The sequence below is a fragment of the Gobio gobio genome (assembly GCF_949357685.1).
Source record: "Gobio gobio genome assembly, chromosome: 21".
Lineage (NCBI taxonomy): Eukaryota > Metazoa > Chordata > Actinopteri > Cypriniformes > Gobionidae > Gobio > Gobio gobio.
In genome coordinates this window covers 16,422,668-16,494,756 of record NC_137117.1, presented here as the reverse complement: position 1 = coordinate 16,494,756, position 72,089 = coordinate 16,422,668, and the positions used below count along the sequence as shown (strand labels likewise).

General features: G+C 38.5%; 2 protein-coding genes across 5 annotated transcripts; one reads left to right on the top strand and one right to left on the bottom strand.

Annotated features, from left to right (window-relative positions):
• Positions 1-43,802: 43,802 nt before the first annotated feature.
• tmem18 (transmembrane protein 18) lies at positions 43,803-49,690 on the bottom strand. The gene is made up of 5 exons (XM_079802198.1): positions 48,119-49,690; positions 47,834-47,951; positions 44,572-44,626; positions 44,396-44,489; positions 43,803-44,278 (listed from the first exon to the last, which is right to left on the bottom strand). The coding sequence occupies exons 1-5, from the start codon at positions 48,209-48,211 to the stop codon at positions 44,180-44,182; spliced, it is 459 nt and encodes a 152-aa protein (XP_079658324.1). The 5' UTR covers positions 48,212-49,690; the 3' UTR covers positions 43,803-44,179.
• Positions 49,691-52,755: 3,065 nt separating this feature from the next.
• On the top strand, positions 52,756-71,278 carry ccnt1 (cyclin T1). Of its 4 annotated transcripts, none has more exons than XM_079802844.1 (9): positions 52,758-52,958; positions 54,019-54,100; positions 54,205-54,333; positions 62,621-62,681; positions 65,739-65,801; positions 65,916-65,961; positions 66,371-66,534; positions 66,888-66,958; positions 67,281-71,272. In XM_079802844.1, exons 1-9 carry the CDS (start codon positions 52,789-52,791, stop codon positions 68,541-68,543), a joined length of 2,049 nt encoding a protein of 682 aa, XP_079658970.1. In that variant the 5' UTR covers positions 52,758-52,788; the 3' UTR covers positions 68,544-71,272. The 4 variants fall into 4 exon arrangements, with proteins under 4 accessions (XP_079658969.1, XP_079658970.1, XP_079658972.1 ...); XM_079802846.1 differs by having other exon boundaries at positions 52,762-53,928; XM_079802843.1 differs by having other exon boundaries at positions 52,756-52,958; positions 65,739-65,961; positions 67,281-71,278.
• Positions 71,279-72,089: the final 811 nt, after the last annotated feature.

Below are 72,089 nucleotides of genomic sequence, written 5' to 3'. Positions count from 1 at the left end.
GCCTCTGCAATTGCTCTTGTTTTTTTGCATAATAACAAAGAATTAAAAGAACAAAAACGTAGTGGAAGTGCTCGTTTCTCCACAACCACAAGCCACAGTCCTGATGGAGGGTTAAACATTTACTGTAACACCAATTAAATGCACATTCAGACACTATTTGAGGTCTTTATCATTCTATAATCTATCATTCTGCCTAATTTTGTACTATTAAAACTGTCAATCTCTATTAAAGCTGACAATCACCCTTTCTGTCAGACCATTGCTTTGATTTCAGTGGTGCTTGCTTAGGCAAGTATTAAACTTAGTCCTGCACGCTACAGGCTTTGAGGACCGATTGCTTTTCGAATTGATCTAGGGGACGGAAAAGTGGAGGAAAATCCCTTACAAAACGTACAAAACCGTTCATAAGTTTGGGGTCGGTAAGAGTTTTAATGTTTTTGAAAGAAGTATCTTATGCTTACCAAGGCTGATTAAAAATACAGTAAAAGCAGTAATATTGTGAAAAATGATTATTAACTCATTTTTATTTAAATATATATAAAAATGGAATTTATTCCTTCTGGCAAAGCTGAATTTTCTTCAGTTTTACTCAAGTCTTCAGTGTCACATGATCCTTCAAAAATCACTCTGTGCTCAAGAACCCAGCTAACCAAAATATGTTGAACGTTATTTCTATTCTCTGAAAGTTCTTTTTTTTTTTTTTTTATGTTTTAAAAACTTTTTGGGGGGCTATGTGAATGTTAAAGGGATCCCATGGTGTTAAGACTTGTATGGCTAAATTATGTCTCTTACTGAAATATGTAGTAGAAAACCCATGAAAAATCCACTTTATTTAAAAAATCCATTATATTTTTGGACAATGGGCCATGTGAGTGAGTTTGAGTGTGTTTTAAAGGCAATTACAAAGCAATTGATTGGTTTTGTTTAACTCTGAAACATTTTTCGAGTTGTGTTGTGGTAAAAAGGTAGCGCCAGTTGATTGCCCAATGCAACCATTCTACGTCATCAACCTAGAACGCAAACAAAATGGCGGCGCCCATTGTCCAAATGTATAATGGATTTTTTAAATAACGTGGATCTTTCATGGGTTTTCTACTACATATTTCAGTAAGAGACATCATTTATGTTATATTAAGCCATACAAGTCTTAACACCAGAGGATCCCTTTAAAGGGGACCTATTATGCCCCTTTTTACAAGATGTAATATAAGGCCACATCCACATGAAGCCAGAGCTTTCCCTATCCGATCGTTTTTTTCCCTCGTTGAATGCATCCTTAACAAAAGTATTCAAAAAAACTGACCCCAAACTTTTGAATATGACTTAGAAAACCCTATCAAATGAAAATAAGAACTTTAGGATCTCAAATTTGTGGTGAATTGGGTAATTTCAGCACCACAAGTGGTATAAAATGTAATGGCAATAATTGCTTTCAAACAGGTTTTCCACCTTTTTTTAATTTTATTTACACTTATGCATTTAGACATTTCTTTATCTTACATTGCATTCAAGGTATACACTTTTTTTAACCAGTTAATGCATTTCCAAGGGAATTAAACAAATAACCGCACCATTGTTAGCTCCTTACGCTGCTCTTATCAACCTATCATGCACAAAGCCTGATAGGTCAGGTCCATTTCTAAAGAGGTGCATGATTTAATACTATATGATTTAGACTATATGGATTTCAATTTCTGTTTTTTAGCCTCACAAAAATACAGCCATGGGTTCTAGTGGGAGGATGGTAGTCTTGATACTTTTAAGGTCATGTGCTGTTGCCTTTTGCACACTTCGGCTTGTTTTGCATTTAAGTAAAACAGCTCAGCTTTAGTTCAATTGTATAAACGTCATTCGTTTGTGAGTTTTTGCATAGTTCAAAAATGATTCAAGATCCTCTCCCTTACAAAATAGCCGCCTCTGCTGTACAACGCAAACCACATTTGTAAATCTTTGGGATTACCAAGGACAACTGAACCTCCACATATGAAAATGAGATCTGTGCTTAGCTACAATTTCATGCTCATGGTTGGATGATTGTTAGAAATGTTCACTTAAGGGGGGATCCCATTCTGTTCAGTCCCAAGATGTTCATTTACACTTGGTTGAATTTAAATACATTCAATGACAATTGCTTTAGTCATCTTTAAAGCCAAAGATTACTATGGCCAATATAAAATTAAGCCCATATTGCTAACATATGTATATAATGGCTGGTTGAAAACATAACAAAAACATCAAAAAGAACTTGTATATGGCTCTTTGAACATCTATTAGATGATTTTCCTGACCTTCAGTTGACAATTATGTTATATATTCATTTCATAGTGATATATATTTCTAATATGGTGCATTTGCTATTAGGGAGGTGAATGTGCACATAATAAATCTCAATTATTACAAGAAATCTTGTCTGTATTGTGGATCCAATGACTCAAACTCAGAGAGATTATCCCAACAGGATGTTTCTTCTCCAGACACATTTGTCAACTAGTTAGCGTAGTATGTGAGTCAGAGTTGAAGCCAAATTTTTAGGGGGTCTTCCTGAACCAGATTTGGGAAATGCAGACTGACTTAAGTACACTTTGAAGTCATTCACTTAACCTTTAGGCAACATCTCATTACTGATGTCACATGAGACGAGGGGGAGATGCTATCAATATTCTGGCTTTCCGAAGTTGTCCTGAGAAAGAAACCTAGCAAGCAGGCATCGATGCTCTTGTCAGAGAAGGGAGGCTAGGCCTCCTCAAAAATTAACATACATAATTAACATACATAATTCAAATGCATAATGCATAAAATGTAGCTAACAAAGAGGGCTGGCAACATTAACTTCATTAGTAAATTGACCAATCAGAATTGTCATTCAAATGATGTAGCATCATTCATTTCCATCCGTTCGGCCGGAGGCATAAAGCCAAATAGTTTGTTTTTGCTTCACCATGCTTTCAGATCAAAACACTGTAATGATGTTTCTTTTGTTTTTGAATGAATCAGTGGAGTGAATTATTCATTGTGTTCATGAATGAATCAGCGTTTTGAACAAATGAATGAATGATTCAATGGCTCATTCATAAAAACAGCAGCTTGCTTCATTTGTGAATGAATCAGTGTTTTTGAACGAATCGTTTGAATGAATGAAAATACTATTAAAATTATAATTTGAAAAACACTTTATATTAAAAACCTTTATATTAACTGCTTTTCTATTATTGCAGTACAGTGAATGACAACCATCTGTGGTCTCTCAGTGGTTTACATTACGCACAGTTTAGCATTATGTGATTCATTTAAAACAAAAGAAAACATTTTGGGCCCTATTTTAATGATCTGAGCGCATGGTCTGAAGCGCATGGCGCAGGTGCACTTAGGGCGTGTCCATATCCACTTTTGCTAGTTTAACAACGGAAAAAACGTTCGGCGTGCCAGGCGCATGGTCCAAAAGGGTTATACCTAGTCTCTTAATGAGTCATGGGTGTGTTTTGGGCGTAACGTGCAATAAACCAATCAGAGTCTCATCTCCCATTCCCTTTAAAAGCCATTTAGCGCCAATAGCTCATTCGCTATTTACATGACGGAATTTGCGAGAGGAAGACTGAATGCTTCTCCAGAGAAGAATCCTTTTATTTTGAATATTTAAAAATGTTTGTGTGCCGCTACACGTCCCTGTGTGTGTAATAATCAAAGTGTTGTGCACCCGCATATTACTAACACGCCCTTTAAATAACACAAGAAATACTGCGTTATTGACTTTTGACCAGGTTTCAGTTGGTCAATGGCGGAGCTGTTTTCAGTTGTCTCAAAATAGCAACGTGCCAACAATGCGCCTGGATGTGAAAATGATAACTGCGTCTGGCTAAAACTAGCAAAAAACACTTGCTTCGCGCCTGGCAATAGCGCAATATTTTTTCTTGTTATTTAAAGAGAGTGTTAGTAATATGTGCCTAAAGGCGGGTGCACAACGCATGTACACTCTGCTTATTACACACACGCAGCAGCACAGAAACATTTTTAAATATGAAAAATTAAAGGATTAAAATGTAAAAGATTATTATTGTGTACATAAATATAAAAATGCCTACTTGTCATAATGGATAATCATTGCATCTATCAGAATTACCTATTTGCAGTAATGATGAATGAAATTGGCTAATTATTATTTTGACCAATCGTGGCAATACACACATGTATTTAAAGACTCGTCAGGTTGAGGGTGTCTTTATTCCGCCTTGTAAATAGCGAATCCGCCATGGTGCAAGCGCAACGGGTTTTTAAAGGGAATGGGAGATGAGACTCTGATTGGTTTATTGCATGTTTACGCCCAAAACACACCCATGACTCATTAAGAGACTAGGAACAACCCTTTTGGACCATGTGCCGGGCGCGCCGACCGTTTTTTACATCGTTAAACCAGCAAAAGTGGATTCAGACACGCCCTAAGTGCATCTGCGTCATTCACTTCAGACCATGCGCTCAGATCGGTAAAAATAGGGCCCACAGTCTCTTCTTGTTTAAAAATGTTTGCATACATTTTAATATTAGCGTTAAATATTCACATAAAAAATTAGAATTTTGGTTTGTTGAAAACTTTTTTTCTGTTAACTAAACTTATTATTCCAAGTAAAAAGACTAAAATTAATAAATATGAAAAGACGAAACATTTACTAACTTTTCACCAGAAGACAATGACAAAAAATAAGTGAAAATGAACAGCTGCTATGAACATGAACAGATATTGGATTAAATGCTGCTCTCTGTTCATTTATAAATGTTCATATTTACCGTAAGCAAAAAAAAACATTGTCTATAACCCACATGAAACATCATCATAGCTTGTAATCCACTTGAACAGTTGACAGGGGTTACGCAGATAACGACTTTTATTCACTTTTCCAAAAAGGTGGCTGAGGAGTTGTCATTATTGTGCCATGCTTTGTGAGAGAGAGGGGATGTGAGATAGTAAAGTGACAGCATGAGTCAGGATCTCACCTCATGTGGGCACCAGCTGAGAACAGTCAATTCAAATTTATCTTCCCTTAACGCCCACTCTGCATACACAAACTCTGATCCAAGACCAGTTTTCATTACAAAATTCTAATGGCAACCATCTAGTGAAGATACATATCTGATCTTAGATCAGTACTAAAGCCTAACCACCACCAAAACCCGCTCCATCCACTTATGTCCTTCATCAATAGGTGTCAGTGCTTTTTATACCTAATGGTCATCTCACATACAGTTGGTCATCTTTGCTTAATAAGCTGAATGTGACAAGCTGACAATTTTTTTTTCTTCATGACCCCATTATTTCCTCGATAAAACAATGGAATTGACTTAAAGGAACACTCCACTTTTTTTTGAAAATAAGCTCATTTTCCAACTCCCCTAGAGTTAAACAGTTGAGATTTACCGTTTTAAAATCCATTCAGCCGATCTCCGGATATGGCGCTAGCACTTTTAGCATAGCTTAGCATAGATCATTGAATCTGATTAGACCGTTAACATCTCGTTCAAAAATGACCAAAGAGTTTAGATAGACGTTGGTTATGATGACGGAGTTAGCCTATTTTCAGGTGCTGCGTAATATCATTGTGCCGCTGCTCCCATGATACGGCAGCAAAGTTCCTTGATTATTACGCAGGAATGAGAGTATATTTACAACTTTTCATTTTCCGTACACGATGAGTCGAGTTTTAAATAGGAAAAATATTGAAACTCTTTGGTCATTTTTGAGCGAGATGCTAACGGTCTAATCAGATTCAATGATCATTGCTAAGCTATGCTAAAAGTGCTTCCGCCAGACCCCGGAGATCGGCTGAATGGATTCAAAAACGGTAAAACGCAACTGTTTAACTCTAGGGGAGACGGAAAATGAGCCTATTTATAAAAAAAGTGGAGTGTTCCTTTAAGATACTTATCCACATGATTAAGGTGGTCTTGAAAATGTCCCAAAAATATCAATAACTCATTTTCGACCAAAAATTTAGTTTTCTGCCTTTTGCCTTTGTAGGGCAGTATAGAGGTTGGATCAGGTTTTATTTCTATACACTGAAGGCCTACTGAAGCTGAGCTGTATGGCTGATTTGGTCATTCATTTGATCACCTCTCAGGTCATTCATCATACACTCTGATTCATTCTCAGAGTCTTGCTTCATCCAATCCGACCGTTTCTTTCTTCTCCCACGCTATTTCATCCAATCCGACTTCATCAGCCTGCGGTCTAATTCACAATTCTATTCATTAAAGCGGCAAAGTAGATAGAAGACTTTGAGACACAGAAATAGAAAGATAATATCTGACATTCTGACATTATCATTATCTGTCCAGAAAATCTTCATCTTTGAAAAGGAGGCGGGGTGTAGAGCGCGAGAGAGGAGTCATTCGTAATGCCTCGTCTGCAGCCCAAGTTAGTTTCTCTGCGTATGTGTGGATTTATCCAGAGCTGTTCCATTTCACCCTGTTAGTTATTAATGAACTCCCTCCATCATCACCATGGCGATAGCACTAACAATCAAAAAGTAGACAGAAAACTAAATCAGGGCCTAAAGAAAGCTCCTCTTTGAGCATTTCGAAGCATGTGTTATTAAGCACAACCTATAAACCTTCATAGTGTAACTTTCATATCAAGCCGGTTCTAACCCTGGCCTTCTCACCCTGCCTGCATTAAGATAACAGCAAAAATTTAGGAATGCGTCAATCATACTCCTCCTGTCATGTGTTGCGTGTGTTGCCAGCAGCGGCTGCAGAAGGTGGACTAAAATCATCCTCTGTATTTATAGCAGCTATAAAACCCCAAACCCTACAGGTAACAAATATTAGGATGTAACTCATCCCATTTTATATGCATGTTTGTTTGCTTTAAAGACATTAATGATAACGAAAACCAGCATAGATGTGTTATGGTTTTTTTTTATGTGATCCGAATTATGATTTTTGCCTGTCAGACACTAAAACAGGGAATAAATAAATCTTATACATTTCCTGGGAAGTTTGGAATAAATATGATTTTTCAAAAATGCAGTGAAATATATTGTGAAATATTATTACAATTTAAAAGTACAGTTCTATTTGAATATTCTTTCAAATGTAATTTATTCCTGTGATGGTAAAGCAGTATTTTCAGTGTCTTCAGAAATCATTCTGATATGGCGATTTGTTGCTCAAGAAACATTTGTTATTATTATCAATGTTGAAAACAGTTGCTGCTTAATATTTTTGTGAAAACCACAATACACTACAATTCAAAGGTTTAGGGTAAGATAAAAAAAATCTATTTGTTAAGCAAAGATTCCTTACATGTGTGTTGTTTGAATATGCAACTTTAATTCCACTGTGGCTTCATTTGGATCTGTTTATGTTTGTGGAGCAACAACAGGAGTTAATACGATTCACACCAAAGACGATCTATAATGTTTTAATAATCGTTCTAAAGAATAGTGAGTCCATACCGCAGCTATAATGATAACAAAACTGAGGGATAATATTTTAAGCAGATGTTAGCAGCAGATCCTTGAAGTCCTGTAAGTTGTGAGGTGGGGCCTTCATGGATGGGACTTGTTTGTTCAGCACATCCCAAAGATGCTCAATTGGATTGAGATCTGGGAAATTTGGAGGCTAAGTCAACACCTCAAACTCGTTGTTGTGCTCCTCAAACCATTCCTGAACCCTTTTTGCTTTGTGGCAGGGAACATTATCCTGCTGAAAGAGCCACTACCAGGGAATACCGTTTCCATGAAAGGGTGTACATTGTCTGCAACAATGCTTAGAAAAACAAAAAACAATGCAATTTGAACTACAGTAGCTCGTCTGTTTGATTGGACCACACGGGCCAGCCTTCACTCCCCCTGTCGCTGGTTCACCACTGTTCCTTCCTTGGACCACTTTTGATAGATACTGACCACTGCAGACCGAGAACACCCCACAAAAGCTGCAGTTTTGGAGATCCTCTGACCCAGTCGCCTAGCCATCATAATTTGGCCCTTGACAAACTCGCTCAAATCCTTACGCTTGCTCATTTTTCCTGCTTCTAACACATCAACTTTGAGGACAAAATGTTCACTTGCTGCCTAATATATCCCACCCACTAACAAGAGCAGTGATGAAGAGATAATCAGTGTTATTAACTTCACCTGTCAGTGGCCATAATGTTATGCCTGATCGGTGTAAATTACTTATCTGTGCACATTATTTTTTTTAATTTATGCACCCTCATAATCTTTAACCAAAATAACTTCCCCTCCCTCTCTCAGAAACATCTCTTCGCTTCTCTAATGACGTAAACATTAGACATGTGTCCCTTCCTGGCATGAGGGCGGGACAACCTGTCAATCACATGACATCGACCAATAGCAAACCACAACCATCCAATCAATTCCTGATGGACAAAATCGAGTCCCGCCCTACATTTTTTTCTTGTTTAAGAAACCATTTCGCTAGGATATACAGTTGTGGTCAGAATTATTGGCACCCCTGGTAAAAAAAAAAAAAAAAAACAGATTTGAAGGTGGGGGGTAAATCACATTATGAAATAAATGCTGTTCTCCAAAACACGTTGGCCATAATTATTGGCATTAAATACTTTTAGCAACCTCCTTTTGCCAAGATAACAGCTCTGAGTCTTCTCCTATAATGCCTCATGAGTTTGGAGAACATCTGACAAGTGATCAGAGATCATTCCTCCATACAGAATCTCTCCAGATCCTTCAGATTCCCAGCCCCATGTTGGTGCTTCTTCTCTTCAGTTCAGCCCACTCATTTTCTTTAGGGTTCAGGTAAGGGGAATGGGACGGCCATGGCAGAAGCTTCATTTTGTGCTCAGTGACACATTTTTGTGTTGATTTTGATGTTTGTTTTGGATCGTTGTCCTGATGGAAGATCCAACCACCGCCCATTATAAGATTTCTAGCATTAGCCGTCAGGTTTTGATATTTTATCTGTTGGTATTTGCTAGACTCCAATGCAATGTATCTGAACAAGATGTCCAGGACCTCCAGCAAAAAAATAGGCCCACAACATTAAAAGAACTAGCAGTATATTTAACCACGGGCATTGGGTACTTATTATCCCTGTTTGCACCAAACACATCTGGTGGGTTTTCTGCCAAAAAGCTCTTTTTATAGTTTAATTTGACCACAGAACCAGGTCCCTTTTGAAGTTCCAGTCGCATCTGACAACTGAATATTTCTGGGGACACTACATTTTTTCAACTAAACATCGAAAGAAATCTAATTAATAAATTAAATTAACCATTTAAACTAAATTACTGATCGAATTATTGATCTAAAGCTCACACTGTCACTGTATGATAATTGAAATGAACTGATGACATCAGCATTTTTTTTTTTTCCAGAATGGCTATACAGCTGAATACAATTATGCTGCATTATTTTCCTGTTTAACACTGTAAAGCTGCTTTGAAACAATCTACATTGTTAAAAGCGCTATATAAATAAAATTGACTTGACTTGACTTCTGGAAGATTTTTCTTGAAACCCTCTCAAACAACTTATGGTGATTTATAGCGGTTGTTAGATTTTTTTGAAAGGCTTTCTGACCCCAAGACTTACCTAATCTCTGCAATTCTCCATCTGTGATCCTTGGAGAGTCTTTGTCCACTCAAACTCTCACCGTGCATTAGGATGATATAGACACACGTCCCCCTTCAGGCAGATTCGTAACATCTTTAGCTGATTGGAATTTCTTAAATATTGCCCTGATGGTGGAAATTGGGATTTTCAAAGCTTTAGATATTTTCTTACAGCCACTTTCCTTTTTAAATAAAAGACCAAAAGGATAAACATTGCAGATTTATTTCTAAAGCCATCTTTGATCATATTTACCGGGGGTGCCAATAATTCTGACCTCGACTGTACGTCACAATAGGGAAGAAAGGCTATCGCAACTTCAGTTTCATGCCAAATTTAAAGAGCTCAAGCATTTTAAAGTGCATTGTTGTGGACACTGATATAGTTTTCATTATAGTTATTGTTCTTAATGTGAATGGGACTTATCTAAAATTTAAGGTGCCTAATATTAATGACTTGTTTATTGAACTGTTCTATAAAAGCTGTTGCTTGGGATTTGTTTCTTAAATATATCCTATAGTAAGCATTGGGAACTCAGCTCTACTTTTAGACACAGGGTGTACATTTATTTTTCTTGGTAGAAAGAATGTGTTATCATTAGCTCAATATAAAAACAATACAATTTTATAGATTTTCCCCAGGATGATTTTAAAACAAACGTGTACGTGTGCATCACTGCATGTGAATGTTTTGATATCAGTATGTAATGTGTTGAATCGGGGCTTCCCCCATGCCATTAAAGCACTATCACAGCTGAGCCAGCCAAACCACACTCAGCATGCTTTCGCTCGCACACTACCTCCTGCACGCATGCACACTATGATCAAATAAACGCTCAGTAACAATAATAGCCTTTAAGGCCGGAACAACCAATGCTGGTGATGTAATCATCCATATTATGATCAATTTAGCTGTTGTGATGATGCTTATGTTTGAGTTGATGACTAAGATCAAACTAACTAGTGACATCACAGAGATTCTGTTGAAAGAGACCATGAGTGACTAACAAAGCAGCCTTTGATGATGATTTTCATAATTGTCAGCATAATTTACACCTCTCGACGTCCAAGTACTGTCTGTGTTCAAAGTGTTCCTAAGTGCCACGTCATATATGAAGATTTATACAACAATTTGCTTGGGATTTGGTTATAATTTTGTGTTCGGTTGGTCTGGCTGACCGACCATATTATCAGTAATTATAGTTTCAATAATAATTGAACCACACACACACATGTCTTCATGTTTATGGGGACTTTCCATAGACATAATGGTTTTTATACTGCACAAACTGTATATACAACATGTCCTCCAACCAATTCACCTCTATAGGTTGTTTGTCACTTCCCTGAAAGACGACCCGTAGGAGCGTTTACTAAAGTTGCGCCCCTATCGACAACAGGACACTTTCATTATAATTCATGAAATACGACCCATTGGAGCGTTTACTAAAGGTGTGCCCCTATCGACAACAGGACACTTTCATTTTAATTCATGAAATACGACCCATAGGAGCGTTTACTAAAGTTGCGCCCCTATCGTCAACAGGACACTTTCATTTTAATTAATGAAATACGACCCATAGGAGCGTTTACTAAAGGTGTGCCCCTATCGACAACAGGACACTTTCATTTTAATTCATGAAATACGACCCATAGGAGCGTTTACTAATGTTGCGCCCCTATCGTCAACAGGACACTTTCATTTTAATTCATGGAATACCACCCATAGGAGCGTTTACTAAAGTTGTGCCCATATCGACAACAGGACACTTTCATTTTAATTCATGAAATACGACCCATAGGAGCGTTTTCTAAAGTTGCGCCCCTATCGTCAACAGGACACTTTCATTTTAATTCATGGAATACCACCCATAGGAGCGTTTACTAAAGTTGTGCCCCTATCGACAACAGGACACTTTCATTTTAATTCATGGAATACCACCCATAGGAGCGTTTACTAAAGTTGCGCCCCTATTGTCAACAGGACACTTTCAATTTAATTCATGAAATACGACCCATAGGAGCGTTTACTAAAGTTGTGCCCCTATCGACAACAGGACACTTTCATTTTAATTCATGGAATACCACCCATAGGAGCGTTTACTAAAGTTGCGCCCCTATTGTCAACAGGACACTTTCAATTTAATTCATGGAATACCACCCATAGGAGGGTTTACTAAAGTTGTGCCCCTATCGACAACAGGACACTTTCATTTTAATTCATTAAAATTCGACCCATAGGAACGTTTACTAAAGTTGCACCCTTATCGACAACAGGACACTTTCATTTGAATGCTTTGTTTCCTTTTATTTGCGTCATATTTCGGGTTTTGCGTAGCTCAATTGATAAAGCATTGCAAAATACAACATCATGTAATCATGTGATCATGCAATCGTGGGTTCAATCCCAGGGAACACATGTGCTCATAAAGGGTATATGCACTATAAATCACTGGGTAGGTTTGGGGGTGGGGTGGATGTAGTTGTTAATAAAAAAGATTTTTGCTACATGGAAATATGACAAATGGTGATAAAAAGTCCACACATTGCATTTACTTTCATGACGACAGACGTAACACGACACTGTCATTATTTTTACGCCAGCTAGAGGGCGCATGGCTTAAAAACGTAAATAAAGGTCATAATAAGTTGCTTGAAAAACGACCTATAGAGTCGTTTTGTTTTTTTGGAGGAGAGTCTGATTCTATCCCCTAAAACTACCCATCACAGGAAATGTTCTGCTTTTTTACATTTTGAATAAAACATAATTTAGTCTGATTCATAAGCTGTTTTCCTCATGGGACTCATGGCCAAAATGTTGGATATTGCCATCTTTGTGGGGACATTTTGTCCTCATAACGTAGGGTTAACCTAAAACAAAGGCAAACACACACACAGACAAACACATTAAATTTCGCAACTAATCCCAAAGAAATGGCAAGTAACATTGAATCATGAAATTTTTAATTAGAAAGACTCTTGTAAAACATACTCCAATCATCTTTTATTTACAACTTCAAAAGCCCTAAAATGATAAACACTATTCAATTAATAGAGGAACAACTCGAGAGGTGATCTGACACCAAACACTTTTTTGGTGTGTTTGTATAAAGTAATGGGTTTGTTTGACCCATAAGGACGCTATTCAATATAACTACCCTCTTTTCTTAGTTCTGAATGACACACCGTTTATCCTCCTTCCCCTCTCATTCTCTGCACACCTCGCTCTCTTCTGACTGATTTGATTTGGCTGTTTGGCCCTTACCTGCGTCATCATGTCTTTTTGAAGAGATTCCCATCTGCCTTGAAGCTGAGACACATTGTCAAACACAGACAGCCCTTCCGGAAGGATCTTTGAGACAAACACGGGCAGTCACATCTAATGGGATTTCCAATAGTCAGAGACCCCGAATGCCCTACAAATATCACATGCACGTAGAGAGTTTTCCCTACTTTTATGTAGCAAAATATCAGAAAGAAAGAAAGTAAATGGCAAGCAAATATTTTGCGATATACAATTTCGATATGAATATTAGCTATTTAACTCTATAATTAACTGATTTTATTTTATAATTCTCATTCTCTTGTATTACGCTGCACGTTTGAGCTTCCTCAAGAAATGAAAGCTCTAGCATAAGTTCTGCTGGAAAGACTCAATTACTATGTCACTTATTGCCTTCTTTCTAACCCAATTATATCCTCATGCTCACTGTATAAAAGCCCGGTACTTACACATGTTTGAGTTCGCAGATACTGAAGCGACGACTACCCCCATCCTCCCCACCACCACCAGGATGGTCCTGTCCATACCTCCCGGGGGGTCGGCTGCGCCCCTGCCCTCGTCTTCAGGCAGGAATTGCAGATCCGATACCCTCGGATTATGCCTACGGACGGGGCCTACGCCAAATTGACTTTGTATATTATTAGCTTGCTGCGCTATTAATTAATGCACTATTGTCGATATAATTCTCCCGAGTCTTTCCTGTAGAACTAATGAGGTTCATTCTCGTGTTACGCTGCACGTTTGAGCTTCCTCAAGAACCAATGAGGTTCATTCTCGTGTTATGTACCACGTTTGAGCTTCCTCTAGAACCAATGAGGTTCATTCTCGTGTTACGCTGCACGTTTGAGTTTCCTCAAGAACCAATGAGGTTCATTCTCGTGTTACGCAGCACGTTAGATCTTCCTCTAGAACCAATGAGGTTCATTCTCTTGTGTTACGCAGCACATTTGAGCTTCCTCAAGAACCAATGAGGTTCATTCTCGTGTTATGTACCACATTTGAGCTTCCTCTAGAACCAATGAGGTTCATTCTCGTGTTATGTACCACGTTTGAGCTTCCTCAAGAACCAATGAGATTCATTCTCGTGTTACGCAGCACGTTTGAGCTTCCTCAAGAACCAATGAGGTTCATTCTCGTGTTACGCAGCACATTTGAGCTTCCTCAAGAACCAATGAGGTTCATTCTCGTGTTATGTACCACGTTTGAGCTTCCTCTAGAACCAATGGGATTCATTCTCTTGTGTTACGCAGCACATTTGAGCTTCCTCAAGAACCAATGAGGTTCATTCTCGTGTTATGTACCACGTTTGAGCTTCCTCAAGAACCAATGAGGTTCATTCTTGTGTTATGTACCACGTTTGAGTTTCCTCAAGAATCAATGAGGTTCATTCTCGTGTTACTCTGCACATTAGATCTTCCTCTAGAACCAATGAGGTTCATTCTCGTGTTACGCAGCACGTTAGATCTTCCTCTAGAACCAATGAGATTCATTCTCTTGTGTTAAGCAGCACATTTGAGCTTCCTCAAGAACCAATGAGGTTAATTCTCGTGTTATGTACCACATTTGAGCTTCCTCTAGAACCAATGAGGTTCATTCTCGTGTTATGTACCACGTTTGAGCTTCCTCAAGAACCAATGAGATTCATTCTCGTGTTACGCTGCACGTTTGAGCTTCCTCAAGAACCAATGAGGTTCATTCTCGTGTTATGTACCACGTTTGAGCTTCCTCTAGAACCAATGAGGTTCATTCTCGTCAGAGAATGTCTAATATGGCGAGAAGTTTCACTCTCACTGAACTTCCGGCTTCTGAACTGGTTGCAGTTCCTCTCTGATTCCATATGAGGGCGCTCACAGGACGAGTGCAGAATGAATGGAGGTCTATGGCGCTATACCAATAAAAATCCACTTTTCTCAGGATATAATTTTTTATCTAGTAATTTGAATGTTGTATTCGAAAGGAAATGCAAATAAATTACACATTGCTGGGTGTTAGATTTTTTAGAGTCACTTATTTGCTTTAAAAAGTCTTTTAAAGTGTCAATGACGTCATACACATGTACGACCAGAGATACTGCTTAACGGCAATCCTTCAGTCGCTCTGGTGCTTTCGCGCTCTGCACTTTCTTTTCTCTCGAGGCATCGACAACACAGCTGACACAGGTAAATACACGTGCTAGAAGAGTTTTTGTTTTGTTTGTTTCTGGTCCCGCTTCAGATGACACGATGCCATCAAGCGGGATCTCTGGTCGTAATCAGTCCTTCACTGACCAATCAGCGTTCATTAGCAGAATGCTAGCGTGTTATGGACAACAACAACTCAACCTGTAAGAAATCAAAAGGACATAAGTACTCGTTCATTCAACTTTCGACCTAAAACCCATGTTGAACTTGCAAAATCTACAATCATTTCTGAGATTTCTCAACGGCAATCGGGTGAAAGAGACAAATTTAGCCGTCAAGCCCCATTGACTTCCATTCATTTTGCACTCATGGCGATCGCCCCCAGTGGAACTCTGGTGGTACTACAACCAAAATTCTGTACAACAGGGCTTAATAGGGAGTGGGCAGGCTCTCCGTAGACGGGCTCTGTTCTCGTGTTACGCTGCACGTTTGAGCTTCCTCAAGAACCAATGAGGTTCATTCTCGTGTTATGTACCACGTTTGAGCTTCCTCAAGAACCAATGAGGTTCATTCTCGTGTTACTCTGCACGTTAGATCTTCCTCTAGAACCAATGAGGTTCATTCTCGTGTTACGCAGCACGTTAGATCTTCCTCTAGAACCAATGAGGTTCATTCTCTTGTGTTACGCAGCACATTTGAGCTTCCTCAAGAACCAATGAGGTTCATTCTCATGTTATGTACCACATTTGAGCTTCCTCTAGAACCAATGAGGTTCATTCTCGTGTTATGTACCACGTTTGAGCTTCCTCTAGAACCAATGAGGTTAATTCTCGTGTTAGGCTGCACGTTTGAGCTTCCTCAAGAACCAATGAGGTTCATTCTCTTGTGTTACGCAGCACATTTGAGCTTCCTCAAGAACCAATGAGGTTCATTCTCGTGTTATGTACCACATTTGAGCTTCCTCTAGAACCAATGAGGTTCATTCTCGTGTTATGTACCACGTTTGAGCTTCCTCAAGAACCAATGAGATTCATTCTCGTGTTACGCTGCACGTTTGAGCTTCCTCAAGAACCAATGAGGTTCATTCTTGTGTTATGTACCACGTTTGAGCTTCCTCTAGAACCAATGAGGTTCATTCTCGTGTTACGCTGCACGTTTGAGCTTCCTCAAGAACCAATGAGGTTCATTCTTGTGTTATGTACCACGTTTGAGCTTCCTCAAGAACCAATGAGGTTCATTCTCGTGTTACGCAGCACATTTGAGCTTCCTCAAGAACCAATGAGGTTCATTCTCGTGTTATGTACCACGTTTGAGCTTCCTCAAGAACCAATGAGGTTCATTCTCGTGTTACTCTGCACGTTAGATCTTCCTCTAGAACAGGGGTGGGCAATTCCAGTCCTCGAGGGCCACTGTCCTGCAGAGTTTAGCTCCAACCCTAATCAAACACACCTGAACCATCTAATCAATGTCTTCAGGATTACTAGAAGGCTACAGGCAGGTGAATTTTATCAGGGTTGGAGCTAAATTCTGCAGGCCAGTGGCCCTTGAAGACTGGAATTGCCCACCCCTGCTCTAGAACCAATGAGGTTCATTCTCGTGTTACGCAGCACATTTGAGCTTCCTCAAGAACCAATGAGGTTCATTCTCGTGTTATGTACCACGTTTGAGCTTCCTCAAGAACCAATGAGGTTCATTCTTGTGTTATGTACCAAGTTTGAGTTTCCTCAAGAACCAATGAGGTTCATTCTCGTGTTACTCTGCACGTTAGATCTTCCTCTAGAACCAATGAGGTTCATTCTCGTGTTACGCAGCACATTTGAGCTTCCTCATGAACCAATGAGGTTCATTCTCGTGTTATGTACCACATTTGAGCTTCCTCTAGAACCAATGAGGTTCATTCTCGTGTTATGTACCACGTTTGAGCTTCCTCAAGAACCAATGAGATTCATTCTCGTGTTACGCAGCACGTTTGAGCTTCCTCAAGAACCAATGAGGTTCATTCTCGTGTTACGCAGCACATTTGAGCTTCCTCTAGAACCAATGAGGTTCATTCTCGTGTTATGTACCACGTTTGAGCTTCCTTAAGAACCAATGAGATTCATTCTTGTGTTACGCTGCACGTTTGAGCTTCCTCAAGAACCAATGAGGTTCATTCTCGTGTTATGTACCACGTTTGAGCTTCCTCTAGAACCAATGAGGTTCATTCTCGTGTTACGCTGCACGTTTGAGCTTCCTCAAGAACCAATGAGGTTCATTCTCGTGTTATGTACCACGTTTGAGCTTCCTTAAGAACCAATGAGATTCATTCTCGTGTTACGCTGCACGTTTGAGCTTCCTCAAGAACCAATGAGGTTCATTCTCGTGTTATGTACCACGTTTGAGCTTCCTCTAGAACCAATGAGGTTCATTCTCGTGTTACGCTGCACGTTTGAGCTTCCTCAAGAACCAATGAGGTTCATTCTCGTGTTATGTACCACGTTTGAGCTTCCTCTAGAACCAATGAGGTTCATTCTTGTGTTACGCTGCACGTTTGAGCTTCCTCAAGAACCAATGAGGTTCATTCTCGTGTTATGTACCACATTTGAGCTTCCTCTAGAACCAATGAGGTTCATTCTCGTGTTATGTACCACGTTTGAGCTTCCTTAAGAACCAATGAGATTCATTCTCGTGTTACGCTGCACGTTTGAGCTTCCTCAAGAACCAATGAGGTTCATTCTCGTGTTATGTACCACGTTTGAGCTTCCTCAAGAACCAATGAGGTTCATTCTCGTGTTACTCTGCACGTTAGATCTTCCTCTAGAACCAATGAGGTTCATTCTCGTGTTACGCAGCACGTTAGATCTTCCTCTAGAACCAATGAGGTTCATTCTCTTGTGTTACGCAGCACATTTGAGCTTCCTCAAGAACCAATGAGGTTCATTCTCATGTTATGTACCACATTTGAGCTTCCTCTAGAACCAATGAGGTTCATTCTCATGTTATGTACCACGTTTGAGCTTCCTCTAGAACCAATGAGGTTAATTCTCTTGTTACGCTGCACGTTTGAGCTTCCTCAAGAACCAATGAGGTTCATTCTCTTGTGTTACGCAGCACATTTGAGCTTCCTCAAGAACCAATGAGGTTCATTCTCGTGTTATGTACCACATTTGAGCTTCCTCTAGAACCAATGAGGTTCATTCTCGTGTTATGTACCACGTTTGAGCTTCCTCAAGAACCAATGAGATTCATTCTCGTGTTACGCTGCACGTTTGAGCTTCCTCAAGAACCAATGAGGTTCATTCTTGTGTTATGTACCACGTTTGAGCTTCCTCTAGAACCAATGAGGTTCATTCTCGTGTTACGCTGCACGTTTGAGCTTCCTCAAGAACCAATGAGGCTCATTCTCGTGTTATGTACCACGTTTGAGCTTCCTCAAGAACCAATGAGGTTCATTCTCGTGTTACGCAGCACGTTTGAGCTTCCTCAAGAACCAACGAGGTTAATTCTCGTGTTACGCAGCACATTTGAGCTTCCTCAAGAACCAATGAGGTTTATTCTCGTGTTATGTACCACGTTTGAGCTTCCTCAAGAACCAATGAGGTTCATTCTCGTGTTACTCTGCACGTTAGATCTTCCTCTATAACAGGGGTGGGCAATTCCAGTCCTCGAGGGCCACTGTCCTGCAGATTTTAGCTCCAACCCTAATCAAACACACCTGAACCATCTAATCAATGTCTTCAGGATTACTAGAAGGCTACAGGCAGGTGAATTTTATCAGGGTTGGAGCTAAATTCTGCAGGACAGTGGCCCTTGAGGACTGGAATTGCCCACCCCTGCTCTAGAACCAATGAGGTTCATTCTCGTGTTACGCAGCACATTTGAGCTTCCTCAAGAACCAATGAGGTTCATTCTTGTGTTATGTACCACGTTTGAGTTTCCTCAAGAACCAATGAGGTTCATTCTCGTGTTACTCTGCACGTTAGATCTTCCTCTAGAACCAATGAGGTTCATTCTCGTGTTACGCAGCACGTTAGATCTTCCTCTAGAACCAATGAGATTCATTCTCTTGTGTTACGCAGCACATTTGAGCTTCCTCAAGAACCAATGAGGTTCATTCTCGTGTTATGTACCACATTTGAGCTTCCTCTAGAACCAATGAGGTTCATTCTCGTGTTATGTACCACGTTTGAGCTTCCTCAAGAACCAATGAGGTTCATTCTCGTGTTACGCAGCACGTTTGAGCTTCCTCAAGAACCAATGAGGTTCATTCTCGTGTTATGTACCACGTTTGAGCTTCCTCAAGAACCAATGAGGTTCATTCTCGTGTTACTCTGCACGTTAGATCTTCCTCTAGAACCAATGAGGTTCATTCTTGTGTTACGCAGCACGTTTGAGCTTCATCAAGAACCAATGAGGTTCATTCTCATGTTATGCTACACGTTTGAAGCTTCTGTTAGAGCCATTGAGGTTAATTATTGTGTGTTACGCAGCACGATTGAGCTTCCACAAGAACCCCTGAGGTTTGTTTTTGCGTGTCAAGCACGAATGGTTCAACTTCCGTTTACCATATTTCAGTGCTCTATGTATGTCCTTTGTTCAATGTTTATACACTGTAAAATCACTGGGTTAAAAACAACCCAATTTGAGTTGTTTTCAACCCAAGGGCTTGGTAAATATAGGATAGAACACATGTTGGGTTAATTTTACCCAGCAAATTGGGTTGTTTATTTAACCCAGCATAGTTGATTCATAGTTGATTCATCATATACTATAATACTAGCTCTTTTTTTTTTACCTCATACAAATCCTCTTAACTTTTTTAAAATACTCGACACATCCACTGGTTTGTTAATTCCTTTATTTTCGATCATATACTGTATAGCATATTTTATATAGTTTTAATGCATATTGCCAACAGTTAAGCTCGATTAACAAATAATAGTTTAAAATTAAAGGAACACACCGACTTTTTGGGACTTAAGCTTATTCACCGTATCCCCCAGAATTAGATAAATCCATACATACCTATCTCATCTCCGTCTGATGCACTCACCACTAGCCTAGCTTAGCGCAAAGACTGGAGGTAAACGGCTCCAGCTAGCCTACTGCACAAAATAAGTGACAAAATAACGGCAACATATTCCTATTTACATATTTACATGTTGTGATGTGTATAGTTACATTGTGTACTAAGACCGACGGAAAATGAAAAGTTGCGATTTTCTAGACCGATATGGCTAGGAACTATATTCTCATGCATAATAATCAAGGAACTTTGCTGCCGTCCCATGGGTGCAGTGGCGCAATGATATTACGCAGCGCCTGAAAATAGGCTAACTTCCGTCAACATAACCAACGAGAAAACCTGGTTGCACAGAGAACGTGCTGGGGACTGTTTTCAGGCGCTGTGTAATATCCTTGCGCCGATGTACACGATGTAACTATACACATCACAACATGTAAATAGGAAAATGTTGGCATTATTTTGTCACTTATTGAGCAGTAGGCTAGCTGGAGACATTTACCTCCAGTCTTTACCTCCAGCTAGGCTAGCGGTGGGTGCGTCAGACAGAGTTATGGCACGCACGGAGATGAGAATGGTATGTATGGATTTATCTAGCTCTGGGGGATACGGTGAATAAGCTAAAGTCCCAAAAAGTCGGTGTGTTCCTTTAAACATTAGAGTTAAATTCAAGTGTAATCGACCAGTCTCTCTTGTCCCGTTTCAAATGTAACGGGATCTCGTGCCAGAGCTGGTATGTTCAGCGGCAGAACTTTGTCTGACCCAGGAGCTGGGGAACACTAAAACAACCCAAACACTGGGTAACACAAAAACTACCCAAACACTGGGTAACACAAAAACTACCCAAACACTGGGTTATTATGTCTGACCCAGGAGCTGGGTTACACAAAAACTACCCAAACACTGGGTTATTATGTCTGACCTAGGAGCTGGGTAACACAAAAACTACCCAAACACTGGGTTGTTATGTCTGACCCAGGAGCTGGGTAACACAAAAACTACCCAAACATTGGGTAAGACAAAAACTACCCAAACACTGGGTTGTTACGTCTGACCCAGGAGCTGCGTAACACAAAAACTACCTAAACACTGGGTTGTTATGTCTGACCCAGGAGCTGGGTAACACAAAAACTACCCAAACACTAGGTTGTTATGTCTGACCCAGGAGCTGGGTAGCACAAAAACTACCCAAACACTAGGTTGTTATGTCTGACCCAGGAGCTGGGTAACACAAAAACTACCTAAACACTGGGTTGTTACATCTGACCCAGGAGCTGGGTAACACAAAAATTACCCAAACACTGGGTAAGACAAAAACTACCCAAACACTGGGTTGTTATGTCTGACCCAGGAGCTGGGTAACACAAAAAACTACCCAAAAACTGGGTTGTTATGTCTGACCCAGGAGCTTGGTAACACAAAAACTGCCTAAACACTGGGTTGTTACGTCTGACCCAGGAGCTGGGTAACACAAAAACTACCGAAACACTGGGTTGTTATGTCTGACCCAGGAGCTGGGTAACACAAAAACTACCCAAACACTAGGTTGTTATGTCTGACCCAGGAGCTGGGTAGCACAAAAACTACCCAAACACTGGGTTGTTATGTCTGACCCAGGAGCTGGGTAACACAAAAACTACCTAAACACTGGGTTGTTTTGTCTGACCCAGGAGCTGGGTAACACAAAAACTACCTAAACACTGGGTTGTTACATCTGACCCAGGAGCTGGGTAACACAAAAACTACCCAAACACTGGGTTGTTATGTCTGACCCAGGAGCTGGGTAACACAAAAACTACCTAAAAACTGGGTTGTTATGTCTGACCCAGGAGCTTGGTAACACAAAAACTGCCTAAACACTGGGTTGTTACGTCTGACCCAGGAGCTGGGTAACACAAAAACTACCTAAACACTGGGTTGTTATGTCTGACCCAGGAGCTGGGTAACACAAAAACTACCTAAACACTGGGTTGTTATGTCTGACCCAGGAGCTGGGTAACACAAAAACTACCCAAACACTAGGTTGTTATGTCTGACCCAGGAGCTGGGTAACACAAAAACTACCTAAACACTGGGTTGTTATGTCTGACCCAGGAGCTGGGTAACACAAAAACTACCTAAACACTGGGTTGTTTTGTCTGACCCAGGAGCTGGGTAACACAAAAACTACCTAAACACTGGGTTGTTACATCTGACCCAGGAGCTGGGTAACACAAAAACTACCCAAACACTGGGTTGTTATGTCTGACCCAGGAGCTGGGTAACACAAAAACTACCCAAACACTAGGTTGTTATGTCTGACCCAGGAGCTGGGTAGCACAAAAACTACCCAAACACTGGGTTGTTATGTCTGACCCAGGAGCTGGGTAACACAAAAACTACCCAAACACTAGGTTGTTATGTCTGACCCAGGAGCTGGGTAGCACAAAAACTACCCAAACACTGGGTTGTTATGTCTGACTCAGGAGCTGGGTAACACAAAAACTACCTAAAAACTGGGTTGTTATGTCTGACCCAGGAGCTTGGTAACACAAAAACTGCCTAAACACTAGGTTGTTATGTCTGACCCAGGAGCTGGGTAACACAAAAACTACCTAACACTGGGTTGTTACATCTGACCCAGGAGCTGGGTAACACAAAAATTACCCAAACACTGGGTAAGACAAAAACTACCCAAACACTGGGTTGTTATGTCTGACCCAGGAGCTGGGTAACACAAAAACTACCCAAAAACTGGGTTGTTATGTCTGACCCAGGAGCTTGGTAACACAAAAACTGCCTAAACACTGGGTTGTTACGTCTGACCCAGGAGCTGGGTAACACAAAAACTACCCAAACACTAGGTTGTTATGTCTGACCCAGGAGCTGGGTAGCACAAAAACTACCCAAACACTGGGTTGTTATGTCTGACCCAGGAGCTGGGTAACACAAAAACTACCTAAACACTGGGTTGTTTTGTCTGACCCAGGAGCTGGGTAACACAAAAACTACCTAAACACTGGGTTGTTACATCTGACCCAGGAGCTGGGTAACACAAAAACTACCCAAACACTGGGTTGTTATGTCTGACCCAGGAGCTGGGTAACACAAAAACTACCTAAAAACTGGGTTGTTATGTCTGACCCAGGAGCTTGGTAACACAAAAACTGCCTAAACACTGGGTTGTTACGTCTGACTCAGGAGCTGGGTAACACAAAAACTACCTAAACACTGGGTTGTTATGTCTGACCCAGGAGCTGGGTAACACAAAAACTACCTAAACACTGGGTTGTTATGTCTGACCCAGGAGCTGGGTAACACAAAAACTACCCAAACACTAGGTTGTTATGTCTGACCCAGGAGCTGGGTAACACAAAAACTACCTAAACACTGGGTTGTTATGTCTGACCCAGGAGCTGGGTAACACAAAAACTACCTAAACACTGGGTTGTTTTGTCTGACCCAGGAGCTGGGTAACACAAAAACTACCTAAACACTGGGTTGTTACATCTGACCCAGGAGCTTGGTAACACAAAAACTACCCAAACACTGGGTTATTATGTCTGACCCAGGAGCTGGGTAACACAAAAACTACCTAAAAACTGGGTTGTTATGTCTGACCCAGGAGCTTGGTAACACAAAAACTGCCTAAACACTGGGTTGTTACGTCTGACCCAGGAGCTGGGTAACACAAAAACTACCTAAACACTGGGTTGTTATGTCTGACCCAGGAGCTGGGTAACACAAAAACTACCTAAACACTGGGTTGTTATGTCTGACCCAGGAGCTGGGTAGCACAAAAACTACCCAAACACTGGGTTGTTATGTCTGACCCAGGAGCTGGGTAACACAAAAACTGCCTAAACACTGGGTTGTTATGTCTGACCCAGGAGCTGGGTAACACAAAAACTACCCAAACACTAGGTTGTTATGTCTGACCCAGGAGCTGGGTAGCACAAAAACTACCCAAACACTGGGTTGTTATGTCTGACCCAGGAGCTGGGTAACACAAAAACTACCCAAACACTGAAAAAATTACTCCCAAAAAATTACCTAAAATGCTCAATCCAGGATTTGGATAGAAAAAATAAGCCAAGATTTTTTCGAGTGTATGTGAATAAAAGCCTAAATTAATCTGTTGATCAAAGTGAAGACTTAATTAAATCACTTGATTCATAAGGATTTGTTTCTTTATGAACTCAAAATCTCTCTGATTTCATTCAAAATATCTTCATTTGTGTTTCAAAGATGAAGGAAAGTCTTGTGGGTTTGGAACGACATGATGGTGAGTGACTGATCACAGAATTTTCATTTTTGGGTGAACTATCTCTTTAAGACATTGAGCTGTTGCAGAGGTCTTGCAGTTGAGCGGTATTGATTTGTCCCGTCTCATATTTGCAAATGTACCTGATTTGTCAGCCAGTGACTCACAAATCGTATAAAGTTACTGCTGACCACTCGCTGCTCTTATGTACTGACCTCTCTGAACGTGTGATGATGTCATTAAGAACGGTCTGTGATGGCACGCGCTGATGACATCATATGCTGTCATATCACAAGCAAAGTCGTTTTATAGTACAAGTGCATAATTAATGCATGTACAAACTAAAAACTCCTTAGGGAGGAGATTACAAAGAAAGATACTACAAATAAAGCTTGCACCAATGGATTTGCTGCTTTGTGTCAAGCGTTTGTTTGTTTGTTTTATTCATCATCCTGGCATGTCTCTTCCGTGACTAAACTTGGCAAACTTAACTATTTATACACATCATACATCTGTCATGTTGTTGATACAGACCGAGAGGAAAGGCAATTAATAAAACATCTAACTATCAATATACAAGCATAGAATGTGGAGAAGTTCGAGTGAATGGTATCCTGAACTGAGCAAAAACGGGTGCTCAGAGATGTGGAAAACATCTCTAAACTTTCATTTGAGGTTCAGTTCTAGTGGGAAAACTTAAATTTGAAAACTGAGTATTTTCTGCATTTATTTGAAAGTTCTTTGAATGAAAGAAAAAGGTTACCCATATGTTTAAAGCACCTGAAAGCCAATTCAAGACAGTGATATAATTGATGAAAAGTGATTTTTATTCTGATGCTTTGGTCAGAATTTAATCTTCTTAAGATATCCTGTAATAACTAAACTTATAATATATATATATATATATATATATAGTCACGGGGTGAGGAATCACACGACAAGGCAGGTTGAGTGAAAAGGCCCCGGAGGGTGGATTTATTACAGTGCTCGTGCAAAAAGGTGAAAACAGTCAGTGAGCCGGTGCGTGATGGCTGGTGATCCTTGTGCTCGGTGGTGCTCAATCCTCGTGAAAGTGGGTGTCCAAACGTGCTCCTAGTGAAGTGGGCTGTCGGTCACTCTCTGCTTTCTGGGGGAGAACAACAAAGAGAGGTTAGTCCAGCAGTGCATTCAGCTCGAGACCAGAGTCTGTCCGTCTGCTCAGCCGTAGCTGCTTTTATATCTCTCAGCTGATGCGGTGCAGCTGTGACCGATCAGCCCATGGTGATGATGTGCAGGTGTGTTGTTGCCAGGGCGACGCTGATTCCTCTGGGTGGACTCGTCACAATATATATATTAATAATAGTATACAGCTATTGATAAATCACTTGTGCTTTCTGGCACAAAAACAAAATACAAAACGGTGCTGTTTATGTGCACGTTTCCCCATGACTTAATACTTCATTAGACTGTTTTTTGTATAAAGAAATAATATAAAATATTTCTAATTTGTATATCTTATCAATAAAAAAATGCTTGTTCATATGAATATCCGAAAATGTGTATATTCCTATTCATTGGCATTACATTTTAATTGATTATATAAAAGTATTATAAGGCAGGCTATGCAGTTTTGTATGTCTATACAAAACTAAATTCTATATGTGAAATATATAAGTTTGTATATATATATATACATTGAGGAAAATAAGTATTTGAACACCCTGCTATTTTGCAAGTTCTCCCACTTAGAAATCATGGAGGGGTCTGAAATTGTCATCGCACGGAGTTTGAGCTCCCTCCAAAGATTCTCTATTGGGTTTAGGTCTGGAGACTGGCTAGGCCACGCCATAACCTTGATATGCTTCTTACAGAGCCACTCCTTGGTCATCCTGGCTGTGTGCTTCGGGTCATTGTCATGTTGGAAGACCCAGCCTCGACCCATCTTCAATGCTCTAACTGAGGGAAGGAGGTTGTTCCCCAAAATCTCGCAATACATGGCCCCGGTCATCCTCTCCTTAATAAAGTGCAGTCACCCTGTCCCATGTGCAGAAAAACACCCCCAAAGCATGATGCTACCACCCCCATGCTTCACAGTAGGGATGGTGTTCTTGGGATGATACTCATCATTCTTCTTCCTCCAAACACGTTTAGTGGAATTATGACCAAAAAGTTCTATTTTGGTCTCATCTGACCACATGACTTTCTCCCATGACTCCTCTGGATCATCCAAATGGTCATTGGCAAACTTAAGACAGGTCAAGCTCTTTGGTCTTGGCCATGTTAGTAGTTGGATTCTTACTGATTGTATGGGGTGGACAGGTGTCTTTATGCAGCTAACAGCCTCAAACAGGTGCATCTAATTTAGGATAATAAATTAAGTGGAGGTGGACATTTTAAAGGCAGACTAACAGGTTTTTTAAAGTCAGAATTTAGCTGATAGACAGGTGTTCAAATACTTATTTGCAGCTGTATCATACAAATAAATAGTTAAAAAATCATACATTGTGATTTCTGGATTTTTTTTTAGTGTGTGTGTATGTGTGTGTGTGTGTGTGTGTGTGTGTGTGTGTGTGTGTGTGTGTGTGTGTGTGTGTGTGTGTGTGTGTGTGTGTGTGTGTGTGTGTGTGTGTGTGTGTGTGTGTGTGTGTGCGTCAAGTATCAAATATATAATATATACACCGATCAGGCATAACAGTATGACCTAATATGTCCTAATATTGTGTTGGTCCCCCGTTTGCTGCCAAAACAGCCCTGACCCGTCGAGGCATGGACTCCACTAGACCCCTGAAGGTGTGCTGGCACCAAGATGTTAGCAGCAAATCATGTTAGGGCACAATTTGGCCCTTGTCAAACTCGCTCAAATCCTTACTTTTGCCCATTTTTCTTCCTTCTAATACATCAACTTTATGGACAAAATGTTCACTTGCTGCCTAATATATCCCACCCACTAACAGGTGACGTGATGAAGCGATAATCAGTGTTATTCACTTCACCTGGTCATAATGTTATGCCTGATCGGTGTATATTCCCACTGAGAATTCCTGACAATTTTATCCCAGTGGAGACTTTGTTTTCACAAAACACAAAATATTGTATAATATGATACACTCTTCAAATGAAAACCTACACTATTGAATTATTTCCTCCGTCATCTATGCAGCTCATGGTGCACTGCGCTGTGTCCTGTCAAGAACATGTTTGGAGTAAGAGGAAACGTTGTGTTTATCAGGTCATGCATTTTTCATTCATGTTAAATACATTATTAATGCTCTCACAACATTTACCATACTTCCTGAACCATTGTTTTATTTTTCACCCCTGGTTTCACATTAATTAAACATTTTGTTTTATTTTTGTATCAACAAAGCCTGTTTCTGTCATTAAAAAAAAATCTTTCCCAAAGCCTTCATCCCAGTGAAGCACAGTTCAACCTGACATAGATGTTGCACAGACCCTGTGATAATTTATGCATTATTTCAGGTAAAATTTCAATTGATATACATTTTGGCTCTCCACATCAGATGGGGAGCTACTGAAGACATGGACTTAGATTTAGCTTAGATTTGTAGATAAAGCTTAGATTTGTAGGTTTGATAGCAAAGAGAAATATGGATTTATGACCATATTAAATGATTGAATGACATGAATGCAGTTTGTTCACTTTATTACCTCATATGGTCTTGATAACTTCTTGACAGCAAAAAAGATTTAGACATCTCTATGTCCGCAAAGGGCTCAAGTCTAAAGAAATATGGGCAGATAAAGCTTAAACAATCACACAGTAGGTTTTTAACACTCACTGTATCACACGCTCAAATCCTCGGCTAGCCACGTTTTCCTCCAAGTCCAAACAAATGAATTGCTTATTTGAATGTTGAATGTCATTCAATGTATGTAAAGTTTTCGTCAAACTTTGCGATGCTAGGACCCCCAAATACGATGACGCTCTTCCTAAAATATAAAGGCATCTATATATTTTAATGTATAAAGAATTTGAGAAAATATAATTTAAAACATTCAGAAAAAATATTAAATAATAATTGGAAAAGCATGATGTTCCAATCCTCTGTGTGTGTGTGTGTGTGTGTGTGTGTGTGTGTGTGTGTGTGTGTGTGTGTGTGTGTGTGTGTGTGTGTGTGTGTGTGTGTGTGTGTGTGTGTGTGTGTGTGTGTGTGTGTGTGTGTGTGTGTGTGTGTGTGTGTGTGTGTGTGTGTGTGTGTGTGTGTGTGTGTGTGTGTGTGTGTGTGTGTGTGTGTGTGTGTTATTTCCATATGAAATTATTTGTCCAATGAAAGTCAATGTCCAAAACAACACCCTCTAACTTTCATTATATGGATGGAAAAACAAGACACTTTTTCGAAATATCTTCTTTAGTGTTCGACCAAAAAAGTCATACAGGTTTGGAATGGCCTGAGGGTGTCACGGTTTTGGTTCTTTGTGTTTAGGAACTCTTAAGGCCCTCATATACTCACAGCGAAATTCTTTTTCGCTCTTCGAAATATCTTTGCACCAATAAACTGTTAGTGAACATCTCAACGACACCCACGCAACAGAAAATTGAGAAAACAGCAGTTAAGAAAGCATCTGATCATAGCGATGCGGATATGTTTGCACCAGCTCTGCAGTTCGGCACTCCAGTCGGTAAAGTCACGCTTATTTATATAGCACGTCATACAATAGCTTTCAGACCTTTTCCGGAAAGTTCGCTGTTTCAAACTCCAAACAAACTTTGTTTTGGCCTGATTTTGTTTGAAATGACATCACACCAGTTCGTTCTTTGGTTTCACTTGAGGTATAATCGGAGCCTTTAGTTTGAAGTTTATTTTGTTCTGTTTTTCCTAGTTTCCCTTACCCTGTTTAGTTCCTGTTTCCTTGGTTGTCTTTTCCTGTGTTCGCAATCGCTCCCTATACCCTCATTCACTATTCCCTACATTACTCACTAATATAGTTCACTTGAAGAAGTGAGTGAATTCGGACACTGAGTGCACTGGAAGAGCTGCCGCTTTTGCATAGTCTGTGCTTGCTATTTAATCATTATTTGAAACAATTCATTCGGCGCAACTGTCACAGTGCATTATGGGTATTCTCTAGCCGCTGAGTGCATAGATATACATAATAAAGGCTAGATGCCTCGGCTGCGCTGCTGGCCAATGGAGGTCGACGTCCGCACCTGGCGGCCATCTTGTCACAGTCAGCTCACTCATTCGTAACATTGTGTTTTAATGGTGCATGTACTTTTTAAATAACCATAACATGCTAAATTTTCTACCGATTTTCAAACTGTTTGGTTTGTTATAAACATCAGAAATGTAGTTATGACACTGCATACTTATGAATAATTATTCATAATTTGTTCAAGCATCCATAGTTATAGCCACGTTAATAACGTTTGTAAGAAACCAAACCATTTGTAAATCCGTCAAGATTTCAGCGAGATCAGAGTATGTGTGCTCGTGCAGATCACTCACCTTACATCAGGTACCACAGAGGCCGCCAGGAAGCTTGCCTGTGACAAGATGGCCGCCGGTGATGCCGTTAGAGACTCCGCCGTAAGACATTTAGGGCCCTATCTTGCACCCAGCGCAATTGACTTTGTACACCGACGCATGTGTCATTCCTATTTTGCACCCGCGCAAAGCGCGCTTTTCCCTCCACAGAAGCACGTCGCTAAACTAGTGAATGAACTTGCGCTCCCTGGGCGGTTCAGCGCAAAAAAGGAGGCGTGTTCCGGCGCAAACAATCCCTGTGCTATTTTGCTGTTCCATTAAACAATTGCGCCACTGACCAGAAAAAACCTAGTCTAAAGTCAGTGGCGCGTTGCGCGTTGTTCATTATGCTATTTTAAGGGCGCATGCTTGACCATAATGTATAGCGTGCACAACGCGCATACACTTTGCTCATGTAATCTACACAGATGCAACAGTTATTTTTGCAAATCATAAATTGTTACACTAAAAAAATATTAACACATGAGATGACGGAAATCATTGTGGTGTGCCACGAAGATGTGAAAAAATAGGCATAAATCTAGCTTACAAATGATTCAGGCTAATTGTAATAATTAAGGATAAGACCTGTTTGCCCAATAGTGGCAAGACATATATGTATATAAGGACATCTGACAAATTGGTTTGTCCGTCAAGAACCAGGAAAAAAAATCGACTGAAAAACTGAAAAAACTGAAAGACTGAAAAAAAAAAAGACTGTGAAATCACCTTTACCATAATGTACAACATTACAACTTCACTCCTCTGTCTTTCACTGCTCTTACAAGAACATCAGTCTCCTCGGCTGTGAACCGCTCCTGGCGTGCGCCTGGTAAATACGCCATAATAATAGCAATCCATAATGGAACTTGCGCACCTGCTTTTAAAGGGAATGTTGGATGACGCTCGGATTGGTTTATTCACGTTACGCCCAAACCACACCTATGAATAATGAAGCTACTTCAGACCAACCCATTTTAGATTTGCGCCGGGCGCAAGAGCCATTTATCCCGCCGGGAAAATAGCAACAGCGCCGAGACCCGCCCACAAAGTTACTTGCGGTTCGCGCTTTGACACTTGCGTTTCAGATCGTTAAAATAGGGCCCCTAGCCTTTATTATGTATATCTATGGTGTGGACAGTGAAACTGGGGATTTTGGTTTGTTGCGTCAAACCCTGAACCAGCAATACATTTTTTTCCAGGCTTCTGATTGGCCAACAGGGCTTTACGGTTAGGGTTATATTGCCACCTGTTGGTTTGGCATGCTCTTGACAGCGCTTCATAGCGTGTTTTGTGTTTTCATGTGGATGCAGGGGTTTTTTTTAAACGGAGGAGGGAAAAACTCTATTTATAAAAATACCTGTGTATGTGTGTACTATACCTTAAAAACAAAGGCTGTGTAGGGCACTATTTGAGGGGACGGACATTTGTAGTGGAGTCCAAACCATAGTGGACATTACTGAGTGCATTCATTCAATCCCACAATACCATGTACAACCAATGTACGCTCAGCCATAGATATACATAATAAAGGCTAGATGTCTAACGGCGGAGTCTCTAACATCACCACCGGCGGCCATCTTGTCACAGGCATGCTTCCTCTGTGGTACCTGATGTAAGGTGAGTGATCTGCACGAACACACATACTCTCATCTCGCTGAAATCTTGACGGATTTACAAACGGTTTGGTTTCTTACAAATGTTATTAACGTGGCTATAATTCTGGATGCTTTGCATACTTATGAATAATTATTCATAATTTGATAGTGTCATAACTACATCTCTGATGTTTATAACAAACCAACGTTGTTACGAATGAGTGAGCTGACTGTGACAAGATGGCCTCCAGGTGCGGACGTCGACCTCCATTGGCCAGCAGCGCAGACGAGACATCTAGCCTTTATTATGTATATCTATGGTACACACGACACCACTGCAACCGGAGTTCACCCTGGCAGGAGTTTTCAAAAAAGTTCTATTTCAGTGTCCGGATACTGCGTTTGCGCGTGGATGAACGGCCAAACCGCATAGAAAAAGCTGTGGTTTTGAAAATACCCGTCTTCATGTGACACGGAGTATACAGTTCAGCTGCATATGCAAACATTTTGCACCATATCAGCGTTTCTTCCACACGGATCTGGCGTTTTGGGAGCATGAAACCAGAATGGGTCCCAGAGTGGATAAATCTGAAACCGACACCCTTGCGTTTTCGTGTGTACAGCCAATCCGTATATTTTGTGAAACGGTGATGTCATCACACCACGTCCCGCACGGTAAAGACTAGAAGGGATAAAACTACGGGCACTGGGCATGCGCACATAAATATTGCGTCATTTAATTACTGTATCTATATTATTGTGAGGTTAGGGTTGGTGTAGGCGTTAATAAAACACATCTGGTAAGTAGCACATTTATTTATTGTTATTTTATTGTGAGATTTTGCCTCACTTCCGACCGTTGCTGTACCCCTTCTAGCCACAACTCTTCTTCTGCGTGTATCTCTATGGCAGAATTACAGCGCCACATACTGGCCTGGCATGTATAGCCTACTATATCGGTTTGAGTCGGTTTCAGTGCTCTCGTGTGTACGCAGAAATTTCTTGAGACGAGGGGGGAAAAAGATTGGATAGGGAAAGCTCTGGCTTCGTGTGGATGTGGCCTCATTTGTATGTTCTATGTTCACAAGTATGTTCTCATTTGTTCCCTTGGTTACTAATTATGTTTGCCACCTGTTTCTTGTTTAGATCTCATTATCTATTGAATTTAAACCCTCAGTGTGGTTCTCTTTGTTCAATGTTGTCTTTGTGTCGCAAAGCTTTCACATAATGGTCCTGCATTATGGATTATCTTTGTTTTTGTTATGATTAAAGTTTTATTGCTGCAAATAGATCCCTTGCTCCTCTCCTTGTCTTACCAGTTGAGACAGAAAGTGAGTAAATTATTTCAGAAATGATAAATGGGGTTTTGGGGTGAGCTGTGCCTTTAAGCAAAATTGTATTAATAGATCATATGTAGTTTCCTAAATTCAATAACTGGCTTTTATGTCGTAATTGTAATTATTGAAACACTATTAAATGACAGTGTGCATTTTAATCTATTCGTCATTAACGTTAAATGTATATACATTCTGCTATTTTTTTCTCCTTTACAAATGTAGAGACTAATGCCGTCATATTGGCTTCCTCTCATTTTCTCTCTTTTTCACTCTCAATTAATGTTTTATGGTGTCCTTTTTTAGAAATACTACTGTAGCGTAGGATGATAATCTTTTATAATTGTTGACAGCACGCTTTGCTCTTTTGGGTTGAATAAAGACCCATCTTGTCTTCCTTGTTTGAACAAAATAAGTGCATCCATGTGTATTGTTGCACAGAAGCAGTGTCATTAGCGTCCCATATTAAGCCTTTAAAGTGCAAATGGAGACACCCACTAAAGTGTTCTCCTCAAAGATATCACATACGCAGTCAGCCTACACACAATGCCGTCCCGTCAGAGAGGATCCTCTGCGATTTCTAATGATGCTTTCTGGGGGAGGGAAGACACGCTGCCCTTTAACATGATGTAGGGCAGAGAAGGAGTTTAGATAGGAGGGAGGAGTGGGAGAGAAGGTCAAACCGTACATCATTGGGTGGTTAGATCTTAGGAAAAAGACAGACACACCCACTTTCTTCCCTCCCATGTGCTCGAAAACAGAAGACACTTCACACACCCATGTCAACCGCATGTTTTCCCGATAGAAACAACGTTGGAACTGACTTTGCTGGCTTGGGGAGAAAAAAAGAGAAAAACAGTAGATTTCTGCTTGGCTCTGGAATGTTCTATTTCTTCCTCCCTAAAAGAAAATAAATCCTTATATTTAGTCTCTCCCAAAGTGAAGGGAAAAAAAGTCTAAATAAAGGTTAAACTTCAAGAGCATAAAAGGACAACGAGACATGAGACCCCCTCGTCTGCAAACCTTCATGACCCCCCAAATATTTTTTTCCTTTTTAGTCACATATACTATCCTTCAAAAGATGTTTTAATGTTTTGGAAAGAAGTATATTATGCTCACCAAGGCTGCATTTATTTGATCAAAAGTATATGAAATATTATTGCAATTTAAAATGTATTTCTAGTTCAAGTTAATCTATTTTAATATATTTAATTGATTCCTGTGATTCCTGTGACTCCAGCCTTCAGTCACATGATCCTTCAGAAATCATTCAGTATGATTATGCTGGTCAGTATTTTTTTTAAAGAAAATTATACTGCATTAAAGGTGCAATATGTAGGATTTTTGCCAGGGGCGGCGTTTACGTATTGCAGTTGAAACAGTTTAAACAAATTTAAACAGCCGAACGTTGTGTCCTAACCAGGCGAGATGCGACAAGATTTTCAGCGGCAAACCAGACTCGACATGAGATCAATCAATCAAAAATCACAGCCAATCAGAAGAGTGTGTGGGTGGGCTCTCTCTGCAAGTGCACTGACTGCATTGCAATGAAATGGAACAATATCGAATTCCTAAATCTTACACCATTTTAGCATGATTAAAAATACATAGCCGATCCATTTCAAACATACTAATAAGCAAAAATTACTTTAGATAAACATCACATTTGTGTTTCATTTTTTAACTTTTTTATTGCTGAAGTAAGCGTATTGAACTTTCTTCTCCTGCATCCTATTCTTCTTAAATCCAGAATGGCAGAACCGCTGAAAGGTTTATTTTAAACTGCACCCTCTACTGTATATTTTTGCATTTCCTTCAGGATGAGGCTTATTCATTTCACTTTTGGTGTGAAAGGGCCTTTACATTTGCCAAAAATAGAACTTTTGTTGTTGTTATTAAAAACGAACAAGCAAGCTAGCGCAGGTGAGGAAAAAGTAACACATTACTTTCCATTAAAAGTAACTGAGTAACTCAATACATTACTTTTTTAAGGAGTAACGCAATATTGTAATGCATTACTTTTAAAAGTAACTGTCCACGCCAAATTCATTGTGTAACACCTTATCAACACCTTAGCAACCACTCACATCGCCATAGCACTGTGATATTGCCTTTTATAGCAAGTGACTCGTTTTTTTCAGAAAGAACTCCAGCTGTAGCTCTGTTTGATGGTGTCACGACATTGCAATACACTTGGCAGCAACAATTCAATGAAATTAAATGTGACTAAGGGATGTAATTCGTACTGAGATCAACTTGTCTGCCTTATCTTTAATATCTCATGGCTAACCTCCTTTGCTTGTATTGTAAATATATCCACATTCACACATCCATCAATCCATTTTTTTTAGTCATCCGCCTCAGAATTAAAAGAAATTCCAGCTTTCTGGAAGATCCGGTGGTATTTGTAATCACCGTCATCATTTCCACTAAGTACATAACATATCCCTTACATTACGATAAGTGCTGTGGGGCTGCACAGTTCCTGTTAGCACCAATGGTACTTCCTGCATTATTGGTAGAGATCCATCCAGATATTCTGCAGGCATCAAAAACCTTGACATAAACTCTGCCAGTCAAACCAATATTACGCAACGATAGCATTTGTGATGCTTTCAAGGAAATCATTAATAGAGGTTTTCTGACGTCTAGACAGCATGTGCGTCTAAGTGTGTGCGTTTCATCTCCGGTTTCTCTGGAAGAATCGCACTGACACTGCTCTGTGATGGGAAAACGTAGCGTTTGGGTCATGTGACTGGGCGGAAGTGGGATGCAGTCAACGTCGCGGATGCTGGGAAAAGCAAAGCCCTCTGATTAGCTCTTAGCAGCTCATAGACAGGCAGCATCATCCCTGCCCTACTGAGCTGATAGGCTTCAACTGAACCCTCACACAAGCGATCAATATCAGTGATACATTTACAGTAAACCATGGAAGGCACAGAGACAGCAGTGACACTGAGATCATGTGCAAGCTGTCAAGTAAAGATTCCCTTTTTAAACATTTTAACCAATGATAAACTTTTAAACACTGAATAGGGTGTATAGTTTATGTGACACATTTACATGATTTGTTACTTGCTAATACCAGCCTGAGGCAAGTGGTATCCTACTAACAACTTTCTCTGCTGAAAAATCCATCTTAAACCAGTCTCAGCTGGCTTCCTGGTCTTAGTTAGTCTCCCAACCTGAGACTAAAACCTGGTTTTATAGGGGTTTGGACAGTTACTTACTCTAATGAGAGTTGACATGTAGGTGCAACATGACTTATAGTCAACAGATTGTCTAAAGAGGACCCTCATAATCAATAAAATTCATGTGCCCCTGTATTCTTTCATTCAAAATAACTTTACTTATTTCCTGATATCTCTTCTCGGGAAAACCTGTTACTCACATGAGATCGACCAATAGCAATACACATCCATCCAATCGATTCCCAATGGACAAAATCAAGTCCCGCCCTACATTTTTCTTCGAGAAGCCATGTCACTGGGTTATACATCACACTAGAGTTGCGCAGAAATGACGTCACTTTGTAGCCCAACCGGCAGTTAGCATAGCACTGGCTCCCTTGAGAAAAAACCAATAGGATTTTCCCATAGGCTTTTGGATTATCGCAAAAAAACAAGCTCTGTGATCAATAAAAGTTTATGATACTTATACGTTTTGACCATCAAGATAATTATCACAGATGAACACAACTTATATACATTTTTATTAATTTTGAAGTTTATAAAAGCACAATTATGAGCATAATGAGGCTGAGCATAAAACGGACTGAGCTTATCTTTTCGGCGTGAGGACGTTTAATCTCCCCGACAGCCTCTGTAGTCCCATTTAGCCACTTGCTAGCAACCGCCTTTTTCAAGATACGTAACATCTTCAAAAAAATCAAGAGTGGGGTAATACTGATGTATTTTATGTAGTAGAAGAATAAAACGTGAAAGTGTCTTAAGCCTAGGGTGGCCATACGTCCGGATTTTGGCCGGACAGTCCGGATTTTAAGCTCCATGTCCGGCGCAGCCTCAAGCCGGCCTATAAAACCCCGCTCTAGAATCTTTATTGGGACGCAGCAGCATAGCGTCTAATGCCTTAAGATCTCTGGTCAAACAAAATTGGCAGAAAGCGGTGTCAAATAAATATCTGATATTGGTTAAAAACGTAAACAAGCCTCCACGATGTGCTGGCTACGTCATATCATAACGTTAACATACCTAAATGTCAGACGCTCAGACCTCATTTATCCGGAATGGACAAAAGAGCACAAATTTATATCAAAAAGCACACTGTGTCGCTGTGAAGTGGACGTTAGTCAAGGGAAAGCTGCCATTGACCAACATGCCAGCACGGAAAAACATAAATGTAACCGACGAGCCGCAGGTAGGCTACGTCTTCCCTTAGGTCATTTTTTCGAGAAGCAACATCAGAGCTGCAGAGCTTTGTAAAGTCTATCATAATCATGCAGTCAAGCATCACCAGTCATACAGCAATACATAACCAAATAATCTGGCACAGTGCCAGAGAACATTACATTTCTGAACTTCTGTAAATAACAGATATACAGGTGCTGGTCATATAATTAGAATATCATCAAAAAGTTGATTTATTTCACTAATTCCATTCAAAAAGTGAAACTTGTATATTATATTCATTCATTACTCACAGACTGATATATTATAAATGTTTATTTCTTTTAATTTTGATGATTATAACAGACAACTAAGGAAATTCCCAAATTCAGTATCTCATAAAATTAGAATATTACTTAAGACCAATACAAGGAAAGGATTTTTGGAAATCTTGGCCAACTGAAAAGTATGAACATGAAAAGTATGAGCATGTCCAGCACTCAATACTTAGTTGGGGCTCCTTTTGCCTGAATTGCTGCAGCAATGGCGTGGCATGGAGTCGATCCGTCTGTGGCACTGCTCAGGTGTTATGAGAGCCCAGGTTGCTCTGATAGTGGCCTTCAGCTCTTCTGCATTGTTGGGTCTGGCATATCGCATCTTCCTCTTCACAATACCCCATAGATTTTCTATGGGGTTAAGGTCAGACGAGTTTGCTGGCCAATTAAGAACAGGGATACCATGGTCTTTAAACCAGGTACTGGTTGCTTTGGCACTGTGTGCAGGTGCCAAGTCCTGTTGCTAAATGAAATCTGCATCTCCATAAAGTTGGTCAGCAGTAGGAAGCATGAAGTGCTCTAAAACCTGGTATACGGCTGCGTTGACCTTGGACCTCAGAAAACACAGCGGACCAACACCAGCAGATGACATGGCACCCCAAACCATCACTGACTGTGGAAACTTTACACTGGACCTCAAGCAACATGGATTGTGTGCCTCTCCTCTCTTCCTCCAGACTCTGAGACCCTGATTTCCAAAGGAAATGCAAAATGTACTTTCATCAGAGAACATTACCTTTATACCACTTTTTTTCCTTTTTGTCTTTAGCCCAGGCGAGACGCTTCTGACGCGGTCTGTTGTTCAAGAGTGGCTTGACACAAGGAATGTGACAGCTGAAACCCATGTCTTGCATACGTCTGTGCGTAGTGGTTCTTGAATCACTGACTCCAAGTCCAGTCCACTCTTTGTGAATCTCCACCACATTTTTCAATGGGTTTTGTTTCACAATCCTCTCCAGGGTGCGGTTATCCCTATTGCTTGTACACTTTTTTCTACCACATATTTTCCTTCCCTTCGCCTCTCTATTAATGTGCTTGGACACAGAGCTCTGTGAACAGCCAGTCTTTTTTGCAATGACCTTTTTTTTGTCTTGCCCTCCTTGTGCAAGGTGTCAATTGTCGTCTTTTGGACAACTGTCAAGTCAGCAGTCTTCCCATTGATTGTGTAGCCTACAGAACTAGACTGAGAGACCATTAAAGGCCTTTGCAGGTGTTTTGAGTTAATTAGCTGATTAAAGTGTGGCTCCAGGTGTCTTCAATATTGAACCTTTTCACAATATTCTAATTTTTGTGATACTGAATTTGGGATTTTTCTTAGTTGTCTGCTATAATCATCAAAATTAAAAGAAATAAACATGTGAAATATATCAGTCTGTGAGTAATGAATGAATATAATATACAAATTTCACTTTTTGAATGGAATTAGTTAAATAAATCAGCTTTTTGATGATATTCTAATTATATGACCAGCACCTCTACATAAATAAACAAATAATGAATGCGAAAAATAAATAAATACGCATTTCAGTTCTTAGCAAAGAGCTGCCTGAGTTGCTGCAGAGGGTGAACCGAAATGTGTATTTATTTATTTTTCGCATTAATAATTTGTTTATTTATGTATTTCTGTTTTTTCCAGAAGTCCAGAAATGTTATGTTTTTAGGCACTGTGCACTTAGCAGGACTGTATCACGATACCATTGATATGATAGACAAAATTGTATTGTAGTTGTGAGTACACCAGAGTATTCTTGCCTCACTAAATTCCGTAAATTTGTAAATGGCCTGCCTACTTAAGCCCAGGACACACCAAGCCGACAATCGGCCGTCGGGCAATGTCAGACCATTTTTAAGCGCCGACCGACTTAGATTTTTGGGTGTGTTCCACTCCATTGGCTCTAGTCGGACTGTGTTGAACATGTAGAATCGGCGTCGGGCAGTCGGTGAGAGAGAGAAATCTGATTGGCTGTTCAGCTTAGTGAATGGGTCGAGCAGCGAGCAAAAAAGTTAAAACAGTTCAGATAGAAGGTTGTTCTAATTTTAAATCATCTTACCGAGTGTTCCTGGGCGAATATTTTAATATTAACATGAGCGGAGTGGAATAAAGAAAGTGATCAGCAGGATTGAAATTCAAAATGGTAAGCACGCGCTGCTTTGTTTACGTTTTGTGTACTTGCAGCCTGCAGTGTTTCCCTATTCGAATGACGAATATAGGCAAATACATCTGCAGAAACAGACTGTTGTCTCATTTACACGCAGGCGCAGATCATGCATGCTAGCTGACAGTCAGCTGTAGTTCTCTCGGTGTGTTCAAGTGCAATTTTTGTCCCTGTCGCAGGCGACGCGAGGCGACAACACAGTCGGCTTTCATCAGTGCTAGTTCTTTGCTGTTGGTTTCGTGTGTGTCCTACCTTTAAGCTTGTGATCAGCACAGACCTTATTTCAGCTATTTAAACAAAACCCAGTTAAAAAAAACACTGACTTCGCGACGATGGAACCGGAAGTGCTAAAACTCGCTTCCTCGTTTCGGCCTTCGACGTGATTTCATAGGCTACCTGAACCACTCTATAGGGAAGAAAAGACTATCGCAACATCCATTTCATGCTGACTTTAAACGTCCCTGATCCACCTGTCAGCATTAAGTATATGTAGTATTAATAATTCATCATTTGAAAAATGTAACAAATTTTAAAGCCATCTATTGTTGCCCGGAGGAGGCTGAGAAAAAGTGTGAAGATGAAGGGAAGATGTGAATTTGTAGATCCAACTTGCTTTCTTGGCAATGTCGAGTGCCAGGAGTTTGTAGTCGGATAGTTTGCAGATGCTGCTTGTGAGATCCTTTAAAAAGAAAGTGATCCACAGCTGCAAAAGATGGTTTGATATCATCACCATGTTTGAATTAAGTTTACGATCAAGAACAATGATGCCCCTAAACTGTAGTAGTTTGTCAGCTCATACTTTTTTTCATTTTGGAGACATTTTCTGGTAAACATAGTTCTGCTATGATGTTTGAAGACTAAGATCTTGTTGATTTAATAGTTTTGGCTCACTTTTGCACCGTGAAGGTAGTAAAATTCATACATTCTAAACAAAGCAACAGGAGGTTGCACTGCATACTTATTCTGTCAGAACATCGCAAATCCTCTGACATCCTAAAATTCATTTATCTTCCTCCTAAATGGACAGAGGACAGGCCTTTGACATCTCAGCACTCCCCAAAAAGCAACAATCTTTCCAGGGAAGCAGAAAGCACCTGTTTCAGATGGTTCCTGTGTAACTCCTCTCATGGTTTGGCCATAGAATTGGCATGAAAATCAGATGAAAACTCACACAGCAGAGACATGCAGAGCCAAAGCCCAACTGTACCACAGCTAACTCATTTTAAAACATATGAACGAGTCCTTTGAGGAGTATTGTTAGTATTACAACTTTCCAGAAAAGAATATCATGTAACATCACACCTATATGAAACAGAATACATTTTGGAATCCACAGCTGGATTTCAGCTCCTCTGGTGCATTCCCTTTCCCGTAGAGGGAAAGAGAAAGGGTTGTGATTGATGGAGAATGAAAAGTAAAGAATCCCATGAAGTATGATTTCATTTTCCAGCCTCAGGACGACGGTAGTGACTTTGAAGTTTTGCCACTTTTGGTTTCAGGTTGAATCTCAAGACTGCACAAGTGAATCGTGATAATCGCAATTAAAATGTTGCACATCTAAAATTCAAAAACATTTCGAGGCCAGGTGAATTTCAGAATGATTAGCTTTGCACTTTGAGCATCTCCTCAATACATTGTATAATCCTGAACTCTTCAAATATGCACGCATGCTTATGGGTCTGACCATATAGGGTGCTTCGCAACATTTATGGAATACACACACACACAGGAAAATCTGCAGGTCGGAGTAATGGGCCAAAAAGGTGGCATGCTTCTACAGAAACGAACCCCTAACCCTACTCCACATCCTAACAGGAAGCTTTTGCGACCTTTTAGTCACTTAAGACTATCTTTAGTCACGCCCATTACTCCAACCTGCAGATACCTACACTTGTAAATACCCAGGGGAATTGGTGTACTGCACCCTCTACTGGTTAAAGGAAGATACTTCACTGAGATAATAAAAAAAAAATAAAAAAAAAAACATAAAATCAGCATAATAATTTAAGGAAACTTTTACATTTAAAAGTATAAATGTCCTTGTTTTTACATATATTAAGCACAATCTAAACCCTAAAACGGTTTATTTTGGGAATTGTCAATGTTCTCAGACTTTTGGATATGTGCATCTGGGGCCTGTTTTACTAAGGAGGTTCAACCAACTCTGAGTTTAAACTTGAACTCTGAGTTGACTTACCCTGAGATGGGAAACTTTGAGTTTTGGGTTTCAGAACAGCTGCATTTAGTTAGTTCAATCTACTCGGAGTAGACTGACTCTGAGTTAAGCACATGCACCCCAACCATGAAAGATCAATGGAGCTCTGAAATTATGATTCACCATGGCAACAGCACACAAACAAAAATACGTTTGCATACATCTGGGTCAATACATAAGTTTAATTCTTAATTATTTTAATTGAGTTTAATTTTCATGGTATCCAAAAGGCAAAAAAATATTGTGTCAGCAGCTAAAAATGAAAAATAAAAACGTAATTCAATCAAGTAAAGCTTTAAGCATAAAAGGTTCATGGGTGTAGGTTTAATGACTTTACAAACATTTGACATATTAAATATCATTCAGTGTCTAATGTTTAGCAGCTTTTCCCACATAGACCCTTTTCACAGACTTTGATGACGTGTTTTAATGGTCATCAATATTGTAAATCCTGCAACGTTTTTTTGTATTTTCATTTATTATTTTTTTTATCTATGTACATTTATAACACTAATACATTGTATTATATTACTTTTGCATACATATATATTTTTTTTTAAAGTGACTGCTGCTGTGAGGGTGTTTCTAATACAGTGTCCATGGGAGTGATGGTAAAAATCTACAACTTTCTCTCTCTTCACTGCTGTTATCAATCTCACTCTATTTTGTATGTTGTGAAATCACTATTGTGGCGTTTTTCTTTTGCTATTTGAGCAAATGTTCTCTGAGCCCACCTGTTACATTTATTAATTAGGGTAATGACATTAACATTTGACTTCTACTCAGGCCAGTCAAACACCAGCATCACTGACAGATGAAGAGGAGATGGAGGAAGAATATTAAAATCCAACAGGAAAAAGAATAAAGTATTTGTAGGAAATAAAGATGACCATAAAAATTGTAAATAAATGTATTTAACAGCTGTGGTGGTGGTTATGGCATATACTCGGACTACCATCTGGCATTCTTCCATTCCACACAATAATCCGTTTTCAGAAAGTGTGCTGATGGGAATATGAGTTTCATCAATGCATCAGGCCACTGGAAATCCTAATTATTAGGTTACTTCTAGGTTTATCAAGTGAATGTCAGGATCCTTCCTGTATAAAAGGATATGCCATTTTTGTCACTTTGACAGTGTCCTCATGATGAAAATATGAGCAATGAATGAATGTATTTAAAAAAAAAAAAACATTTAATACATTTTTATATAGTATATTTATAGTTAGACTCTCTCAGTAGATTATTTTTGCAGACATAATTGTGTCTGCTCAATAATGCTCTTACAAGAAAACGATATCTATGAAAAATTTCAGTCTGGATTCAGAGCCCATCATAGCACAGAAACTGCACTCGTTAAAATCACAAATTACTTACTCTTAACTGCTGACCAAGGCTGTATCTCAATACTAGTTTTACTTGATCTTACTGCAGCATTCGACACCATAGATCATACAATACTCTTAGATCATCTAGGGTCCTGACTCTCTGTGGTCATTAAAAATCCCAGGATGTCCTTCGATAAAGAGTAGGGGTGTAACCCCGGCATCCTGGCCAAATTTGCCCATTGGCCCCTCTCCATCATGGCCTCCTAATCATCCCCATATACAGATTGGTATCATCCCTCAGTCTCCTCTCCACCAATCAGCTGGTGTGTGGTGGGCGTTCTGGCGCAATATGGCTGCCGTCGCATCATCCAGGTGGATGCTGCACATTGGTGGTGGTTGAGGAGATTCCCCCTTCTATATGTAAAGCGCTTTGAATGCCTAGAAAAGCGCTATATAAATGTAACAAATTAAAATTAAATTATCTACAAAATTACACTGGTATTCAGGGACAGGCATGGAGACACTTTTCAGGAGACTGAAAGAAACTCTGGGTTTACCAAAGAAAACCTGCTCCTGACCAGGTTAGGTTCACAGAGTAAGTTACCCTGGTAACGGACTCTGAGTATAAGTTACCTCTGTTTTAGTAACGGGCTTGACATACCTCCCATTCTGAAACAGAAAACCCAGAGTTTCCCTCATTTCAGGGTTAACATACTCAGAGTTTTCACTTAACCTCCTTTCTGAAACGGGCCCCAGATGTAATGGTGAAATCCAAAAACAAACACAATGACATCTATAAAAAAAACAACAACTTTCAGTTTATTGCCATAATTACACAATTTACATCGGCACTCAATAACAGGGAGAGTTTTATAGAAACCATTAAATGGTAACAGTAAACAAATACGCAATACCAAGCTCAGGAATGGTCTATTTTTAAGTACACAAAGCAGTTGCATAATACAGTTGATGGCTTTGTCCAATAGGTGTTGGATAAGAACACATGTCCCATGGAGCGTTTGCTAGCAGGTGGAGTAATCGCCCATTAGCAATCTGAAATAAACACTTAAGAACCTTCACCACAACTTATTTTCCCCTCATACAACCACCATATGTGCCCTCCACCTCCGGACTTAATATCATTAGGAAATGTTGCACGTCCTGTTCATGTCTTCTATTGCGTTTTCTTGTGGTTCTCTCTGGCAGCTTTTCTCTTTAACTGCAGAATCTTCAATTCTGTCATGGTTGAGAAGGTCCTCCATACCCACACAGCCTTAAACACAAAGATTGAGTTTAAATCAAGGGCAAAATCTTAAACAAACATACTCTGTAAACATAATAAAATGCGATGCATATAGTAGTATTATATATATATGAAGGAAAAACTTACCACAATAATAACAGTGTTGAGCAAGAGCGGGACAGAGTAAACTAGTGATATGAACATTCCTTTTGAATCAAAGTATTGGAAGTTTGAAAAAGACCTAAAAACAAAATGCAGACACATTCAGTATAACAAAATACATGACATTGTCAGTGGGTTGTAGTGGGTATATAATGACCTACCTCCAATTCGTCGCTGCCAACTCATTCAGGTATTCTGCACTGTAAACCATTGTGACTGCAAAACATGAAATACTGTTTCATATATATATATATATATATATATATATATTATATATATATAAACACACACACACACACAATATTATATATATATATATATAGTGAGGAAAATAAGTAGTTGAACACCCTGCTATTTTGCAAGTTCTCCCACTTAGAAATCATAGATGGTGAAATTGTCATCGCATGTCCACTGTGAGAGACATAATCTAAAAAAAAAAATCCAGAAATCACAATGTATGATTTGTTTTACTATTTATTTGTATGATACAGCTGCAAATAAGTATTTGAACACCTGAGAAAATCAATGTTAATATTTGGTACAGTAGCCTTTTTTTGCAATTACAGAGGTCAAACGTTTCCTGTAGTTTTTCACCAGGTTTGCACACACTGCAGGAGGGATTTTGGCCCACTCCTCCACACAGATCTTCTCTAGATCAGTTTCTGGCCTGTCGCTGAGAAACACAGAGTTTGAGCTCCCTCCAAAGATTCTCTATTGGGTTTAGGTCTGGAGACTGACTAGGCCACGCCATAACCTTGATATGCTTCTTACAGCGCCACTCCTTGGTTATCCTGGCTGTGTGCTTCGGGTCATTGTCATGTTGGAAGACCCAGCCTCGACCCATCTTCAATGCTCTAACTGAGGGAAGGAGGTTGTTCCACAAAATCTCGCAATACATGGCCCCGGTCATCCTCTCCTTAATAAAGTGCAGTCACCCTGTCCCATGTGCAGAAAAACACCCCCAAAGCATGATGCTACCACCCCCATGCTTCACAGTAGGGATGGTGTTCTTGGGATGGTCCTCATCATTCTTCTTCCTCCAAACACGTTTAGTGGAATTATGACCAAAAAGTTCTATTTTGGTCTCATCTGACCACATGATTTTCTCCCATGACTCCTCTGGATCATCCAAATGGTAATTGGCAAACTTAAGACGGGCCTGGACATGTGCTGGTTTAAGCAGGGGAACCTTCCGTGCCATGCATGATTTCAAACCATGACGTCTTAGGTCATTGACCAGCTCCTCCCGTGTAGTTCTGGGCTGATTTCTCACCTTTCTTAGGATCATTGAGACCCCACGAGGTGAGATCTTGCATGGAGCCCCAGTCCGAGGGAGATTCACAGTCATGTTTAGCTTCTTCCATTTTCTAATGATTGCTCCAACAGTGGACCTTTTTTCACCAAGCTGCTTGGCAATTTCCCCGTAGCCCTTTCCAGCCTTGTGGAGGTGTACAATTTTGTCTCTAGTGTCTTTGGACAGCTCTTTGGTCTTGGCCATGTTAGTAGTTGGATTCTTACTGATTGTATGGGGTGGACAGGTGTCTTTATGTAGCTAACGACCTCAAACAGGTGCATCTAATTTAGGATAATAAATGGAGTGGAGGTGGACATTTTAAAGGCAGACTAACAATGTTTTTGAGGGTCAGAATTTAGCTGATAGACAGGTGTTCAAATACTTATTTGCAGCTGTATCATACAAATAAATAGTAAAAAAATCATACATTGTGATTTCTGGATTTTTTTTTTAGATTATGTCTCTCACAGTGGACATGCACCTACGATGACAATTTCAGACCCCTCCATGATTTCTAAGTGGGAGAACTTAAAAAATAGCAGGGTGTTCAAATACTTATTTTCCTCACTGTATATGGGCGTTTCTTCAACTAGGGGCACTTTTAGCCATGTGAAGTTGAATTATTATAATTTTTTTTTTCAAAAGTCACGTAACACAGTCTCATAAATTTTAATAATTTGTCTAGTTTTAAGGTCTGTAAGAGGACAAACTAAGATTCCAAGAGAAATTGTTATTATTTTACAATTTTTCCGACCTGCAATGAGCAAATGTAATTTCCACCACATCTCAATATACAGCTGTTATTTAAAAATACAATAACTTATGCCACTTGAGAATTGTCTAAGATCATTTTTGTAACTAGTTTGTCCACAATGTACAATAATTATACATTTGTCAATGAGATAAATTAACTGCCAAAAGGACCAAATGCTGAACTGTACGCCGGTCACTCTGAAATTTAATATTGGTTTGGGTAAGAGCTTATTAGAAAATAAATAACTTGAATTTATATATTATAAGTTATAATTATAAGTAGAGCATGATCTCATACATTTTGGATACATTTTTAATGTGTGATGAGAACATTTTAAGTAATTTTTAAAAACGTGTGTGGTGATGGAAACATGAATGTAAAGAAACAATAGATAAATACAAAAAGTATTGTAATATATTAAAATATTAAAATTATTTCACAAATCTACTCTGGCGATCCATATCAATTGTACTTTGTAATCATAAATTTCACTTCCACCACACTGCCCTCTGTGGTGGAAATGACATTTCTATAGTGTTTTGTGAAAAAATGGAAGATAGCTTCACTGATTAGCTTTGAAATAATACTTAGCATTTCATGTATGCAAAATACTCTTATTTAACTTAAAATGTTTAGCTTTTTAAAAACACCTTTGAAGGCACAGCATGTTTGGAAATGACTTAAAAGAAATATATTAACTGTTCAAGCAATATTTAGCTCGATCTTTCTTCATTTGTTGTTGATGAAAATTGTTATTCCCTCCATGTCCAACATGTGCTCTGATGTCACTGAATATTTCCATAGAAACCACCTAAACAATCTTTTACACAAACTTTTTAAAGGGACATTACTGTGTACAGCTATATTTTGTATAAATAGTAATATTGATAGTGGTCTCACATTAAATATTATAATGTATCTTAATTATTTTACTAGTGCTTAATTAAGGTGCATTAATAGTTACCAGATAAGTTATATTTTAAAACTGTATTTTCATTGTTGAAGTTAAAAAGTCTGGGTGTGCAACAAGGAGAAAACAGTGATTTTGACACCTATAAGGAGGTTGAAAAGGAATTAAAAATATCATAATAGAAAGGTAGTAAAAAAAAAAAGTAAGATGGTTTTATTGTTAGCTTGACAAAGAAAGAGGAATTTGTCCAAAATGATATGTATTTGTAAAAAAAAAAATATGACCAAAGAACACAAAGTGCCCATAGTCTAAGAATCACCCATAAATAGGGTGCTTTCACAATCTAATCACACAATTCCCAAAAACACTTTTTCTGAGCTGTTTGTTGTAATTTGTGTTTGTGTTCCACTATAGTTTTATACATTTACCCTAACCTTTCACATTTTTATTATTGTAAAAACTCACCCATCAAGAGAAAATGACAGATCTGAAGGCGGTAGTATTTGCAGGACAGGATGGTGAAAGCAAAACAAAAGACATGGAAGGCCAGCAGACAAATCAGCCAGGGCTCAGTCCAGTCAACCTGCATACAAGATTATATGATGATTATCATTACTAGTTCTTCCTTGATTTAAAAAAAAAAAAACGTTTTCTTTATTTAATCCACGTGACCTCGGGTGTACTGAAAAAAGCGACAACACTCTAGATTAGCTTTATGTCAAAGAGAATCAAATGTTTCTGTGAACTTACAGACTGTAGAAAGCTCCATAATGATGTGATGCGAACATTGCTGAATCCATCGATTGGAATGGCGCTTATATTTTTAGCTTTGGACTCGGTCATTTTGTTTGACTACACTACGATAGACTAAACCACGTACAACATAAACACTTCCGCATTCGTCACTATCTTTGGCTGCGTTCGAAACCGCATACTTCCCTACTATATAGTATGTAAAAAGCAGTAGGCGAGCGAAGAGTATGCTCGAATCCTTTGTATTCATAAAAGAGTAGGCGAGAACTACCAGGGTTTTGGAGTATTTCTCGCGAGATTCGGACGTGCGTATACTGATGTTGCGTTCGAATATGCCTACTTACCTACTATATAGTAGGCGAAAACAGTACGTGAAAGGAGAAGTATGTTCGAAACCTCAGTAATCATAAAAGAGTAGGCGAGAAGTTCCCGGATGGCTTACTGATTCCGCCCAGATTGTGAAGTACCCATCGTCGGATACTTTTCTATCCCTGCCTTCCCATGAGGCCACAGGAAAGGATACGTCAGGCGGAGAAAAGCCAATCAAATGTGAGTATTACAAACCAAAATCACCGTTCCTTGTGTTAAAATCGCATTTGTTGGACTACTGTAGAGTAACGTTAAACTGTTGAATTGTTAAAAGTGTAAAGACGACAGACAGTATAGTGTAGTTGTGATTGGGCTGTAAAAACACGTTTTATTATGTATGAGCTCCAGTAACACACACACACACGTCTACAAAGTGGATTTACATAAACGATATACTTAAAGATAAAGATGCTTACTAAATGTCTATTTAACATCTGACAGGAACATTTTCGATAAGTATTGCAGATGACATCACAGCATGAAATAGACATCTGATCAGAGTGATGTGTGTGTGCTATAATGTAGAGTTCACTGTGGTCAACACTGCTTTACATGAACGTCAGTAATGTTAATAGATCTACATAAAGTAACTAAACATAAGTTATCTTTTTTTATTTGTCCATTAGTACTGTTGATGAATTGAGGAACATTAACACATCAGCAACTACCTCAACATTTAAGGCTATTGAGCACATAAACTTTTATGCTTTTATCAAGGTGTTGTTTAAGATACAGGTAACATGAAAGTTGTCTGATGTTACAGGGGCAGAAGAGCACGTGTGTGTGTGTGTGTGTGTGTGTGTGTTTATCTGGTGGACACTGGAGAGAGGGTGATGAAGGAAGCCGGTTATCAAAGGCTTTGAGTATACTACAGTAATGAATAAAACATACATTTAAATCTTAAGTTGTATTTTATTTTAATTTCAAACAGAGTTATTTCAGCACTTTTCTGATTCTTGATGTCTGTGCATTTGCTGCAGAGCTTCTGTGGTTGAGCCTTGATCAAGGACACACTGGTGGTGACGGCTGCGGAGATCCAAGCAGAAACCTTCTGCTTATCAGTTCAGTGTTTAGCCCACTACACCACAAAAGTCATAAAGCTACAATACAAGTAGCATGTAATTGTAAAAAATATTAAATCAAATATGGCAAGAAATGGGATGCTGACAACATGAATTGTAAAACGTTTTCAGTAGTCATGCTGATGGAGAGCAGACACACGGATGTTTGGAGCAGACATCAGCAGTCAGAGATTGTCCCGCACATGTTCTCACTCTTGCTTCAGGGTTGTGGGGTTCAGAAGGGACATGATGGACGGCTACGACAGGCGAAGGTGTTCACGGTGGTCAACTGCTTCATCAAGCTGTGTTGAGATGGCAGCAGACGTGGGGTTCACCGTCTGTAAATGTGTGATGGTTTGTTAGAACAATACGTTTGAATAAAGCTTTGTTTCATGGTGACTTATTCATTTGTGATGTTTACTTTTATTCATTCTTTTACTCATTAATTCATGTTTCCTATTGTTGTCAGTAAATAAAATATTTTATTAACTCATGCATTTATTCATTGCTTGACTGAAAATTGGTATTCACATCGGCTGCATTTGTTCTAGTGTATTTTCATGCATCGCTATGCATATGACAAGTTGCATTTTGCTTGTTTTACTAAAACAATATAATTTTCAGTAAAAAAAAAAGTAATATAATTAAGTATTGGTCAGCATTTGTTATTATTATTATTGTAAGTGTTTTAGTGGGCTAGCAATGCAATTCATTCTGGGGTAATCTTAATTTTGAATAGTAATAACTTACATTTTAAGAGTATAAAATCAACAGTGTTCTCCCAAGGTGAGATCTTCGAGCAGCTGAAAGACGTCCTCGTTGCAGACTCTGAGGGAAACTGCACAGGTCGGGCTGTGGAGTTATTGATGCTTTGAGCTGTTACTGCACCTGTCACTCATAGGCCTATCTTTTATTTTATAATTACATGGTTGTATCTTTAACAATCCTAATAATAAAACAAATATCATGGGTTTGCATACATTATATACAAAGAAAAAACAATAACAAGGTTAGATATCTTTGAATAAGGGATTGAGGGATAAAACAGGAGTTAAATTTAAAAAGGAAAATATAAAGGAGATTTAGGCCAATTTTGCTTGTGGATGACATGTTTTGCATATAAAATAAAGAAATTAACAACATATTTAAGAGATCACGATTGTGGGTTTTGGTAAGGATAAAACTGGGTCAGATTAGTAGGGTTAATATCACAAAATAAATGGGCAGCTGTTTCTTCAACAAGCCCACACAATTAGCAAGTTTAATCAATATTAAGATATTTATAGATCGATGAATTAAACCTGTCACTCGTCTTTCAAGTCGTTGTGCTTGAGATAACGTCGTAGGTCACATGATAACGTCAACATGGCGCATAAAGTGCGGATCGCATTCATACTTAACGAGATCAGGCAATATAGTACCTACTCTTTTAGAGCTCGTTAAGTAAGTACTTATTGAAAATGAGTACCTACTCAAAGAGTATGCGGTTTCGAACGCAGCCTTTCTCTCTCTCAAAAAAAAAAAATATTTCTCTCGCGACACAACCTGAAGTTCACCAATGGATGGCGCTATTACGCTTCTTAAACATGTAGCGTTAGTTGATGCTTAGATTAACATAAAATATTTAATATTCGAAATATTTAGTAGAATATTTAATATTTCAAAATACGATACAAATACATTTTTTTTTTACATTTTATACTGAAATAAAATAGAATTCTTTAAATTCCCGCATCGATTATAATACGAACAAAAACAAGACGTGTAGGAACGGATATGTTAAAATAAAAGTTAGACGTGTAGGAACGGATATGTCAGAATAAAAGTTCTTTGCAAACCTTTGTTTTACAGACAGCTGGACGACACGGCAAGCCTACTTACCGATATTCTAACAATAAAAATACAGATATCAAACGGCAAGAATGTATATGATTATCATATGTATACAAAGTTACAGCAAGTATGTCAAAGATAATGCTCACTAATGCTGTGTGCGCATGACCCCGTTTATGAGTCCGCTTTTTATTATTTTTTAACAATATCTGGCTAGACATTTTGGTTAAGCATTTTATACAGAATTGTAGATTTAATGTCTGTGGTCTTTAAGAATTTTTTTTTTTTTAATTAGAAAAGTATTTATGACTTTTTATGTTTTCTTTAAAGTTATTTGGTTTATCATTTATTCTGCTCCTATTTACTGTTTATTCATTATTTATCTAGTATGAATAAGTCATTTTGGCGCTCTTATTATCTGCAATATTTTTATCAATTGGCACTGAATATTTGAAAAAAATAAATCGAAAATCACTTGATTTGTTAAAAACCAACTTGAAGGTAATTAAAGTTATTATAAACTAAATTATTTTGCATTAACCTATAATGTATTTATAAGTGTTCTTGAAATAACTGTAACTTGAAATAACTGTAACTGTAATATTGTAAGGGACATTGCAAAATAAAAATAAAAATAAAGGTTTTAAACTATTCTGTAATAGAATTTGGCTAAGCATTTTATATTCAAATATAGTCTTTAAGTTTTTTTTTATTATTATTATTAAAACGTTTTTTAAGTATTCATGACTTTTTGTATGTTTTCCAAAAAGCTGTTAAACCAAAGTCGTATACTTTACTCTGCTCCGATTTACTGTTTATTCATTATTTGTATAGTATGGCACTCTCTTATATATAATATTTGGTAACACTTTATTTTACAGTGTTCTTACCATATTAATAACAGTAAATTATGCATAATTACATGCGACTAACCCTCAACCAAACCCTAATCCTACCCTAAATACATGTGGCTAATTATTATTACTCAGTACTCAAATATATAATTACACTGTAACAATGACACCTTAAAATAAAGTGTGACCTAATATTTTATCCCTTGGCGTTGAATATTTTTTATTATATATGTTTATTTATTTTTAAGAAAAGCACTTGAATTATTTTGCATTAATCTATCATTTATTTTAGGTTTTCTTGAAATAACATATCCTTATTGTAATGGTCATTGCATATACTTAATACAATTGTCATAAATTATTTTTTTAATAATTATTAATGATAATTTACGGCTGCATTTAGAGTATAAATGATGTTTGGTTCGTGTTTTCGGTTTTTTGGTTCAGGGTTGAACGGGTTAAAGTCGATTCACACCGCAGTCGCATTCCAGCCAGCGATGACGCGCTTCCTGTGACGCAGAGAGATTTTAAAACATTGTCCTTCTCAGTAATGGCGGCTTCGTTCCCTTCGCCTTCGCTAAATAACAATAAATGGTACTTCACGCGCGAACAAATCGAAAACAGCCCATCTCGCCGAGCGGGACTTGATCCCGACAAAGAGCTCTCGTACCGACAGCAAGCTGCTAACCTGCTACAGGACATGGGACAGCGGCTCAACGTGTATCTTTTTCAGTTTGCGAGGCGTCGTTCTCGGCATCTGCTGACGCCGGTTTGGGCGGCTTGTGTGGCGTTGAGTTTCAACGTTAAAACGACCTGAAACGGGTCTAACAATAAACACGCCTTTTGTATTGTGAAACTTGTGAATTAAGGCGAATAGAATAAACGATTTAAGTCCCAGTTTTGTGTTTTTTGGGGGTTTAGTTTAGGCCTCAGGGCCTAGCCTAGGAGTCTCTCCTACTGAACAATAGCGCAGCCGGTGTCATTGCTATTCCCTCTCTCCATTTTCCACTATTTTATTCATTTTGCCATTTGTTTACACTCCAGTATTCGACTTATATGTTGTTTACGCCATTCCAAAATATGTCTGTTAGTATTGCAATTAAACAAATCTTGATTTGCCCCATCGGGGAGAAGTTCTGATACAGTAACACAGCATATAGTTATTGGGGAGAGATTGTTAGTTGTCCTGATCTATTTCAGGTTAATTTTGTACCTTCGTTTAATGGAGAGCAGTTAAATTCTGTTTTTCCGTTTGCTGGAGTGGGTACTTTCACTTTCGACATTTGAGTAATGGTGCTAATGTGTATGAAATGAAATGATAGTACCTATAATTAATTAAAATACAAGAGTTGAATGCAAATAATGTGAATGGCAAACCTTTATCAGTCAATTTTTTTTTCTAAATATATTTGGCCCTGTTGAAAATAATGAGTTTGTTGATTTGATCAGTTGTGCTGTTTAGACAAGAAACGGAAGTTGCATTAGTCTTTTCTTCCCTATTGTGACTTATGTCCATGTGAAACGGCTTCTCAAACAAGAAAAAATGTAGGTCGGGGCTTGATTGGATGGTTTTGGTTTGGTATTTGCTGTGATCTCATGTGAGTGACAGGTTGTCCCGCCTTCACGCCAATAAAAAAAGAGATGTCGCTGCAAGAGGGAGGGGAATCTATTTTGATGAGAGATTACAAAGGCACACTATTTCCGTTACTTTTCAATTCTGATTTCATGGTGACTTTTCATGCTTTTAATGTTAATACCATCCTTAACTTTGGACGACCAGGTCACAACTTACAATTAACACTGCCATTGTGTATATGCATCGGTTCTACATGATCCAGTCCTTCACCCGTTTCCACCGAAATGTGTGTGCATTATCCTTCGACAAGCTTTTTGCCAAACGTTCATAAAACAGCTGGCTGGATTGGACCGGAAGCTAACCTCTTTGTTAATGTCATGTGTCGCACAGGTGATCGCTCCTGCAGCGCTCTTCTTGGCTGCGAAAGTGGAAGAACAGCCCCGCAAGCTGGAGCATGTGATTAAGGTGACCCATGCGTGTCTCAATCCTCAGGACCCTTCTCCAGACACCAGGAGTGATGTAAGTAATGATAGTATCGGTCAGATGGCCTTCAAACCGTCTGCGAGTCATTGGTTCCATGCAATTGCTTTGCTTAAATGTAACTTATTAGAGAATAAGTTCTTTTGCAGAAAAATTTGTTTTATTTAAAGGAGTAGTTCACCCAAAATAGAACTATTGCTTTTTTTTTTCAGTGTCCTTGAATGGTGGATTTTCAGTTTTGTTTTTTTAAACTTTTTTTGTAAATTAAAAATTTTTCCCCACTAATTATTTTGCTTGACACAAAATTTCCACTTCCTTTTTTAACTCCTATCAGATCAAGGATGTTGTATCAACTAGGGCTGGGTTAAAAAATATAAATTTCTCGATTTGAATCGATTCTCGTTTTGATGAACTGATATCGATTAAATCCCAAGAATCTTTTACTCAATGCTGTCTTCAGTTGATGAATAAACAAAACTTGGTAGCGTGTCTGCCATCCAATAAATCGCAATAAGCTTTGTGCTTCGATATGAAACAAAGTCTCTGCTTTCAAATTCTGACCATTTAATTACAGAATTTAAACAATAAATACTAGGCGTGTGACGATTTCTCGTCGAGGTGAAAAGCTGTCTCGTGTCATAATGTCATGACCTGGGGTCTCATTTATAATCATTGCGTATGCACAAAACAGGCCCTGAAAGAGGTGTACGCCACTTTCGACGCATAAGTTATGATTTATAAAAACAAACCCATGCGTACAAACTCTTTTACTAGAGTGAGAAAAGTAATGAAGAACAATTTAAAACTCTGTTTACATTTTGATATACATATTAATGTTCCAGTTTCATTAATGGCGATATGCACTGAAATTACATAAAGTCATTACTCAGAATTTTATGAAAAATTATCCCCCGGTTTCACAGACAATGCTTAAGCTAATCCTAGACTAAAATGCATGTTTGAGCTATTTTAACTGAAAGAATCTTGCACTGACAAATCTTAAAATGTGTCAGTGGCATTGTTTTGTCTAAAGATGCACACCAGTAATGTTTTTTTCTTGGGCACGTTTATAAAAGTTACTTAAATGTCCTAATTGAACTAAGGCCTAATCCTGGCTTAGTCTAAGCCCTGTCTGTGAAACCGGGCCTATATGAATTAAGACTTTTGATCACTTTTCCTGTGACATGCTGTTTTAATGACAACAAGGCAATTTGAAAATTAAATATAGGCTAATTCCAATAATTCCTCTTTAAACTAAACTGCAGATCTCATGTTATGACAAAATATGTTTTAGCGAGAACGTTGATCAGTGATGCACACTTACTTCGATATCACACACTGCAGGATTCGGTGGACTTATAACGGTCCATTATCCGGTTTGAATAGGTCCAATGATAACTGCTTACTGTACAACCACAGCTGCACGGACATGGAGTGTAAATACATCATCACAAAATTATGAAAAATACCACTGTATTTGAAGGATACAACTTGAAGAAAAAAATTAAGATTTGCACGTTTCCTTTTTTAAAATACTTTGTCAGTGACGCTCTGAGTCAGATGATTGTATTTACGCTGCAATAAATAAGTTCTGTTTAAATTAAAATAGCCTAAATGTCCTATATGTTCACATTATCAGCAAAACTGCATGCATTTTGAGGGTTTAAAATTAACAAAATATTTTGAATTAAAATAACATTTGGAAATGAATGAATAAACTTTATAAAAAATATATATATCTGAGAAGTATTTTATACAATTTTGTTTTTATGGATATTTTGATATATTTATTCTAAAACATAAAAAGAATGTTGGATGATTGTCAGCAATGTACTGTGTAAGGCACAAATGGCATTTATAGTCCGTATCTAATATTTTTCAATGTCTTGTACCTTTGACAGTGTTAAACATGGTGTCACGTGGATGGTAATATGCATGCAAATGATATGCAGATGAGGTTGTGCATAGTAAAACTAGGCATTGTAAGCTCCATATATGGTGATTTCTGGAGGAGACGGGGTGGAGATGCACGTACACACAATCTTCTGCTGGCTGTGATTTATAAAGGGATTTTTGCGCAGGTTCTGGCGTACACATGGATATAGAAATAAAAACTATTTAATTCTGGTGGATAACAGTCGCTTCAATTCCATCAGCTCATCCAACACGAGCTGTTCATTGCGTGTGTGTTATGAGAGTGTGTTATGTGTTAGTGAAGCGCTCGCATTGAGCGTGTCTTACGAGTGTGTGGTACATGTTAGTGGACTGGACCGTGGCGGAGGATTCGTTGGGCAGCAGAAGCGTCAGACTTGTATTTTAAAATGCGCGTTAAACACCACTGCTCCCTATTCACAGAGTACACACAATCCCGAAATTGAAAGTGAAAATAAACGCGCATTCAAACGCGATTTCAATACGTTACCGCTGTTTGAAAGCGGCTCCCTGAGGCACGTGAATATCTACCACTATAAAAGCTATCTAGTTGTAACCATCGATTAGCTTATCATGCTTCATACTCAGAAAGTAGAACTGAAATGACATTCATTACAAGATGATGAGTTTAAACATTTCAAATTAAACTGCAAACAATTTTTCTAGTCATGTATTTCATCATTGAGGATTTCTTAAAAATACTAAATCTCGTTCTCGTGAACCCAACCTTGTGTCTCGTCTCGTGAGATAAGTGTCTCGTCACACCCCTAATAAATACTGTTTTGCCACTCATTATTGTGGTTTGACAGATCACAGTAGTGCAGCTCAGTTCAAGGAAGTGGCTGAACAGATAATTTCTTCCATTTTACTATTAGTTACAGCATGAAAAAAACATGAATGAACATCAGAAGGTATGTTAAAAGTAGAGATGTACTGATCGTCAATCGCACATCTTTCCGATTCCGAGCCAGCTGCGCATTCACTCATCTCATTCGCTCCGGTTAAGTAGTGCTTGTATTGCGCATCATTTTACTAATTCCCGCAGGTTTCGCAATTACATCAAAAGTGCGCGCACCACTGATCTATATAAGCAGGGCTTGACATTAACACCCGTCTGGATTTCAGCAGTGCCGTGTAACGCAGTCACTTCTACTAGCCGCTTTGGCGGGTTGAATTTGATAAAATATACATTTTCAGTTGGAGTCCTTTAAAAAGACATCTGAAATAATAAACTAAGTGCAATGTAGTGTTGTCTAAAATATAGGGTTTTTTTTCGATACATATCTGAAATGCTTCCAACACAGAATTGATAGAATACCAGCTGTGCTTTCTCTCTCATCTCTGACAGCGAGTTCACACACACTTCGCCTCCCGTCACTTACTCATTTAATTTGCTCTGGATAAATATTGTCGGTGTTATAGAGCTTGAATTTTGGCATGGGATTGAATGTATTGAGCATAATTTCACTCATTCCCGCAGATTTTGTGCTCGCACCAAAAGCGCACGCACATAAAGCCAAGTATGTTGGCTATATAAAAAAGTATAATGTGTCCGTGTGTCAGGTCTTAAAGTGACAGCAGCCTAATATTTCGGCTGCCAAATAATGAGATATTAAATATATCTATATGGCAGTTTTTTTCCAATGGTATCAATGTCAAAATTGCGGCCAGTGGTAATCGTAAGTGGCTAGTAACTTTGGAAAAGCACTAGCAACAGTGGCTGTTGAGCAAAAAAAGTTAATGTCAAGCTCTGTATATAAGTGGTTCACACATAAAGCCGCCTCTCGAATAAGTGGCTTACTGCGCTTAAACGGTCAAATACACACAAAATGATGTAAAAAATGCCCATCTTGGCGAGTATTCAGTTAAACACAGGTAGTTTTGGAACGTAAATAATTGAGAAAGATAACGCATGTTAGGTAACAGTATACTGGAGACATGCAAAAGCTCTTAAAGTGACAGCAGCCTAATATTCCTGCTGCTGTCTGTCATGCTAATCAAAGAGCAAAAGACAAAGAAAATCATTGTCTACTCTTGACTGAATAACTGACTTTTATTATTATACCTTTTTTTTATTTTTTATTATGAAAATCAAATTTTGCATTGAAGAAAAGTGGATTTTTGTTTGTATATGCTGTCAGTTATAGTTCCTAGAAAGAAATTTAAAATTAGTATCGGCAGGTCACACTTACAAATAGGGCTGCAACTAACGATTATTTTAATAATCGATTAATCTGTCGATTATTTCTCCGATTAATCGGACAAAACATTAATTTCCAATCCTTTATTTAAAAACAGAACTGACAGTGCAAATTCACAGTGCAAAAAATCTTCAGAAAATGCACAGGTTGCTACAATAAATCTATAAATCTTTTTTTTTTATATATATATATATATATATATTAGAGCTGCAACTAACGATTATTTTTTCTGTCGACTAATCTAACGATTATTTTTTCGATTAGTCGACTAATCTAACGATTATTTTTCCAGATTAATCTTATGATTCTTTTTTATTGATTATTGTACTTCAAAGAGGGTAGTGAATTTGTATATTATTTTAACATGAAATCAATGAATGATGACAATATTAATTGTATTTCAGGAAGGGTAGTGTACATAGTATGCCATTTTATAATGAAATATATGAACACAAGAAGCTTTTTAAACATAATATATAATGATACTATTCATCATAAAATGTATACAGAGTAGGCCTAATTAGGAAAAGTTGTTTACTATAGTAGTTGAGTATGATTTACTTATTGATTTGTGTCAATAGTAAACGAAAATGCACTTATATTTATCTGCAAAAGGTTCACATACAGGAGCTTTCAGCATAGTTTTAATATAGTATAACTAGTTGTCTATTTTGAAGATACATGTGCATAAACAACGACTAAAGCTGCCAGAAGTTTTAGCCCAAACTTCAAAGACACATTTAAATGATTAAAGCTAGAGGCATATCTTAACTTTAATGTTACTTTAATCATGCAAACTACCTATATACAGCATGTTATTATGCATATGTGTTTGGGACAGAGCGGAAACAGGTCGCATTAACAGGAGATATATGCAGCCCATAATAAATAAAAGCACGAGACGTACTGGGGTCGGAGAAGAACACCGGAAAATGTGACCGTCTGTTGCAATACACGCGCCACGGTTCAGCTGCGCGAGAGAACACTGGCAGCTGGGTTGCCAGGTTTTCACAACAAAACCCACCCATTCGTTACTCAAAACTAGTCCAAAACAAGCCCAATCGCGTTTCGGGGAGGTTCTCTGGTAAACATCGCGTTCGGGGGGTTAAATATGTGTGTTTTTTTGCAGGGCTGCCGGCTAAAATTCTCATTCCCGGGGCTAAATATCACATAATTGGGATCGCTTCAACCCGCGGACATGAGACACAGCCCGCGGCAACAGTGTAGAAGTAGCCCAATTCCGCGGAAAAAAACAGGACTTGGCAACACTGACTGGCAGTGTGAAAGCTCCCGCTCTCCACGCGCACAGCACCTGCTCTGCCACCGCGCGCAATGTGAAACCGGCATTACAGAGCGAACAAAGCAGTTTTATTCGGCTTCTGTTTAAAGTTCTCCCACACTTTTGAATGTCGCGGGCTGGCTTTATATGATAAATGATCATTTTCACTATGCCCGGGAGCAGAAGCTGCCATTATTCTAGATCGTCTGTTTCATTCTAGAACGTAAATAATGTGCCGCCGACGCGTTGACGCATTTCACGCACGTCGACGTATTTTCGTAGTCGACGTCATCGACGACGTCGACGCGTCGTTGCAGCCCTAATATATATATATATTAGGGCTGCAACGACGCGTCGACGTCGTCGATGAGCAGTTAAATCTGTGTCTGGATTTAATATCATTCGTATTAATAGGTTAATGCAGTAGATGTTTTCTCCAGGTGTATATAATGGGTTTGGACATTTTAGAGAAATTCTTAATGCATTACAATTTAACTAAACCCATTAATTTTGTTTGAGAGTGTGTGCATCTGAGTGTAGTGTAGAGAACAAGTTCTAACATCCTGTTAAGTTTTCTGATTAGTATTTTTCTTTGTGTGTGTGTGTGTGTGTGTGTGTGTGTGTGTGTATATATATATATATATATATATATATATATATATATATATATATCTATATCTATATCTATATCTATATCTATATATATATATATATATATATATATATATATATATATATATACACACACACACACACACACACAAAGAAAAATACTAATCAGAAAACTTAACAGGATGTTAGAACTTGTTCTCTACACTACACTCAGATGCACACACTCTCAAACAAAATTAATGGGTTTAGTTAAATTGTAATGCATTAAGAATTTCTCTAAAATGTCCAAACCCATTATATACACCTGGAGAAAACATCTACTGCATTAACCTATTAATACGAATGATATTAAATCCAGACACAGATTTAACTGCTATGACATACATAAACACATTAAAAAATATTATGTAACAATTAAATAAAACTACTCCTAAAGAAGAACACAATATCTTATTTTCAATGAATGATATGCATTCTTTATAACAACTTACATACAACATTTCTTATAGATTATATATGGATTAAATAATTAATGTATAATAAATATAATGAATCCTTGTTAAAACTAAAGAGGTGATTTTCTCTGTCTTTTGTTGTTTGTTTGATTAATATTAAGAGCACAAATGGAAGCAGGTTAATGGACTGCTGTCACTTTAAGACCGAATGCTGACCGAAAATGACAATAGATATTAATCATAGTTTTTGTCATTCAAAGCTGGTTTTGATTTTCGCCTCGTTTTTGTCTGTGAAAAAAGTTGTTGATTAAAATACTGACAAATTATTTGTCAACGAAATTAACATAGCAACAGATTGAAAAATGAATGGGCCAAAAAAGGCAAGTGAATAAAAACGTGTCTTTAGCCTTGCAAACTATACCACCCCTGCTTTACTGCTGTTATTAACAAGCTAACGCTAACTTGTCATGCTTGTCAAGCTGGATAACGAATAAACAAGCACCAGAAGAGCTACTGGAGGGACGTCACGCTCCTCACTTCCAAACGGAACAAAAGTGGGATTTTGTAGTGACTAATGATGATTCCGACTTCTGAAGTCGTGATTACGAGCGCATTGCATTCAAGTTTCAAAATGTGAGGGCGTTCATGTGCAATGTTTACCTAGTATTTACGATAATTCCGAGAGCACGTGAAGGCAGCATTAACGTTACCCTGCTGTTTCCTCCTCATCAAGGACTCCAAGATGTTTTCGTTTTAGGTGCTGAATCAACACCGTGGTGCTCCCATGCCATGTCGCGTCGCTTTTGCTGCAATTAACACACTTTTTCGATTTATTAATGGCGCTTTTCGACTGGTACGCTCGGCTCGGTTTGCTTTTCCGCTGCGTGGTACGACGGGTACAGCACGGCTCGCCCGCTTCCACTCTGCTTTGCGCTCAACCGTGCTTTTTTTATACTCAAACATCTTCTCATCTTATTGACGGGCATAATAGTCGCGCGACACAACGAATCGATAATGCAATTCGTTGCCAACTCTTTTAATAATCGATTTTTATCGATTCGTTGTTGCAGCACTACTTACAAAATAAGATACTGCTGAAACTTACTAAAATTCATATGTCTCATATAATCAGTGTTTTAACCATGGAAATAAGTCAGTAAAACGGCTTGTAAACAATGTCATGTAATATTACATTTACCTCAGAAAAGCCATTCAATGTCCATTAACTTGTTAGTCATATACAAAAATGTACTCCAGAGAGCAGCATTCTGCTAAATATATGCACTAAATTGCATATTCATTGTATGTTCATCAATATGTAATTTACATGTAAGCAGCCATACAAGTTTTAATTTAACCTATAATGAATCAATATCGAATTGAAATCAGAATCGAATCGCAAACTTGTGCATCGAAATCGAAACAAATCATGAAATTTTTGACAACACCCAGCCCTAGTATCAACTAATCTAAAAGATCAAATTTAATCACAAGCAGCAGAACCACAGCATCAGACATAACATTGCTTTTCTTTTGAACAGGTTGTGCTACCCACAGTTTTCTTATTTCTATATTTTCATTTTCAATCAAAATGATCTTAATTTTTTTTTCTCTTAGGTTGGATATGTATAATCCTCTTTCTTCAGTCTTTATCTGTTGTGTTAGTGTTTTGTTCATATGCCTCTCACTGTCATATGTTGATGAATTGAAGGGGCATAGCTTGTATGATAAGGTGCTGATTGGCTTGGCGCAAAAAAAAGGGTCATCTTAATTTGATGAGAGCGAGTAAACGTGTAGTCCATGACCAAGAGACCATGTGAGTAACCTGCCTGTCCTCTCAATCTCAGACATACCTGCAACAAGCCCAAGACCTGGTCATTCTTGAGAGCATTATACTCCAGACCCTGGGTAAGTTTGGAAGGGCAAGAATGGGTCAGTGAATCACCATACTAGAGAGATGTACCAAATAACCACATTTATTCTCATTCACTGCTAATTTCCAGGAGTCGACAGGACTATCACAAGCTCCTAATTAAGAGCCATTACTACTCTCACCTTTTTCATTTCTATTTCCATGTCAATCTGGCAATGCTCCCTTCCTGTGTGTGGTTTACGATGCTATCAAGTTTGTGTGCTGACCCTATTATAATCTTGAGTACAGTAGAGATGTCAAAGGTACTGTTACTAAAAAAACAAAACAAATGTAACCGTACCAATCTTTCTGCAGTACCAACCTCAATCCTCTTGAATGCTTGAATGCATACCTGCCAAGATATTAATACACTTATATGTATATTTTTTATTTTTGCTATATAATATAATCGAGTATATATGGGTCAATGACAATTAAGGTTTTTAAGATAAAAAAATATATAATTTTAAGCAAAACAGTTTTAAAATGCATTTTTATGTCCACAAAAATGTATGGTGTTGATTCATATTGGTTTTACAGCTTTTAAGACAGCATTAATTAATTATTAAACAAGATTACTGATTTTACCACCCAGAAAATGTCAGGTGGTGCGACTATATATTCATTTAAAATAATAAACATATACAATATACATACGAATCATTGTAGTGTCTAAAATGCATATCACATGGTAAATTCCCTTTCCATTTCTTTATGTATTGCCCTTTTAGTCCAATTCATATAAATTGACACTTTTCTATGTTCAAACACCCAATTTTTGTTTTTATGTTTTGTTTTTAACTGTAAAAATTATTTGTATACATTATATAACAGTTTACAGTTATATTTCTTACTTCATTTTGCAATTGCAGTGGGAATTGATACTTCTAAATGTAAATTTGCTGGTCGCACCACCTGACATTTCAAACTCTTAACTTGGACACCTATACAAATGTTTTTTTATAATAACACATTTCCAGGGGTCATACCACCTGACCTGATAAGTTGAATCAACCTCATCATTACTCAAAAATGTCAAATTATCTCATATTTATGGGAGGGTGACGAGCCCTATTCGCACCGGATTAGTATTATCTGGGGACCTCGTGTGATTTAGAAATTACTCCCCCACATCTGAATTTTGCGTGGGTCATTCGCACGGGATAAGCAAGCCTGTGATTTTTACTCGAATTTACTGACTATCTCCCGGATATGATGTCAAGACACTGTTTTTTCGTTATAGATATAGCTGTATGAAATTATAAACAGTCGTATCGATATAATTTTGATTGTTTTATAGTAATAAAAATTGTTTAGTTCAGTTAGAGAACAGACGCTACAATTAAAAACTTAACTGAGCAATATAATAACAATATAAGGCGGAAGATTCAGTTTCAAAGCTAAATGTAAAAGCGCCCATTTAAGCGAGTTTGTCATTGTACTGTACTGTTCTGTTTTTGTGTTTTTCATTTAGAATAATATTAAACACACCATTCAAGCAATTTACTCCCAAATTGCTCATTCTAAAGTGAAAATATAATCCGCGTGGCCGCACGGGAATTCATAACGGTGCGCATTATATGCAGCCTAGCTCCTTTCTTCGTGAAAGATAAAGATAGAAATGCGCACAGGAAACAAAAACCTTGCAAAAATTATATACAATCCGCCTAATCCTGGCCAAATCACAGAGATGCAGATTCGGACGGGACTAATATTATCACAGGACCTCTGTGTTTGGTGAAATATGGTAGGTTATTTGCGGGGGAATTTTTACTTTACAAATTACAGACATGGCCGATTCGGACGGGATTAAGATCACAGACATTCTCTGCAATTATTACAAATCACCAGAGGTTCCCAGATAATACTTATCCCGTGCGAATAGGGCTTAACATTGTTACTGCATAGAAGGGGGCTTCTGTGTGATGTCATATGCTGTCACATGGTTTTCTTAAAGTAACATTGCATAAAAAGGCATTTTTATGTTGGTCACTCTCCCTGACATTTGGAGAAGTACATTTTTCGGACAAAAGTTTTTAAAGTAATATAATAGTTTTGAAATAGGACTGATACACTATTTTCCCTCATTTATAAGGAATTTAACGTAAAATCATGCCAAACGATTTGATTAAGGAGAAAATGAACCTTTTTATTGCAGTTTTGTTTGCTGCTTGTACGTTCGGACGGTCGCACCACTTGACATTTTTGGTCTTTCAAACACCACAACTCAAAAAGTTTATTGAATTTTAAAAAATTAAAAGGGATTCTTGGAAAAGGAAATATTGTAGATCAATTTGATGTATGACAAGTATTTATTATAAATCTTTTTAAGAAAAAATGAATTCGGACACACAAAATACATGTCATGTCATTGACCCATATATATATATATATAATCGATAATATTATTATTATTATTAAAAAAAACACACAAGGCAGGACAAAAAAAAAATAATGTAAATACAGTCCAATAAACCTGCCTTATGTGGTTAATATTAATCAAACAATATTGACATTAAAAAGATCAATTATAAATCATCTTTTACATTTTTTTATTTGATAATTTTATGAAAATCTTCTATGGCATGTATCCTTCAAATATTCTCATTGTTCTAGTTTAAATTGTTTATATGAATATTTTTTAGTAAAGGAATGTGTGCAATGGCATATTAATTTTATAGCAAAAAAAATCTGAAGCTTTTAATGGTAATAGCATCAACTACTGACATTTTGTTATCGTGATAACCCTGGGGTAAACCGTCGTCTGTGTCCTACTCTGCATCCCTCCACTTTGGAAAATTCTGTTCTGGTGCCCATAATGGAAATTTGTTTTAAAAACTTTGACTATAACCAAATCGCCCTACAGGCCACATGCAAGGAGCTTGGCTCAAAGATATCTCACCAGTCAAGCACAGGAAGACCCATGTTTGTGATTCACTCACTCATCATGTATTTTGTGTGTGGGGGACTTCACCTATATGAAGAGTCAAAGTACTTCATTGCAGTACACATGCAAAACTAAAAGTCTCTCTCATCTCCTCTTTTCCCTTCAGCTTTTGAGATCACCATTGATCATCCCCATACACATGTTGTCAAGTGTACTCAGCTTGTGCGAGGTGAGAACCAGCTGCTCACAGTAAACTGTCCTTCGTATTGCTCGGTAATGAGTACTTCTAGCCCACCAAGCTCACAGATTTCACGTCTGATCACGAGCTTTCCTTTTGTTCCAGCGAGTAAGGATTTGGCTCAAACCTCATATTTCATGGCAACAAACAGGTATGTTGTTTTTCAAGACCGTGTTTAGATAGCATTACTTGTGTAGAAGTTTTCTCTGTGTAAACTACCAGAACTGTGTGAGGTTACAGCTACGTCAATCTTATGATGAATTCATCTAGAAATAGTCTACTGCAATCTTGAGTTTTTATTTGATTTATTTATTTGAAATACAGATATTTTGTAACATTACGTTTACCCCAGTGACAGTAAAGACATGAATATAATGTATCCTTGATAGATAGATAAATAAATACATTAATATATTTAATAAATATCGTTCTGACCACAAACTTTTAAACAGTAGTTTATGTACGTATTACTGTAGTTGAACAATAGTAATGAATGGTTTCTCACAAATATTTTTCTTCTCCTGTGTTTTTGGTATCTCTGGGTGATCTCATTGCTGCAGTCTCCACTTGACTACATTCTGCCTACAGTACAGCCCGCCCATTGTAGCTTGTGTTTGTATTCATTTGGCCTGTAAATGGTCCAACTGGGAGATTCCAGTTTCCACAGATGGCAAACACTGGTGGGAGTATGTTGACCCCACAGTGACCCTTGAGCTGTTGGACGGTATGTAAATGTAGCTGTTTCATGTCTTTTCAAGTGATAATTTACTTTTGAAATGGTGGTTGTCTTTTTAATTGAGAGAAAGTTTAGTTCTAGAGATCTGGAAAAGTATGCGTTTATTACTTTTCTGTTCAGTTTCATTGTTGAAAGCGGTGTGTTTTATTTAGTTCAGTTTACATTTAAAGGCAGATTTACTGAGATTTCCAGTAAGTAACCATTGGAAGAACTTCCGTGTAACATTGGACTAAACGTTTGGGTTTTAGTCGGGACAAGAAACTATATAGCCATTTAATGAATTTCTCAAGTAATGTGTGATTTTGCCCCAAGTCCTAAAGATTTTTATAATGATTTCACAGAGCTCACACACGAGTTCCTGCAGATCTTGGAGAAGACACCCAGCCGCTTAAAACGCATCAGAAACTGGAAGGTAAGTCAGTTTGCCTCCATTTTAATTGTATTTGGATAACTGTAAATCCAAAGCATTTGACCACCTTATTCCTGTGATGCAAAGCTGAATTTTAGCATAATTACTCCAGTCTTCATGATTTGGTGCCCAAGAAACATTTTTCAATTTATTGTGCGGCCTAATATTTTTGTTGAAACTGATATACATTTCCCAGGATTCTTTAATGAATAGAAAGTTCAAAAGAACAGCATTTATATTTGAAATAGAAGTCTTTGTATCATGAATGTCAAATTCATTGATCAATTTATTGCATCCTCATAATCTTTTTTTTCTTGTGCCTCAGGCTGCAGGTCAAACTGCCAAGAAATCAAAGGTGCAAGATGGTGATCAGTCAGATGCCATTATGAACATGATCTCCATGGCATCGTCCGACAGCACGTTGGCCGGACTGATGAGCCTCTCCGCCCCTCCCTCCGGTTCTTCCATGGACTCCTCAGCAGACGACCATGGCACTGCAGCCTCATCCCAACACTGGCAACCTTCTGACAAGGAGCAGCCCATTTCCAACGAGCTTCACGTGCCTGCTAAGGTGTCTCTGAGCGAGTATCGGGCGAAGCATGCGGATGAACTGGAGGCGCAGAAGCGAAAGTTAGTGAACATGGAGGCAAGTGTGAAACAAGGATACGCCACTGCCGCACAGGCCCTCATGAACCAGCAGAGGAAAGATAAGCACCATCACCACCAGCAGCAGCAGCCCAGCTCTAGTTCCTCAGACCAGAGCAACCCCTCATCTATCGTCCTAAAGCTGCCACTGGATGAGCGATCGGAACGCAGTTCCATAAAGATGCGCTTCCCAGCGCGGGGACAATCAGATGGCGGGGGGTACAGCAGCGGTAGCAGCAGTCGTGGATCTGAGCAGGACATTAAAGTGCGGATTCGGGTTCCAGAAAGGCGAAGCGGGTCCGGAGAAGACGGGAAAAGCCGCGAGAAGCACAGAGAGCGGTCCAACCACCACCATCATCATCACCATCACCACCACCATTCCTCCTCTTCCACCGCCGCCTCTTTATCTGCTTCGTCTTCCTCATCCTCAGCACAAAAACACTCAAGTTCTGCCGGCACCTCAGGAAGTAGCAAAAAGGTCCCTGGTGACTCTGTGCGAACGAGCTCTTCGTCATCTCGAAAAAGGACCCACTTGCCGGATCCTTCCACCGGCACCCACCCCTCGAAAGTCAGCAAATCATCCAGAAACTCATTTCAGTTGCCGACGCTTTCCGGAGTGCCCTCCCACGTGATGGGTCACGGGTCTGACATCCTTCCCTCGCTGAGCCTCTCTCACCATCAGGGAAACTATTCGCACTCCAAGGCAGACAAAGCCGACACGAACGGCCACAATACGGGCGGCCAGTCGAACGAGTATCAGGACACATTTGACATGTTGAACTCGCTGCTCAGCGCGCAAGGGGTTCAGCCGGCGCAACCTCAGATATTTGACTATCGCTCTCAGTACGGAGAGTACCGGTATAGCAGTAGCGCTCGCGGAGGAACCCAGCCGCCACCTTTACCCTCAGAACCACCTCCACCTCTGCCCCCATTACCCAAATGAACCCCTTCATCCCCCTCCCCTCACTTCATCCGTCCACGTGCACTGATCAGATCAGTTGTCTTGGGAGTCCTGAGTTCCTTTTGTACGTCTAACTTTGTGATGTTGAGTTTGACAGCAGAGTAATGTATGGCAGAAAATGTACCTGTATCGTTTTGTGCGAGCGAGCGAGTGTGTTCACAACACCCATCTGTGGCAATAATGTTAAAATAGAACAAAAATATTGCAAAAAAAAAGGCAAAAAAATGTTATTTATTGAAAAAAAATTGTACATACTATTTTTGATGTCACTCAGTTTTATATCAGCGCTAACAGAAAAAACAATGGAGTTAAGGGTATGTATTACTGAATGAGAGGGACCCATTGTCCTCTTTAAAAAGTGTAACCTTGAATGCAAAAAGAAATGTTTTTGGTTTATGTATGAATTTAAGTCTTGCTAACAATATGTGTCTTTTTTATTGATTATGGTATTTATTATTAGCCTTTTAAAACCATAGTTATTAGCAGTCGTTGCTTGAATGCATCAGGTGATATCTGGATTTTATTTTTATACTGTTGTAACCTGCTTCCCAGTCTGTATTTACTTGACACGTCACGTATGTTTTGAGAATGAACATACGAATCCCCAATATTTGCATCAAAATGTATGTTTCTAATATACGACTAGTAACTGAAGTAACAATTTGATTTTGTTTGGTAAATATTTGTGGGGGTTTTTTTTTTTTGGTTTGTTTGTAACTTTTAGCTTTTTATTCTGTAAATGACTGAAAATTGACACAAATTATTTTTTACATTTTTTCCCAAAATACAAGAATATGCCTAATTTGGGAAAGTATGTCCGGTAGGCCTACGATTCAGAGTCAGATGCAGTCATTGTTTTAAATGGTTGTAGAATATCACGCTCATTTATAATACACTATACACAACAGTATGTCCAGCTTGTACTCGTTTCATCTTTTATTTATGTTTGTTAATAATAACACAAACCCAAATGCTTTATCATGTTATGATGTAACTGACTTGTAAATGTCCCTTAGACTTGAGTGAATATGAATATGTGATGGACAAAAGTACAATCTGATAAAAACATCTTTCCACCAATTTTTAGTGGAACCAATGTTTTTTTTAATGCTTTGAGTGAATGAATAATAACAGGATGACATAGTGGACCATGCAAATATTGGTTAGCTAACAAATTGCTTGCATTTATGAATGATTCTCGTGAACTGGTGGTACTTTTGTCTATCATATTAAAGGGATAGTCATCCTTTACTCAGCCAAAACTCTATTGTGGAACACTGTCTGTACAATTAAAGTCAATGGGGTCCACTGTTTTCTGAACCCCAATGTTCTTCATTTTTGGGTGAACTATCTCTTTAAATATGCCATCCATTTTATGGGCGGTTTACATTTGTTATGTCTCCGTTTAAACACTTTAATCAGCACTTATAGACTGAATGGCAAGCATGCTGACCGCTCATGTTTATTTGTTGTAATACCTTCATTTTTGTTTTAACATTAAGTTGTGTTCACGCCATGTTGTAACTACCGTAATTATGGGATTTCAAGCATTCATGTTCTCGCTGTACTACCTGCGTTGATACCATAATTCCAGCTCTGAATGTCATTTCAAGACCACGGTAATTACGACATGCCGTGAAGGCAGCATTATAACCGCATCAAGGTCCCTTTGGTTTTTGGGAATGATAATAAGCCATCCAACCCTGAATCACGAAATCTTGCATGAACGCTGCAGTGAGCATTAAAACCGATGGGGACGTTTGAGCCAATCGGTACCTTGAACAATATTGTCTCCATATTCACATCATGCTTGATCATGTTTTTGTATGCAGTTAATAGCACAATAATGCAGATTACTATATGGCTCAGTCTCTGTAACTGTCCTCCTCTGATTAAACGGCATGACTTTCATTGATCAATTTACAGACAAAAAAAGATGGAAGCATGAAATTGAGTTTCTACTGTCAGAGTAAATTTTACTTTAATAAATGTTGCGTTCTTTTATTGAGATGTTAGCAGGGATTCCTCCATACTTTTCCCCTTTTCCTGATTGTGCCTATTGATGATGAGGAACATTTCAGGAATATTGTGAAATTATATGAAACACTATAAGCTATAAAAGATCCGTTTTGGCATATATTCCCTATATGATGCACTCCTCGTTTCCTGTCCCTGTTTTATCATTTCCAAGTAGAATTTGAAGGTTTAACATGTTTTAGTTTTGTGTTTGCTGGTGTCTAGTCTGCTTCAGTAAGACTAAAGAGAAGGCGTTTTGTGGGTCTAATGCAATTCATGTCACCACTGTATTTTCTATGTACCTCCATCCTCAAGAATATAGCGTTTTATCAAATGTATATACTGTTTTCTGTGTTTTAGTGGTACCACATGAACTCTCAGGTTTTGAATTGAATTGTTGGGGTGTTTCTTGTCAGAAGTTAAGGTTTGCATTTTTGTGAACTCAGTTCCTTTTTATAAATGTGGTTGATGTACAATAATGTTTTATGAGAAACATACTTGTGGGTGTTTTTCTTACCGACTGCAGTGTAAATTGTTATAATGTGACGGACGTTCTACTCATGCTTCTTGCAGTAAATTCACTTTACCGATTTTTTTATACCACAACTTGACCAGTTTTGCTTCCACCTGATGTCAACAGCACCTTTAATGGTTTGCCTATGAGTTCAGTGCTGGAATAAAGAGATACAAGAATGAACCAGAAATGTTAAATGTGGCTATTTAGAACACACCATTTTTTTATTTTATTTTTTTTTGTTGCGAAAAGCCAAAAATCCGGGTTAACCAAGAAGTCACAAGAGCTGCTGTAATCCTGATTAACTTTCCATTCCAGACATTGTTGTCTAGCCGTAATGTGTAGCTTATTGTTTTATTGACGCCTTAATATTGAACATTATCAGAATTAGCGTCATAATTCGGGTTTCACATTTCACTCCAAAATCAAAAGAAATATATTTTGCATAAAGGTAATGAAGCAAAAGTAGTGTACCATTATTCTTTTGTTTTTTGTTGCTTTGTGCAATTATTTTTGACGATTAAGAGCATTCCCCCCATCATTATGTGATATTTATATAGTGAAGTATTTGATATAGTGCGAAACTGAACCTGTTAACCTCTGTGCATTAGTATTCACCGAATGTAGATGTTTCTTGCAGAATTCACAGTGAATGAGCGCTCAGTCCTGAACAGACTCTATTGTTCTTGGAGTCAGCCGTCCTTGATCTCGCATGACTCTGAAACTGTACCAGCCGTCTACAGCAGGTTTGACCATTTCCCCTTCATTTGCATTAAACATTGTTTCTCATACACATCTCAACATTAACACTCGCATGCTTCTTTTAGCACTTTTAGGATATTCAAAAATGTTCAGATGGAGCAAAAAAAAGCGTAAGATGCTTATGGCCGCTGACCCAATTAAGAAACAAAAGCTTTTAAAAGTGTCAGATGTCCAGCCACATGCAGTGCTCCACTGATATCACATGTAAGCATTCTCCAGCTTCGTTCCTCGTTAAA

Coding starts and splice junctions, on each gene's coding strand:
- tmem18 (XM_079802198.1), bottom strand. CDS start 48,211: ATGACCGAGTCCAAAGCTAAAAATATAAGCGCCATTCCAATCGATGGA. Junction 44,490..44,571: donor TTGGCAGCGACGAATTGGAG/GTAGGTCATTAT, acceptor TTTTGTTTTTAG/GTCTTTTTCAAACTTCCAAT. Junction 44,279..44,395: donor TCAACACTGTTATTATTGTG/GTAAGTTTTTCC, acceptor TTTGTGTTTAAG/GCTGTGTGGGTATGGAGGAC.
- ccnt1 (XM_079802843.1), top strand. CDS start 52,789: ATGGCGGCTTCGTTCCCTTCGCCTTCGCTAAATAACAATAAATGGTAC. Junction 62,682..65,738: donor CATTATACTCCAGACCCTGG/GTAAGTTTGGAA, acceptor TTTTCCCTTCAG/CTTTTGAGATCACCATTGAT. Junction 66,959..67,280: donor AACGCATCAGAAACTGGAAG/GTAAGTCAGTTT, acceptor CTTGTGCCTCAG/GCTGCAGGTCAAACTGCCAA.